Raw genomic sequence first — 72,089 nt, forward strand, 5'->3', positions numbered from 1 at the left:
CAAGACCACATTAACAAAACAGATTTACATATATACAGTACATACATACACACATGTTTATGATAGAAAAACAAAACAGTATGTTTTGGGTTTTATCTCATATACAAACTTACATAGGTAAGTAAATAAATAAATAAATAAATAAACAAACAAATAAATAAATAATGTCTTTTTAATATCAGTTTTTTATTATTATGTATAAACAAAAAAGTGTAAATATAATAAAAATAAAACAAAGAAAAAATAATCATGGCACATAAAATAAAAAAAATTTAAAAAATAAGAATCAAGCATTACACATGGTGCAGGTGTGGAATTGCAAACATTTTGTTTCATACAAATTCAAATGAAAATGGCTACTGTAGGCACGCTTGCATCTCTCATTAAAATATCTGTTTTCCCATTTGTAAACCCAAGTATCATGATATCCAGTATATTGAGTATTGTGAAAATCTCTTCATGCATCATGATATTTTTGCCAAATCACCCATCCTTATCTCTTGCTAGTTGGTTTTGAACATTTTAGCAGCTTTCAATAATCATTTATGTTTTAATGGTTTAACACCACTCTGTTAACGGGTACATTCACCAATCCTATAATACAGAAGTGTGAATAATAATAATTATTATTATTATTATTTGGTTTAGCAAAAGTCTAACCAATAAAATTCATTCCAAATCTTAAAACAAACTCTACAAAGATAAACATAATCAGCTACGTACGTGGTGATTGTGCAAGAATCCTTCACAAGCTTCAATACCATGATAACATACACAATATTTTGCATCCATAGTGGATGGATAGAAACATTTAAACATTGTACTTTGTACTTTCTCATCCAGTCTTTCAAACCTTCATAAAAAGGTATTGCACACGTTGGAGCTTTTTAGCAGACACATGATGGATTATCCTATATAATACACATATATTCAAATATTTACGACTTTTTTTTATGTATACAGGAGAGGAAAAAAAAAACATAGATACAACTTTACAAAGATTAGATAACTTTGTATTGTATAGCTAAAATACAGTAGGTTTAGGTCGTGAAGAACCAGTGTGACATGCATAATCATTTTTGTCATGGGCTTCATTTAAATTGCACTATATACAGTTACATATCTTTCAGAGTCGCTGCATCGAAAAGCATTTGTATATTTGTAGCAAAGCAGTGTGTGTGTGAGTGTGTGTGTGTGTGTGTGTGTGTGTGTAAGGCCTTTATTATGGCTTATTTAAGCCATATGTTTGTCTGCAAGTCCATTTAACATACTGTAGATCTCCTTGGTATTCACATACTGAATAGGTACATATGCAAATAAATAAATAAATAAATAAATAAATAAAGCAGAGAGATAAACAATGGTAAAGGTAATGAGAATAATACTGATTCCTGTGAGAGATTGATACATAAAATTATATATATATATATATATATATATATATATATATATATATATATATATATATATATATATCATCACATTATAAACTTTTTTCCAGCAATCCAGCGATCTTTGTGCTGAAACCTTTGTCTATAGATAAACGCGCATTTTTGCGCGTTTACCATTATATTGCCCACACTACTGATTAATCGCCGTCTGTCTTTGTGCCACTGTGTCACCATGGCATACTGAACACACCTCTTCTGTTTGACAACAACTAGGCAAAGCCTTCCTGAGCTTGGACTACTGTGGACAAAAATAACAAAATCAAAGTGTCTCATTTCCTTTACAATAGAAACTCTTTGCGAATCTTTTCACACATCTTTGCAAGACAGGGTCTCTGCAGGTATCAGCGCTTCAAATGTAATACTTGTCAATACCATATTCAAGACATTTACAAATAATTTTAAGACCTGCACGTCACTTCAATCATGCTACACAATACATCAGCTATAATGAATTGTGTTCATGCATATACATCCATTTCTGGGCTTATGACAAGTATAGCAGGGTAAACTTATATAGAGGTATATGGGAGACTGTAGCAAACATCCTTTTTGCATTACAAATTGAAAGAAAGAAAAAAATCCAGTATTTCCTTTCCATGCCTTTACAAGCAAAAAAAATAAAAATTAAAAATAGAGCGATGGATTACGGCAGTCAGAAGAGAAAAAGACGTCAAATTTATCATCACTCCCTGCAGCAGTGTTTACACAATTACAATGTAACAAGCAGTGTTAAAAATATATATACAATTTTGCAAAGAGAGAAAAAATTAAAAATATAAATAAATATATATATATATCCACACACACATAAAACCTTTGCTATTTTGTAATGTTACTATTGTACTCAATAATACAGTACTTAATAATGATGATAATAATAATAATAATAATAATAATAATAATAATAATAATAATATTTGGGTCACAAATAGTAACATAACAATAGTAATATATTTCTGACTTAATTTCTTTTATGTGTTAGACCTTGTGGCTTTTATTTTGGTGGAAAACCGCAGGAAGACCTCTTTTTAGTTGGCAGCAATTTTTTTTTTATTTACTTTCCATTACCAATCAGGAGAAATGTTGTAAACCTCTTCCCACAGAGATGCTTGAGATTACGCTAACGTAAAACCAAAGTGAATCTGGCGCGTGTTGTGTTATAAATGCACGTTAAAAGTGACTCAAACTCACAGCACAGACAGAGATGAAGTCGGGGTGCAGCGGTGTTTACTGTCAACCAAGCCGCTCCGAAACACCGATGACCCGCACGCACTCTGGGTGCTGCACGGTCATACGGGTTTACCATTTCAAAAAGCAACAAGCGAAAATCAAATCTAAATCTTCTTAAAGAAGACGTTTTTAAGACGTGAATTTAAGACATTTTAACGCTAATTAAGACCTTATTTTTACATTAAGGATTTGAAGACATTTTTAAGGACCAGCAGACTCCCTGCAAGAGGATTATATCAAATGCTTTGATCAAATGTTTCATTCTCTATTACAAAAAAGAGATCAATACCCAGATAGCACACGCACAAATGCGCAACGTGTGCAAGTCATATGCCAACCCGAACCATAGCCAGGATCAAAATTTTAATGACGCGTACAACTTACTTTTAACTGAAAATTTGCCCTCTCAAGTAATCCTGCTGCTTACTGCACAACCCTGTATATACACACACACTCTCCAGTTTCTACCGTGGATGGGTAGACTACAGTCGTAGAGTCCTGTTGAAGCTAAACATAATGGCTGATTAAGCATATGGGCAAACGTTTTTTTCCGTCTCAGCTGCTGAGGTTTGTTGAGAAGCAACCATCCCTTTCTTTCCCAACACACTAGACTACATTATCAAGATATCACTGTTTTATTAATCAGCATTAACTACTCTTTTGGGTGCTGGAGGTGGTCTATTTGTGTTGATTCTATTATATAAACTGGTATAGGTCAACGAAAAACTTGGAGGACACGCCAATCGTTCATACAGAAGCTATGACCAAGGTCCATCCGATGGTATGGATTAAACTGACCGTATGACCCATAGTGAGATCCTTGCACGCACCAACACTTCTGTGTTCTAGTTAGTGCTTCTCCTGCATTTCACCACACGCACAAAGCCGACATTTTACAGTCAATGTCTCCAAGAGCTCCTGAAGATGAATGTCAGTAAGAATACTTGCAAAGCCCCTTCAAGCAAGCTGGAGAAAGGGTTCAGATTTTATGCTCCGTCATACTGTACTTACACAAAAAAAGAAGAAGAGGAAGGAATAACGAAGAAGATCAAGAAAAAAAATCAAGAGGGCTCCAGCAATGAGTGCTTGGACCCCTACTGCAGTTCTTCCATTCGATATGGTGTAATTCATCACACACACACACACACACACACACAGTCTCTCTCTGTCTCTCTCTCTTGCTCTTTTTGCTGGAGGCTTCTTTCAGAGGCTTTTAAAAGCTACAAGGCTTCAAAGCTCCAAATAAACCTCCCGATTTACATTCATTTGAGTCAAGCTGAAAAGCCCCTGTGTCTATGATGTTTATTCTGTCGTTACAAAAAAAAAAGAAAAAGGTCTGCTACCTCAGCCAGAGAAAATCACGGCACTAACCTCACGCTCACACAAAGGCGCACTCAGCAGTGCAGGATCTTAATGAAAGCCTTGCGGAACTCCACGTTGAAAGTGGTGTATATGATGGGATTCACAGCGCTGTTCACATATCCTAGCCACGTGAAGGCATTGTACATTTCCAGAGGCACATAGCAGCTAGCACAATGGGTCTTCAGGATGTGAGTGATGAAGAAGGGCAGCCAGCATATGATGAAAACACCTGAAAGAGAAGGACGCTAGTATGTAATACAAATGCAAGAACATTACTTGCAGGACAAACTGTCAGAACTAGAATTCACATTTAATGCTGATAGTGCAGGCATTACTATCTACAGAAAATATGATTTTTTTTATATATATACAATTTTTCCTGAGGAATAAGACACTAAACTCAGATTTTCTAAAAGCAATATATACACTCACCAGCTAGGTCTATAGGAACACCTGTACCCTTGCACGTTCATGCATTATAAAATCAGCCAATCATGTGACAGCAATACTATCCTTAAAATCATGCAGATATGGGTCGAGAGCTTCAGTTCATGTTAACATTAAACATCAGAATGTGGAAAATATGTGAGCTCAGTAATCTTGCTACCCGATTTGCTGGTTTGAGTTTTTCAGAAACTGCTGGTTTCCTGGGATTTTCAGAAAACAACAGTTTCCAGAATTTAAACAGTATGGTGTGGGGGTGTGTGTGGGGGGGCGGGGGGGGGGGCATACAAGTGGCAGTTCTGTGGGCCGAAACACCTTGTTAATGAGAGAGGTCAGAAGAGAATAGACAGATGGGTTTGAGCTGGCAGGAAGGCTGCAGTAATTCAAATAGCCACTCTTTGCAACCATGGTGAGCTGAAAAGCATCTCATGTTGAACCTTGAGGCTAGTGGGCTACAACAGACACTTCAACAAGGCCACATAAGGTTCCACTCCTGTCAGCGAGGTACAAGGATCTGAGGCTACAGGGACACAAGCTCACCCAAACTGAACAAATTATGGAGGTTTGTTTTAAGCAGACAACCTCAATTTTGGACAAAATCTGATTTTTTAAAAAAAAAATATCTGACTGTTTGATTCAGACAACTGTTGGGTATTCCCAATATGAACATATCTGAGGTAGTTTGCTTGGGTGCATGTTGTTTTTTATGTCGTGTGGTAGAAAAGGTTTAAACTCAATACTCACCCAGAACGATGGCAAGCATCTGCGTGGCCTTCTTCTCCTTGTGCTGTGAGATCTTTCTCTTGCTCATGGGCTTAGTGACATTGGTGCGTGTCTTGCCATTGGACAGGGTCTGTGTTTCAAAAGCTTTGGCCCCTGCTGGGATCTGGGCATCCTTGGCATGACCGTTCTTCTCGTCGCAACTGGGCTGCCATTCATCTTGCAAGGGTGATGCATGACTCTGACTAGCCATCATAGAGCCTGCTGTAGCGGGTGCCAGCTTCAACTTTTCTGGAGGACTCGGGCTGGCCATGAGGCCCACCTCCACATTGCTGTCCTGCGGCATCACCTCCTTTATCACCAGCTGTGAAAGGATGTCACAGAGCTTGCTTATGCATGGCTCAAATCATGACCGTATTGTTATTATAATGTTCTACCTGGGTGAAGAGCCATTTTGAGATATGGGACATGTGGGACCATGGGGCCATATGGGACATGTTTTAACATTCCAGCTAGAAAAAGTATTGAATATATTTATATATTTATATGTAGTTCCAGGCCTACACATTAAGGTTAAATTCAGATTGATGTTATAGACACTCTGAGGCAATTATGAAGTCAGTTTTTAATTTCTTAGCTCACGGCCACAGATGGCTGTGGCATTGTTGGGATTTAACCTCCTGATCTCCCAACAGTATTTAATCTTCATTTTTATCTGTATTTGACTTATTCGCTGCACTGAAGACTTTCTTACTGTGCCAGAACATTTAAACATTGTACAACCCCAATTCCAAAAAAGTTGGGACAGTATGGAAAATGCTAATAAAAACCGAGAGGAGTGATTTCTAAATGTACTTTGACTTGTATGTAAACAAAAAACGTATAAAGACGTATAGTTTTTCATCTGCATAGTTTTTTTTTTGAAGATAAAAAAGACATCTATTTTGAAATTTGTGCATGCAACACGTTCCAAAAAAGTTGGGACAGGGGCAATTAAGAAGGTAAGAAGGTGATGTGAAACAGGTGAGGCAATCGTCTAATCATAGTATATAAGGAACCTCCAAAAAAGTCCTAGTCCTTCAAGAACAAGGATGGGTCGAGGCTAGTCAATCTGTCAACAGATGAATCAGCGAATAATCCAACACTTTGAGGACAACATTCTAACAAATCGGTAGGATTTTGGGCATTTCACCTTCTACAGTGCACAATATTAATTAAAAGATTCAAGGAATCCGGTCAAATCTCGGTGCATAAAGGGCGAGGCCGAAAACCACTCCTGAATGTGCGTGATCTCTGATCCCTCAGAAGTCACTGCCTTGAATCTGTATTGGATATCCTGACATGGGCTCGGGAATACTTTGGTAAACCTTAGTCGGCCAACACCACTCGCCGCTGCATCCATAGATGCCAGTTAAGGCTTTAACTGGCATCTATGGCTTCAAGGTTTTAAACGCCACAGACTCCGACAGTGGAATTGTGTTTTGTGGTCCGACGAGTCGACGTTTCAAATAGTTTTTGAACAAAACAGCCGTTGTGTTCTCCGTGCCAAAGAGGGAAATTTTTGAAGCAACATATGCTGCCATCCAGACGTCGTCTTTTCCAGAAACATCCCTGCATTTTCCAGCAGGACAACGCCAAACCACATTCTGCCCGGATTACAAGCGCATGGTTGCGTAAGCAGAGAGTGTGGGTGCTAGCATGTCCTGCCTGCAGTCCTTACCTGTCTCTGTCTCCGAGTGAGAACATGTGGGGCATTATGAAGCTCAAAATAAGGCAACGAAGACCCCGTACAGTTGCGTAGCTCAAGAAATGCATAATGGATGAATGAGGGAAAATTCCGCTTGCTAAACTTAACCAACTGGTGTCTTCACTCCGCGTCCAAATGTTTACTAAGTGTTATTAAACGAAAAGCTGATGTTACACAACGGTAAAACTTTTTTGAAGTGTGTTGCAGTGATCAGATTTGAAAAGAGTGTACATTTTCAAAAATAAATTAAATTCACCAAGTAAAACATCAAATAATGTGTTAATAATGCATTTTCAATACAGTACAGGGTTAACTGAATTTTCAAACGACTCCTTTTGTTTGTTTGTTTTTTTTGCATTTTCCATACTGTCCCATCTTTTTCAGACTTGGTGTTATAAAACCAGTGAGTACAGTAAACCTGTTTTGTACACACACATTTTTATTACTCTCATGGAGTATATATAGAATGCTTTTAGCTAAAAGTTACTTTCTTCTACACACTGTTGTCATACTGAGGCTTCACAGTGTAACCTTACACAGAGTGCAACCTGAACATGGATTTTGTTTGGTCAAGGTCACCTATGTTGCTATGTAGAAGCTTAGAAAACCAAGTTTATCTGTGGGTTTCGAAATAGAACTTTACATTTAAAAAATATATATCACACAAAAACTTTGAAGAAAAAAAAAAAAACAACCCAAAACACCACAGGAGAATAAAATATCCCCCTCTGATGTGGTTTATGTGGTTAACTTATAATATGTGGTATTTTGAAATATCATAATATTTCAGAACAAGCCACTTTTTAAGCAAGCTATTACGTTCGTGAATTTATTTGCATATGCATGCAAAAAAAAGACCAGCTCACATACCGTTTTCTTGTTTTTGGGAGGCATGCTCCCGTTGGTCTTTACGATGACTGTGCAGAGTTTCACATCCTCTGGGTGAGTGCACTTTTCCTGAAGTAAGCACAATAAAGAAGGATTTAGCGTGATATTGTAGGGTGCCACAGAAATTGTTTTTTTCCTCAGATCTGCTAGGATTCTATTTTCTGAAACCTTATGTGTCATAAAATGTTTTATCATAGAGGTAGGTAACAACAATATCTGTACAAAGGAGAGAAAAAAAATGGATCTAGTGTAGTTTGCTTATTAGTGGGTGGACTGGTCTGCATCTCACTTGTTTTGCTACTTGTGGAAGCTCCTTTACCAGCCTTTAGGGAGACAAGCATCAAATGAGCTGGTTGTATTATTCAAGAGAGTTTTTCCTTTTTCCTGCACTAATTATTCTATCTCTGCATTTTCCACATTTAAAAAAAATGGTCACCTCAATCACCTTTATCCTCGTTCTAAACATAAAGACAATAATGTTGTTGGAAATTGCCTGTAAATATTTATGTGGCAAGATTTTCCCAGCCTTAATGGCTGGAATTTTTTAATGCTGTCTGTTGAATAATGCATATTCAGTGTGCCCCGGGCCAAATGCCTCATAAAATAATGACAAACACTCAAGGGAAAGGCTAAAATGTGAGCATCCAAACACACACACACACACACACAAATTGTCACGCTATGTCATTGATGCACTACCACTGAGTAGTTACCATGCATCACCTATCCATTAGCCACAATTAAGCACTGAGTACATCATTGAAGACATTGAGATTCTCTGCAGAACTGCATGTATGGGTCAAAGAGCTTTTCAGTCAGTAGAGTTCCCTCAGAACTCACTGAACCGAATCAGTGCTCATGAAAATACTTTCCCAAAAGCTTTCAGGCTATATGAAAGCTCAAGAACTCATTTCAAACACTCACTTCACACTTCACTTCTCTACATTCCATATGAGCATGCGGAAAAACTTGTGATAAATGACCTTAATCATCCTTTTAATGAACGATTGCACGATTGTAAAACGGCGGCTTCTACTAAAAATCCCTCTGGAAAACCAGTCCTAGGCATTAGCCACAGCTGCTAAAATAATTAATTCGAGCAGCTGCTCGAACAAGCTTCTGACGTGAGCGGGATGCTCTGGAGGCGTGCTTCACCTTGAGAGGAAGCTGAGGCTTAGCGTCCGATCTCTGGCAACTGCGCTTGGTGTTCACTCTTTTCCGACGCTTGCGCAGCACCACGTAGATCTGCACGTAGACGAGAAGTGTGATGATGAAGGGAACGTAGAAGGACATGATAGACGAGTACACCACAAACGCCGGGTTGGCGATCTCGCACACGGCATCATCACGTGTCGCTGAGGAAATAGATCGGAATATTACTTTATTGTTACTGTGAACCGCAAGTTGTGAAAAGTTGTGATAGTGTCACTGTAATTATTTCGACTTAATATATCAAGATTTCAAGATAGTGTGACTGTCATTATTTCGAATGAATATCTCATTATTTCAAGACACTGTCACTATGTCATTATAACATGAAGAATTCCATGCATAACCCTAGTTGAGACTGATTACGAACTGTCGCGATGATGCTGAGGTTGAGTCAGAATTCACACATTGCGCTGAGATTTCAGCCTTTGGGTTTATTTCAGTGTTTTCCAATGTTTCCTGTGAGATAGTAGTAGGGTTTTTATTCAAAAGTAAAAAAATATAAAGTGGCATTGCATAACACTAATCCCTAATCTTTTCATGCATCCATTTTCTGTTCCGCTTATCCTATACAGAGTCTGGGGGAGCCTGGAGTCTATCCCGGGGGACTCGGGGCACGAGGCAGGACACACCCTGGACAGGGTGCCAACCCACTGCAGGGCACAATCACACACACATTCACACACAATTTAGAGAAGCCAATCAGTCTACAGTGCATATCTTTGGACTTGGGGAGGAAACTAGAGTACCCGGAGGAAACCCCCGAAGCATGGAAGAACATGCAAACTACACACACACACACACACACAGGGTGGAGCTGGGAATCGAACCCCCAACCGTGGAAGTGCAAGGCAAACTTGCTAAACACTAAGCCACTGTTCCCCCTATCCCTAATCTATTGATTGATAATTTACTTAAATGCTCAAGTTTTTGACTCCTAACACTTACAATGACCTAATTTCAGAACGTTTATAGCGGTTACAACTACTTGCGCCTCAGAACTTCTTTATATTTGTGTACAAATCCACCCACCCATGTGAATTTTGCGCAGCTGCTGGCTGCACGTTGTGCATCCCGTAGAAATCGAGAAATAATCACAGCTATTTTGGATTTTTTTTTAAAAAAATGACAAAGAACAAAAATACCTGTGTTGTTTAGCCCAAACAGCAGGGGGCAGGAGATGGCAAAGGACAGAACCCAAACCACCGAGATCATAACAGTGACACGGCGCTTCGAGCTGTACCGCGTGTTGTACAACAGTGGCATGGCAACAGCTGTGTACCTGCGGGAGTGGTCCAGCAGGGTGAGAGGGGGGGAACATAGAGAAGGATGAAGACAAAGGGCATGTCAGAATGACAGGGGGGACACAAACAATAAAATGGAGACATGCTATGACAGCAGTGACTAGCATAGCTGCCTTTCATTTTGACAGTTTCTTTTATTTCTGAATATCATTATATTCTTTTATTTTCTTTTTTGTTTTCTCCATGCCATAGACAGCAAATCCATGAAGCTAATCTCCTGCAGAACGCCCGCTGTTTTAATGTACTGTCCAAGCAACGATCAGAAACCGAGGTGTAACGTGTATACACTTAATAAAAGCAAACCATCACTCTCACGCGCTCCCTCACTAGCAAACAAAAACCCAGCTGATCCACAATCTGCACATCACTTAGTGAGGCCATTTCTAAAGATTGACAACAATTTCATGGAAGACCTACCTGTCAATACTAATTGCACACAGATTAAGAATGCTGGCCGTGCACATCATGACGTCCAGAGTGACAAAAATGTCACAGTGTATTTTACTGAAGCGCCACTCGCCCACCACCTGCAACACACACACACACACACACACACACACACACACACACACAGATTGAATTGAATCACCGGAGAGGATGAGGATAAAAATACCAGATAAATCCTTTGCTATGATTAATAATAATAATAATAATAATAATAATAATAATAATAATAATAATAATAATTTTCTTATTAATACAATAAGAAAAATACATATAATTCTCAGAAAATATCCTCTGAAACATATTGACCTTAAAAGATTATTTACTGTCTTTTTATGTATCTAGACACACATACAGACAGGCTTATAAATGTGTGGACAGATACTTAAAACACAAAGCTCCCTCCACAGTTTGATGAAGTGTTTATGCATAAGAAACATGTTTGATCTCATTGATTTCTAGTCTTCATTCAAGTAGAGAAGGAAAAAAAAAAAAAAAACGAACACACATGCACTCCTGCATGCACTTAAATGCTTATTTGCAAGCCTTATCCGGGTGTGGTGTGCACGGCTTTTGCAGGAACATTTTTCAGATGCTATCCGCCTGTTTGAAGGGTGAAATCACTATAAATGTACAAGCAATGAAATTTTGTTTGCATTCAATTTACACAGTGTGCCATGGTGCATCTTTTTTTATTATTATTTTGGTGAAGCATCAAACGTCCTGTCTGATAACAAAGCGATATATCAGGAACGTGATATTACATTAAAACCTACATTTGCTAGTGTGTTTAAGAAGGTTTATTGGTTTATTTAATGTCTAGAAAAAAATAAAACAGAATACATACAGGGAAAAAAAAATACATTTAAATCACAATTTTAAAGATTCACTATGCAATTTTAACATTAAAAAAAAAAAAAAAAAAAAAAAAAAACAGCTTCTTCCGATCAGAGTCTGTAATTGTTTAAAAAACAAATAGAAAAAAGATTGTGGTATAATTTTGTCGCAATATCGATATATTACCGTATACCGTTACATTGTTGACTTTTTTTGAGCACCAACACAGTGTGCTAGATTAAAAACTTTGTTAGAAGAAGATAATAAACTTGCTAGGTTTGTATTAGCTAGACAGCTTGCTAAATCTTGAATTGTTTGAATTAGCTACCACTGTTCTGCAGAGTCAGTTAGTTTTCTAGGTAACCAACACATTAGAAGCTTCCACTGCTGCAGTGGGACAGCTAATAAATGTATGATTTGTCCTTCCCTGAACCATAGTCCTTTAGGAAATTGGTCTCTCAAACTGACAGCCAGATTGGTGGTGTTATGTAATGTTTCTATTATCCTTCTTCTTTTCTCCAATATAATGTCAGCCATCTTGAAAGACCTACCATTCATACATCACACTTGTCTTTACTAACCGACTCCCCGTCCACTGACTGGCAACTGCTCATTATCACTCACCGCGTCTGTATGCTTGGTATATTCACACGCAGGGGAAATTCCATGTCCCGGCATCTCAGTGGCCAAAACTTTTTGAAGTGTAGCTGACCTTTGAGTGTTTTTAAAAAAATTTTATTTATTCATTTATTTATTTAAAAAAGGTACAGTGTACATTAATCAATATCCATAAAAGTTAATGTACCCAAGTTAGCTTGAAGGCTAATTTTCATTGGTAGTTCCTTTGCCAGATGTTATTAGGCATAGAATAGAGCTATTGCATGAAATAGCAATGTATTCGACCTCAGGCAAGGCAATTGAGATTCAATTTGACTATTTCATACAGGACCTGACATGAATGCAGGGCAATCGGGAGCTGCAATAACCGTGGTTCCTGCCCTGTAAGAGGCAGACAAGAAAATTCCACAGGCTCAGGAGACCAATTCAGTATTGTGTCTTGTCAAACACAAAAGGCTTAGGGCCTTACCTTGGTAACGAACCAGTGCTATTACCTGTGTGCACACAGCATTTGCACCAAGGTATTACTCACACTATACAAACACTGAAAAACATCCTGTGGCCGAGCTTTGAGCACTTGACTCAACACTTAAGGGCATTGGGCAATACCAGCAATCCAACGGATGGAGGGATAGCAGCATGTGAATTAGGCGGTGGGGGGTTTCTCAGAGAAGCCTACTGGAGTGTTGTTGGAGGTAGCGGGTGTAGGCTGCCATGTCTACATCCATGCTCCGTGCTTAGCTTCAGTGGCTTATTGACCTCCTTGTTATCCCTCACACCAGCTGTCTTTCTGTGCACCCATTAGTGCATCATAAATAATTATCTCTATGCTTGTTACATTGCATCTGAATCCCTTTTTGTCATGGACCATTTGTAGCTGATCATCAAGAACATCCTACCGGGTAAAAGCTGTCATTTTCATTCACCTAGTGTTGATTTTAATAGCCAGCATTTTCTGCAATGAACTCCACATGCTGAGTTTTATGTTTAGCATGTTTTATCAGATTACTCGTGTTGTAGGAAGATGCTGTAGTATCTCTGCTTGATGTTGTCAGAGAGCACAGTTTGCAGTCTACTTTGCTCTGATTTGCAATAATTAACCATGATATACCTCCAAATCACTGTCATTTCATGGGGTCTGTTCTTTAGCGTGACAGTGTACAATTGTCTTGCATAACATAGTATGATTTCATGTGGATGTTGGTATCACAGAAGTATTGATATTGATGCATCCCTAGTTTCCATATCAACTTTACAAGCTAGTCTGTTTCACTATAGTTTTTTATTTCCAGGTTTTATGCTGGTACAGAAGCTACTGTTGCTGCATCACAGTTTCACAGTATGGGGTTTGTTCCTAAGCTCTGATAACTCTTGCATGTTCTTCCATGTTGTGTCCATTTGGGTTTCCTTTAGGTTCTCCACCCCCCAACCCCATAACAATTCTGGTAGGTGAACTGTCTACTCTCAATTCCCTCTCTGTCAATGTATGTGAGTCTGTGTTTCATGCCCTGTTACGACCTGGCTTCCCCAGGTGTATTCCTGCTCCAGATCCATGTATAAATGTTTCCATTTCCACAGACAGACTTTCTGCTTTCGGCTTTCTTTGTGTATCTGACCACTGATCAATGTATTAGAAGATATTACAATTATCATACAAGGATATATTCTGCAAAGCGTTGCAGGCTTTCGGATTGCCATTATCATTGTGCCTAAGCACTTGCAATTGTTTTTTTTTCAATTACAGAAATGGCTCAAGCTTAGTGCCGCTCATTTTACAGAGCCTCGAAAAAGTTCAAAATATGTAAACATCTAATGCTTCAAAGCCATTTGTGTCCTTAATGCCGCCCCTCAAATTGTAAAATGGATGGCACATGGTCTACAGGCTCAAAAATCTGTCAGAGCACTTTGTCAACCATTATTTAAAAGTGGAAGAACATCTTTTGCCACTCAGTAGACACAGATCGTATGGCACATTGCCAGCGACTGATGAATGGGTAATGGATGATCTGGCAGCAGGAATTCACATTTATACCACAGTGCTGTTACATTCTTGATTCTGACAGTAGTAGCTCAAGCTGAAAGGCAAATCACAGGTTTAAATTAATGTGCTCATTCCAGGATTTCTATAGTAACAACTTACACAGGGACTTAAACATAAATGGGTTAACCCTCCTATTATTTTATGGGTCAATTTGACCCATTTCTACATTTGAGATGTCTGAAATACTAGTTAATCTCTCTTTATCGCTTTGATATTTTAATTTTTTTTACTTTCCTCATTTAAGGTCATGAATTTATATGCAAATATTTCTTCTTATGTCTTGTCTCGGACAAGCTACCATGCATTGCTCCCACTGAGGGTGGTGTGAAAAGGCTCAGATGACCCTCTACCCCCTCAACACTCACATTACTATAGTCAAAAGGTGACTGCATTGGTATATTTGACACAATGTCATACGCCTAGTGCTAGCTACGGGAAGGACAGCTACCAGTGAATCAAGAAACAAAAATCTACAACCAAATGTGAAAAAGACTCCTTGAATTAGTAAAGCCCGTAAAGGCTTGTATCAATAGACACTCCATAGCAACGGAGATGTATCACAGCTGCTCCGCTACATGAATTGTGATACAACTGCCAAATTAACATGATGAGTTAGACATTTCTCATTTGCACCAGCAAAAGTCCTGTGGGCTTGAGCGAATAAATTAGGTGACAGTAAAGAGGACACAGCGGGCACACTGCTTACCTGTACAATAGGTCCAGATATGCTTAAAACTTCCGTTTTTATTATCTGGTTGGCAGCTGCATGGTGCAGTTTAAAATGAGGTGCCAAGGCCATTGTTGTTATTATTAGCTCAGGGACTGCTGGACCTTACAGAGTTCTGACCCAAAACTTAAAGGAGAGTGTGGCTACAAAGAAGATGCTGGCAAAAACAGAGGCAGGTGCTGTCCATCTTCTGGATTACCTTTAGCCACCTAGTTATTCAGTCACAGTGCTGTAGAGATGCTATTTGGGGTGTTGATTCTTGCACCTTCAGCTGTGCCTAATCTCACATAACCAGTTACAGCATCTGCGTCAAGTCAATCAGTATTAATGTAACAAAATGTCATTGAAATGTTGAAAGACAACGTGAAACTCGAACCCATATTTCTTTCACAACATAATGTATTTCCAAGTGAAATGTCATGTTTGGGTGGGCGTAGCTTCGGTTTTATCCGTCGGAATTGATCGGCTTGTGGAAAGCGGGTGTTTCAAAAACAAACATGGACTCACCTCTTGATCTAGTGCTAGGATGATTTAGCAGCGTGATTTACCTCAGCTTTAAAGTCATGTCGGAAATTGTGATTGTGTGCAAACACTGTTTAAATAAGACTCGGGTATTACATTCGCAGAAGCTTTTTTTTTCTGCCTTTGGCAGACAAAATAAAAACCATTTCAGTGAAATTTCTCAAAATGATTCAGTATATCTAGACAAGCGAGGTTATTTGGAACGTTACCACAAAAAAAGTCACACCTCAGATGGCAAGAACATTTAAACGGCTTGCGGAAAGGTTTTTCGTGTCCGTCCTCTCATTTTACATCATGAACAGAACTCACACTCGTATCTACACTCTTACCGTGTAAATACGCATACATGTGATAAATGTCAGTTTTACTTTTCAGGGAATCTCTTTGTGAACCGAGTTCTTCATTGTTTCCTCCACTTACGTTGCCTGTTATGTCATTTCTAAATCATCCACAAAAACACCAACTATATCTACACACTATTTATCAGATGGCACATTAGTTCTATTTATTCGTGATCTTGTGAAAAGGGCTGTGCGTACAGGTTATGTAATGTGTATAGTCGACATTTCCCTGTGTGCATAAATAAAGTCTGTCTATCCACTTAGTCTATTTATCTGTCAAAGGTAATAAATGCACTGAATGTTGCCCTGCTCCCACGACTGTTATACGGGTGATAATAACCAAATGCCTTAAAGTGATAGCATAATTACTTGTTTTTAATTGCGATTTTCAGTAAGCTTACATCATTAGCAAACACTCACAGCCTTTTTGGTGCCAGCTCCAGAACAAAATAGATCAGTTTGGTTCTGCAAATACAGTATGTTTGCATTATAAATTGTTGCCTTGGCTGTCTTGTATGCTTTTTAAGCATATGCTGCCAAAAAAATGTGAAACGTTTTATCATCAGGAACAGTCTGTCACACAGAATTCTATGTATGGCAGAGCAATGAATTTTTATATATATATATATATATATATATATATATATATATATATATATATATATATATCCCATCATACTGTATGTCATCTACTTTGAGATTTAAAGAAAAGGTTATTTGTGTGAATTCGTTTCCTTACTTAAAATCAGGACCATTGTAAAAACAGCATAGAGTAAATCCATGCCTACTACAGAATATTAATTATGCTATTAAATGTGTGAGGCATTGAAGTGAGGATGCAGAGTTCAGCTTAAGAGTGGGTTCCTCACTGACCCTCAGGGTATTTGAAACACCAGAGTAAACCCATTAATTCATTTATACAGTAACTATTTTTCTTTCTAGTACCTCTCATATCCTTTTCATTAATGAATCAACATGAAGTGGAAAAATTATTTAAAAAAATAAAAAATAAAAAAAAGTTGTGACTAGCTATCGTGATATTTTTTTAAACTTCTTTTTCAACGCTGCTCGCAATATGCAGACTTGTTCAAGCCGCGCATGTGTGGCCTTTAAAGGGCTTTTTTGTGCATGCATAAGGACATCTTTTGCTTTCATAAGAGGATTTTATTTCTTGTTCTTTCCTCTGTTCTGTGCAATTAGAGGAATCTCGGGGAATTTGGATGCGCGATGCCCGCTGTTCTTGCTCACTGTGCTGGTTAAGTGAGACTTCTGTGGGACTTCATTTAGCTATTTAGATATTCACATATAAAAGCTTCCTCACACACATTTCCTATCTCTGCATCTTTTAAAAGGAATTATAAAACCACAATATGACTGTAGAATTATTTAAGACAACAAAAATTTGATTTCATAAGCTGGTAACTTAAGCAAACCTAATGTTAGATACTCACAGATTGACAATTTTTAACTTTATTTGAAGAAAAAAAAATAGCTCAACATTTTATATATATATATATATATATATATATATATATATATATATATGTATAAAGGTCATCATTGCATGCACTGCATAGCCTTATTAAAGTATAGGTATAGGTTTCTGTGGAACCTTTGTGGACTGTGGAACTGCATACCCCGTGCACAAAGAACACAATTCCCTTGACATAAGCCTATAAGCACAGAGTCAGAACATCTACAATCACAGTAACCATAACAATGCTACCATCTAGCTAGTACAAAATCACATGCTGTGCGATTATCTCCTTTTCATTGATTGTATTCAGCTCTTTTGTAGTAGTCATTGATTAGTTCATTTCCATTTATCCAATGGTGTTTCTATGCCTTGACATGCATGCATGTCTTTAAGTCTTCCTTAGTGTCTTCTGTACCCTGAAGTGTGACCTGATTGGTTAGAAGGAAAAGACATGTGATTACTTGGCGCTTTTCTGGAAAGCTGAACTTTTTTAACTTCTGAAAGCCCTGCCAAAAAAAAAAAAAAAAAACGCTGAAGGCAGCACTTTTTATAAGCAGTCGCTTCCCTTAGGACTACATATGGAGGAAAAATGTCAAGTGTGAAAGGAGTTGGAGGAAGCATGATTTACCACCTGTTATGCTGACGATAAAATTAAATGAGTTCCTCAATACACGGCACCAACACGGCATGGGAGCTGAGAAGGAAGATTACGTTAATCCTGTATGATAACACAAACACCCTTCTTGAACTCCTACCTCAAACTCAGTATATTCCGGATTAACGTAACATACTGTAAGGATGAAAATGGTTCTTACCTCTAGATACACCACCCAGGGCATAACCAATGTAGCCACCAGGAGATCTGCCACAGCAAGGCTTACAATCAAGTAATTAGTGGTGGTCTGCAGGGCTTTCTCTCGGGAGACGGCCATACACACCAATACGTTGCCGAAGACAATGACGAAGATGAGCAGCGTCAAGAGCATGGCGTAATAGTTGTACTGGTACTTGGCTTCAACGTTCGTGCCGTTGAAAGCCTCACTTGTGTTGTCATGGTAGGTCTCATTGATGCCATATTCCGCAAGGAAATCCATGAGCTGTTACCAGGAAGGATGTCTGAAACTGAGAGAGAGAGAGTAAACTGAACCACGTATCATGTATTGACAAATTTCACAAAAGTAATATTAAGCAATATAGAATCGTTCAGAAAGGGTTAGCAGTAGTGCTGCACAATAAGGATAGAATTGTAATATGCGATAATGTTGCTGACGTCGATATGGGATGAAACAAATTAAGTGTTAAGTTACTGAAGGTGCATCAAATGCTGAATATTAATGTTTTGTTATTTTTCTGGTTTATTAGGCATGTAAGGAAATAATCAACGATGAGGTGGAGTGACGAGGCCCGATGCAAAGCGCGGTTACTGTTACAACCCTAAAGTTGATTATTTTTCAATAACAGCACATTCTGAAGTGTTTTATTCCTCTCATACCACAGCAAAGTTCCAACAATTATAATACTTTCTTTACTAAAGAGCATCATGTTGTACTTTTTATCCATTTGTTTTTAGATTTACTGTTGCTGAATGTCTACAAAGCAAGCTGTTTCCTGCTATCACTTGTTATAACAGCTGCAACCTGACTTTCCCTTTCTCTTTTTCTCCCTCGTGATGTTAAATGTCGTTACCAAGAAACCACAAAACGCCCAGTCCTGAAGACTTTCCAGTGGCGGAAAACATAAAGCACCGACACTGGAGACTCCTTCCATTAATTATAACATCTCCATATAAGATGGATAGCTTCACCATGTCAACAATTCTATGGTTTCCTTGGTTAAGTACAAGTCCCTATGTAAGTTAGTACTATAGAGATGCTAAAGTATTAAAATGAGCGCGTTAATAGAAACCTGTGATTTGCCTTGCAGCCAGAACTACTCTAAATAGCTGCTGTTATAGAAAATTAATGAACGCCTTCTGATCCATCAGCTTTGAGGAACCATCTTGTAAAAAACTACAAAAAACTACAACCCCTCTCCCCCCTCTCTCCCCCCCCCACCCCACTAAACTATAGACGTACACCCCAGAGCGGTAACTTTAAGGTTGTGTTTATTGCACAAACTCGTATCAAAATATCATTTAACTATGATTAATTGTGCAGCCCTGGGTGGCAGTAAGAAATCAGCAGCAGCTTTGCACAGTATGATTATTAATTTCACATTCATGATGGCAAATTGCATCGTTTCATTACGATTAAAGTGTAAGATAATTACAGACAGACACCAAGAGGAGACCAGGCCCGTGGTCTGCACAGATTATTAAACTGTCCGACAACAGGAACAAGCAGTGAATTCAAACAATACTGTTGAGCGTCATGCTAATCTTCATTTGCTGGGATAATAGCCGAGACACCCACATTTCACCGGCACACCTCGTTCGTTCCGCCTTCAATAACGTGCATTGAGCGGAAACGCATTGATTTCGTCTGTGAGAGAGAAGCAGAAGCTCTTTCATATTGATCGGGAGATTTACACAAAACAAATTTTTATCTTCGTTAAAATCAGCACCTCGGAGTGAAGCAGAGTGCAGAGAAGCTCCCTGCCGAACACAATGACACGTATCGTAAAATATTCATACAATACACATACAGAAAAATGTATTATGATCTTTTTAAATGAATTTATATGACACATTATTGTATATTTGCATTCTGCTAATGCTAACTAACTAAATAAATAAATAAACAAATAAACTGCAGTGGTTCACCGGAAAAAAAAATTCATGGTAATTTATTTCTATTAACCTCTCTGGTTAAAATATGCCACTGCAAGCAACTCACAGAAGAACATTTTATATGTTCAGTTATGCCTCGCACATCTCCCTTGAAGAAGATCAATATAATAATTACAAGCACATAAAATGGTGAGCGAAATATTTCCTGAGGATGTAATTATCCGCTGCTGGTATTGAGTACTAGAGGAGAGATCTAGCCTTAAGCTGACAGTTTGTTTAGACGAAAGTACTGTAACTGCAGTAAATTAGAAGAAATAATGACAAAAATAGCAAATGGTAGTGCTGGAAAATGGTGGCTGAGATAGAAGCTAGCCAGGATGCAGATAATAATTAAACTTAATACTAAACGTATTTGTTCATTCATTAATTTCTTTTTTTTTTTTGTTCTGGGACATAATGTTAATGTCATTATCTGTTACTTACTGTTTATTTCTTCTTCATGTCACCACCACTGACAAGACACTACAATCTCGAGTGTGAGATTGAGTGTATATGAACTATTTTAAGTCAAATACCTGTGTAGTTTGTTTATACATAGCATTCTAGACAGATATTAGATAGGAAGGTGCAGGGAGTGTAAGCCTGTTTCATAATTATTCATTGTTTGGGTTAGGGAGTTAGGTTAGTTTATCTTTTCTTTTCTATTGTTTATGTGGCACCCTACTTAGACAGGTCATAACAGTGGCTCTTCTCACATTCAAGGTTGCTCCAGACAAAACAACAAAAACGAACTAAAAACATTAAAAAAAAAAAAAAGAAAGAAAGAAAAAAAAAGCCCTAAAACACCACCACACTCACAATTCACATGCCTGCACCAACAACAAGCAGCCACATAAAGCATGGTGGCAAGCAATCATGGGTACACCGCAGCACCACAGGGTCAGGGCATACAAACAGAGCGTGACTGGAGAGCAGAGGCAGAACACGGTGAACCCGTGAACCCTCAACATGAGGAGCAACGGAGCACACGGAGAAGAGGGGAAAAAACACACGCGTTTAGAGAGCTGTCAACTCAGAGCAGACGGAAAAGCAATCACTTCAAGCGAATGAGGTAATTTAGCTAGCTGCCGTAACAGATACGTATTAGCTACAGGTTCTACACGAATAGGACGGGTTCCTTTCTGAGTCTGGTTCCTCTCAAGGTTTCTTCCTCATATCATCTTAGGGAGTTTTTCCTTGCCACCGTCGCCACCGGCTCGCTCAACAGGGATAAATTCACACACTTAAAATCCGTATCCCGTGTTTATATGTTTCTGTAAAGCTGCTTTAAAACAATGTCTGTTGTTAAAAGCGCTATATAAATAAAAGTGAATTGCATTGAAATTGAATAGTTTGTTATTCTGCATACTGAAGGGAAAAACAGTATCATTTACAGTATTTAAATAACAGTTTCATTGTTGTTGTTTTTTTTAAAAAAATTAACGTATCTGAGTTCAATATTTTATTTAAATAATAATGATAATAAAGAGTTTAACAGTAAGAAGGACAGGGGAAAAAGTTCTATATGAATCAGTCAGTTCAAATCAGATATCTGGAACATCTCAGAAATCTGTATTGTGTCATAATTTATTATAGAATTGATATTTATCATTTTCTTGCCAAAACCACACTTCACAGAGTGTTAGTGTACTTAGTAGAGAAATTAAATAAATCAAAAAAAATTGCGCACGGTGGCTTAGTGGTTAACACGTTCGCCTCACACCTCCAGGGTCGGGTGTTCGATTCCCACCGCTGCCCTGTGTGTGCCCTGTGTTTGCATGTTCTCCTCGTGCTGCGGGGGTTTCCTCCGGGTACTCCGGTTTCCTCCCCCAGTCCAAAGACATGCATGGTAGGCTGATTGGCGTGTCCAAAGTGTCCGTAGTGTATGAATGGGTGTGTGAGTGTGTATGTGATTGTGCCCTGCGATGGATTGGCACCCTGTCCAGGGTGTACCCCGCCTTGTGCCCCATGCTCCCTGGGATAGACTCCAGGTTCCCCGTGATCCTGAAAAGGATAAAGCGGTATAGAAGATGGATGGATGGATGGAACAAATCGTGACATTCATTGTGTGATGGAAAAGCACTTAGCTAGCAAGTATTTAGATGTCTTTATGTAGACTGACAGTTTTTAACCTGGCTCCTTATGGAAAATAATCTTTTCAGGCAGACACCAAGGCAAGATTACAAAGTGACCTAAACAAAAACTTTGTTTCAGTGAAATATATTTATCTTTTAAATTGGAGTTGTCAAATTATATTACAAATGATATTTTTTCTTAGGTTTTGAGATTTTTACAGAGTGCCACACAAATAAACATCCAAATCAGCTACTTGTCACAGTAAGGTCAGTAGTTTGATATTTCCGTAAACTCTAACGTAGTAATTTATCGCAATATTTACTGTATTGTCGTCCTGCGCAGCACTGAATCACGTCTATAATGTTACTGCTAGTACATTATGGTTTCACAGATGGACCATCTTGCATGCCTAACATTGTGCTGAGATATCTATAATGTCTAATAACGTCCATCGAAATTATGCTAATGCTTAATATTAAAGCCTTTCTATGGCATCTTACAGCACTTCCAGTTTCATTTTGAATGAAAACAAGTACAAAGCGAGGCATTTATCCTCGGGTCAGACTGCTGATCTGTTTAAATAAAAAAATAACTGCACTGATAATACTGAGGCTAAAATTTAAACTGCACATGATGAATTATACATGATACTAGCGCTCAATCTGTGCTCAACACTGAACCTACACCTCAAGCTTTTATTCTCCTTAATTTATCACATTTATTTGACCCATTACACTCTGTTTTAGGTAAATTGAATTAAAAAAAAAAAAACTACCTCCATCACCTAGACAACCGTTCCCATAGAGGACAATCTTCTTCTATTAAAAGATTATCCACACAATTTAATTACTTAAAAAGGTGTGACATGGAATTAACTGAAGATAATCAATAAAGTCTTTGCAATCAGAGCCTAGAGACCACACGTGCACACACACACACACACACACACACACACCAAGTAAAACAATGTGATTCTTTCTTGTGCACTTTTTAGATGAATATCTAGATTAAAGTATGTTTTGGCTTTATTACTACAGTGAAATGTGGCCTCACAGCTCCAGGGTCAGGGGTTCGATTCCCACCGTGGCCCTGTGTTTGCGGAGTTTGCATGTTCTCCCCGTGCTGCGGGGGTTTCCTCTGGGTACTCCGGTTTCCTCCCCCAGTCCAAAGACATGCATGGTAGGCTGATTGGCGTGTCCAAAGTGTCCGTAGTGTATGAATGGGTGTGTGAGTGTGTATGTGATTGTGCCCTGCGATGGATTGGCACCCTGTCCAGGGTGTACCCCGCCTTGTGCCCCATGCTCCCTGGGATAGGCTCCAGGTTCCCCGTGACCCTGAGGAAGGATAAGCGGTATAGAAGATGGATGGATGGACTACAGTGAAATGCTGAATCACTCCATTTATGTTGCCATACATACCGATGGTGAAGTACTAAATAGAGCTTTATAATATTTGTACTTATGCAGGAGCACGAATTAAAACGCATTATGTATATCATTTTCAAGTTTAGGCTTCGCTTCAAATTGCAGCATCACTATAACCTGCCAAAACATCATTACTTTACTCTATTCTTATTAAACAGTTATTCAGAAGCAACTGATAAAAGATCCATTGATCCAAGATCCATTATCAGAAAAGGTAAACGGTTATAGATCAAATCCTGAGTTTCCCAACTTGTAAATATAACACTATCACTTGTCTGTAGGAAATCTCGTATGCAAAATTTGTTGGAAATTTCAGTTTCCACCACTGCATTACAGTTTTTTTTTACTACTAATGAATACATGCTTAATTATAGGTAATGACATCCAAATGAACAGATTAAAGCATGCTATGTAACAGTGAAAGATGCATAATAGTCGATAAGGTGAAGTTTTCTGTCAGGGAAGGTTTCTTTCATATTTTTAGAAAGAGTCTCTAGCATTGGTGATTGTTAATAATCAGAGGTAAAGCTGTAATTTGAGGTTTTCAGACACTGCTGAGGTCTTCAGGATGACTGCTGAACTGGGCATATACTGACATACTAAGTCAACAGAGAGATCGCAGAATGAGCTGTGGCATTACTAATTCTGATTGTGGGATTGCGAGTTAAGTGCACTAGTACTTTTCAGGGTCACCAACTTGGTGGGAAACTTATTTTTGGTCTAGGGAGTAGTAGAAAATATTACACATTCTTACAGATAAATGAAACTTATATAAAAGCATTTAAAAGCTCAGTACTAATGATAATGAGTCTTTATTGATCACATATACATATGCTCAGTGAAATTATTTTCTTTGCATATCCCAGCATGTTAGGAAGTCAGCCCAACAGAGGCAGCTTGGCAGTTACGGAGCTTGAACCCCTGACCTTCTGATCAGTAACTCAGAGCCTTAACCGCCAAGCCACCACTGCCCTATGTACTAGTACTAGCAGTGCAGTATTATTTACGCATACTTCTGTTAGCATGGTAAAAAAGTAAGGAGGGACTACAATTTTCCAGGGTACTGTATATGGCAGAGCAAAAAAGGATTCAATGTGTAACTAACTACAATCTACTGTACAATCCAGAACTGGGGAACCCAAAACCCCAGATGTTCACAGTGGCTCCAAGAGAAGGTGTGTGGCTAAAGAAAACGAGTTTCATGCCTTCAACCTGTGGCAAAGACTCGAAGAGTGGAATCGGAGCATATTTTCTAACCTTGCTAATGAATACAAGCAGCAAACAGACACAACAAAACCATCATGAAAAAGGTGTTAGAAATCCTGCTACTGTAAAACAGCCAAGACAAGCAACTTGCTGAGAAATCTGGCTTCCAAACACTGCAAAATTGCAGAATTTAATTTATAAAATGATTTTTTTTTTTTAAATTGCGTCACAAAGTATCATATTGGTACCAAAAACTATACAAAACCTGGTATTGGTCTCAAAATTTGAGTATTTTGTCAACCCTAGAGAGCACAAGCTCTATTCATAGACGAAGTAGCACTTCAATTAAACAGTGACTGATGCAAACATCCGGACAAAATGGCACCTGTGTCAGATGTCACGCTGACCTCCATCCCTCTGCATGGACTAACAACAGTGGCTGGATCATTTAAAAACCAGTGAGCCGCTTCAGACATTTCCCCTGTCAGGGGTTATTCATTTCGAACTGCTCAATATGGTTTCCATAAATGAGTCACAGTGTTCATGAGCCAACCATTAGCTGTAGCTTCAACCAGCTTACTTTGCAGTGAATTAGCCATTATTTCAAAATGAAATAGGCATTTCCCTTGAAAGATCTTGCCTGTAGGAGTGTGATAAACTGAAGCGCTTGCAGCTCAGAAACGTCGAGTTTGCACTAATGAGACTGACTAGTAGATTAATTAAATTATATAACACATAATACAGAATTAATGTTCATTTAGCATCCTAATTCCCTACAAATGAGCAATGTGGTCAGAATGATGGGATGGTTCCTATGCAGGGCTTTTTTTTTTTCTCTAAAATGTCAATTAAAACTGCCATAAACGACTATTTAAATGTGACTTTTTTGGAAGGATTTAGTGTACTGTACGTAATTAAGTGCATGATGATGTACAGTGGTGTACAGTGATGTACACTGTGAGTGTACATCACGGTAAGATGTAAGTGCATGATGATGTACAGTGGTGCTTGAAAGTGCTTGATATAAAGCAACTTTAAATGACTTTTTTGCCAGACATGACTTGGATATTTTATTTCTGACGGAGACCTGGGCCAGTGGTGGTGAGTCAATAGTCTCCAAGGTCTGCTAGCAAGGGCAGTGGGGTTGCTATGGTTTTTAAACAAGCACTTAACATACGGACAGTTTCTGTTGGGATTTACTCGTCGTCTGAGGTACGGTGTGCTACGTTAGAGTCGACCTCTTCCTGTGTCTATCCTGTGCTTTGATCTATAGGGCACCTAACCTGGACAGTGCTTTTTTAAGCGATTATTGTGAAATTTCAACTTCTATTCTTCCGGTGTACGATCATATGTTATTATTGGGTGATTTTAATGTACATGTCTGCTGCCCTGGTCAACCCTTCGTTACTGTAGTTTGTAATGTCTTGGATTCCTTCGGTCTTATTCAAAATCAAGCAACACACGTTCTTGGTCATACTCTAGACCTTATATTGCCATATGGAATCCCTGTTGATAATGTTAATATTGAAGATGCTTCCTTCTCTGATCACAAGCCTATTGTTTTTAATGTCCTTGCTGCGAGCTCTGCCATTGTGACTAGTGCTTAAGCTATTACTCCCCTTTTATTAATTCCCTTACTGACTCTCAGTTTAGTGAAAGTTTTCTAGCTAATGCTGTTGAAACATCTATCTTGAATGCTGCAGAGTCTTCCTCTGGGCCTGATGAACATTTTGCTCTAGCATTTTAGATTCTATTGCATCTTTCAAGCTGAAACAACCAAAGCGAAAATCTTACTACTGGCTCATAATTAATACTCGTTCTCTCAGACATGCTTGTCGTAAAGCGGAGCGGAGATGGAAGCATGATCGTTTAACTGTGGCCTTTGGGATTTTCAAAGATTGTCTGTTTAAGTTTCAGAATGCAGAAAAGTCAGCTAGGTCAAGCTATTTGTCTGATCAAGGTATTTTGCTGGTAAAAATGCTTTTTGTATGTCCCTCGATCCCATGTAAACACTGAGGGTGATAGAGCTTTTTCAGTCGCAGCCCCACCTTTATGGAATCAATTGCCACTGGACATCCACCTTTCACCTTCCATTATCATTTTTACAAAGAGGCTGAAAGCGTATCTTTTCTCCCAGGCATTTTTTTCTAATTTTAGTATTGTTTTATTGTTGTTTTTTTATTTGGGTTTATTCTATTATTGTATTTAACTTTTTCTTACTCTGTTCAGAACTTTGGTCAGCTTTGCCATGTTAAATAAAGTGCTATATAAATAAAACTTACTTACTTACTTTGCGAACCCTTTAGAATGCTCCATATATCTGCATAAATATGACTTAAAACATCATCAGATTTTCACACAAGTCCTAAAAGTAGACAAAGAGAGCTCAATTAAATAAAGGAGATAAAAATATTATACTTGGCCTTTTATTCATTAGTGGAAAAAGTATGTGAACATCAAGGATTAGCAGTTAATTTGAAGGTAAAATTAGAGTCAGGTGATTATCAATCAGTGGGAAGACACCCAGGTCAGAGTGAGTGCCCTGTTTTATTTAAAGGATAGGGATCTATCAGAGTCTGAGCTTCACTATACATGTTTGTGGAAGTGTACGATGGGACGAACAAAGGAGATTTATGAGGACCTCAGAAAAAGAGTTGTTGATTCTCGTCAGCCTGGAAAAGGTTACAAATAACTTTGTAAAATCCAAATAAGCTTTACAGATCTTTATTGGAAAGGGTTTAAACAATGTTTTTCATGCTTGTTCAATGAACCATAAACAATTATTGCACATGCACTTGCTCAGTTTATGTTTTCTTTTATGTTTTATGTTGTTGAATGTCTTTATGTTCATACAAATATTTACACATGTTAAGAAATTTGCTGGAAATAAAACCAGTTGAATGTGAGAGGACGTTTCTTCTTTTTTTTTTTTCTTTTTTTTTTGCTGAGTATAGAAACACAGAAAATTCTGACTGTGAATTACTATTACAGAATAGTCTGTTCACAGTTATTTATATATTAGTATTTTTTTCTTCCAGACTCAGTAATGCTTGTAAAGCAACCTAATTACTTTTTTTGGATGTACTTAAACCAAAATCCCTGCTTAATGTGGCTGTATATATCAATAAAGTGCCCTAATCCTCCACTCAACTTTTGAATAATTATTCCACTCACATCCTTTCAATGTAAAACCCATAATCTTTGCTATTTATTTATACTCACCGACTTACATATAAAGCATTTAGCTCTTGTTCTGAGAATGAAAGAACTCTTTTGCTTCCTCCCTGGAGAGCTTTTGAATATTGTCAGGTCAGAGAGGGATTAAATAAGATCGTTTCAGCACAGGTCAAATAACAATTACTGACTGGCACCCTGCGAAAATGAATAGAGCATGGCGCTTAATGAAGGTGTGTTTCCTGGTTCATAGTGATAATCTCTGACCACCCTACCTCCAAGAAACTAGCTTCCCCATCTATCTTCATTCAGTCATGTGTAATTTATTTAAAATCTGTCCGACCGTCTGATTTCCGGCACAATGAAATGTATTACATATACAATAATGCCTTATGGCTATGCAGTAAGAGACAGACGTCATTTTTAGCGTGATTTCCGTCACAGAAAGCAACATATTAAGATTCTCATTTTGTCATTATAAAGTCTGTGAAGGAGACAATATCACATATCATGTACAGTCTCATATATAAGTGGAAGACATCTCAACCCAATAGTATTAAAGAAAACAAATAATTCAGTGTCCCATATTAATAACTGAAAGCATCTCATTTTAAAATATGCGTATTCACATGCAGTCTATAAAAAAACTAGATTACAGATTTTGCACAGAAGTAACTCCACCTCCCGCCGTAATGCAGTCACGATAGAGCTTTTCCATTTAGACAGATTTAGACAGCTTTCCATTTATAAGTTGTTGTCATTATGTTGTATATAACATTTGCTGATGTTCAAACACTTAAAGGATATTCAGAAATGAGGCTTACAAACACATAAAAGTGAGACCAGGACATGAAAATCAGAGTTGTCACGTCAAATGAGATTGTAACTGGAGGTCAAAGTTCAAGCATGTCTTTTGCTTGAGAATTCCATAATTAGGTCTATGTGGTGTGTTTTTATGCTCAAATGCCACTCAAAGGACAAGAAATGATAAAAAGCAGTATCCTTTCGGCAGAATATGTTAAACAATGCTTAAAGCCCTGTGTATATTCAACCTTTTTAAACTGATACTAGGCCCCTGTATGATTCTTTACAAAGGGCAAAGTTAGTAAATGGTAAGAGGAGAAAAACCTTCGGGCACAAGAATAACTTCAAGAAAGGGCACGTGTTGTCTTTGTAGTTCATTTAATTTGTATGATTCAGCTGAATAGGAGTCTCACCAACAGCCTCTCAGAGTGTATTTGTGAAGGCAAATACACAAAGCACAGCACCTCCACCATCACTGTCTTGAGTAATAGAAATGCCATTAGAGGTGTTACAGCTTGAAATATTCACGGTATGATAACCTAGGCTAAAAATATTAGTTTCAAAGTATTAACCATTTAACAACGCAGGCTGGTGGTGAAAATTTAAAAAGACATTTATTATGAAATATCTCTCTCTCTCTCTCTCTCTCTTTGCACATTCTTGTATATATAACAAAAAAACAAAAGGAAACAATATATATCTAAATGTAGTAGTGTGCATCACTGCTTAGCCAAAGCTAGACCCTTGTTTTATGTATGATAAATTTACAAACGTGCTAGGAATGGCAGCAATGGCAGCGGCAGCAATGTAACGTGTTTACAGCATTAACGGATTACACAGCCAACAGGTTTTCATTGCAGTCGTGTCCCCTATAGGGAAAATTAGAGGTTGTAGAAGTGTGAATTGGTGCAAGTCCAGAGTTGCAAAATTTTTGCCAAGGTTCAGCTGGACACAAAAGCAATGAGAAATATAGCTGCAAGCAGCAATTAACGGGCCCAAGCAGCAATGTCCTAGCAGAGTCGGATTCAATAGCCAGTACTAGCATGTTACTATGTTGCATTACATTACACACACACACACACACACAGATATATATATAAATTTGGTTTGAATCTGATGAATCCCCTAGGAGGATTATTTACAAGTTTAGTACCCAACAAAATACACAAAATCAAAAATGGATGTGATTGTGTTAATGGATGTGATTGTGAAATTTATTTGTCTTAAGAAGACCCATATGCATACTAAATCTGATGCATGTAATGTAGGTGAAACTGCATGCTCAAAATGAAGAAAAATGTCAAAGGGGGCACTACTGAGACCCTAGGCAATGCCTGAGACAACAGTGGGGAAACTGTGATACCGTAACAACCCAAGATGCCACCATGCTTATTATATTCCTGCTTTAAAGGCTTTCATCTCTAGCTGCATGAACTTTTTACTGTGACGCTGAAAGTGTTTGAACAGCAGGGGACCTGAAGCTCAGGAAAACATGTAAAACTGTGCTTCCTTCTTTCAGTTCAGTACAGAATTCAAGTGAAAAAATCCCACAGAGTCAAATGGGAAGGAAACAGGAGTCAAAATATAAAAGGCTTCAGGAAATAAATAAACGATTACCAGGGGCTCTGCAAGATGGACTGCAGGAAGATGCGATGTGACAGAACAACCTTTTTCATATAAACTTTATGGAAATAATAGCATGTGGTGTGCTCCAAATTATGTACACGTATCCCTGACCTGCTGGTGTGGACAGATTGCACGTCCTATCCAGTGTGACCATGGTAATGAATCAAATTGAGCTAGCTACTAAAAAAACATAATAGGTATAATACTGTACACAGAGGTTCATCTCTGACTTGGGGCCAGGCCACCTGCGTCCAGACCTGATAATACAGCGCCCATGCTTCCCTGTACAGCCCTGGATAGCTTGCAGGTTTGTTCTCTGACTGTGGAAGTTAACTGAGGGAACCTATTACTCTCTCTTTCTCTCATGCCCTTTCTTTCTCCTGCCAATACAGCTGAATTTCCCAGTTGGCCCTGGGGCTACTGGAGCTGGCTCTGGTTGGCTGACACCTCTGCTCTGTCTGATCTCATATGTGAGCCAATCCATTTGTGAAAAAGAGCATAAATAGGAGATAAGAAGAGCTACATATGCTGATACATGGTGTGTGTCTACTAAGTCATCTGTAGGTTCCACACTACAGGTGATTTTTCGCAAAAGCTGGAGAAACAGCAAGATCCCCCATGTGTACACCTGAAATACACATGGGGGATCTTATCCACAGTTTCAGTGAAGAAAATGGCATTGTTGACGAGAACAAAACAAAACAAATATCTATTTTTAGCTTTTCAACTAAGCAGCACAACACACTGTCACACTAATACATTTTTTATCGATTCTCACAGCCACACACTCTTTTAACTTATACCGGCAATGTGACAAATACTGACAATGTAAGAGATTTTATTTCAAAGCCATTTTACAAAATTAGGACAAGAACAATCTGGGGATTTGTTCTTTTTGTTTCTCTTTAAGTTTTTTTTGTGGTCATATATACTGCTTGTGTGTTTTTAAAGGTAACAACATGATATTGTGAAACCGTGAAACCTATTTTAGTCTAGGTTATCATACTGTGAAGATTTCAAAGCATAACATCCTCAAGCATGATGGATATAGATTTATACGGGGAACAATCCATGTACACAGATAATAACAACAATCAAATCAATTCAACTCCATTCGTTTGCTTAACAAGACTCAAAATGATGTCCTGTATAAAACCGGGCATGTGGTTCAAGTCCATAGTGCTCTACTGATTTCATCCTTTGTTTCAGCCAGATATGGGAAACAGAAAAGTTTGAACCATTTTGTTCCCCAGACAAACAAACCATAAACTTACAGTTCCATCATCTGTCCTTTTGTGCAATTTGTACTTTCATTGGACAATATGTGCTTAGTCTAGCTACTTTTCGATTATCCTAATTTTTTGGGAGGTTTTCAGGAGTAAATTCTCAACCTCAGGCATGATATGATTTTGGCATGACATGATTTTGATTCATAAGGAAACGATTCAATATTTGGTGATACCACGGAATCTGCCACGATGAGATTCAATCTAGTAGCGTCCGATGAATATTTCAGCAAAGTCACCAACTTGGTTCAGAATCTGGGGTAAATCTTTAATTCATGAATGATGATGAAGAGAAGGACATTTTTAAAGAATCAGAGTTGCAGGCAAAGCACCTCTCTAGCCTATTAAATTACTTAAACATCAGTTTAAAAAATATGAATTCTTTCTTACACACCGGTGGTTTGTCCTTATTGATAATAATCGATGTATAGCTGTTGCATCAGTTAATTCCAGTCACTGCCTTTTAAATCGATGCATCAATCCAAATCTTCCCGAGTGAATTCTCGGTTCGTATCAATATAAAACATCTACTTGTGAAAGACACGAATGTTCATTTTTATTTCTCTCTTATGCACACTCATACATAGCTTTTGATGAAGTTAAGACAGAATCATGTCAGAAACTCAGTTAAAAATAACGTATGGCATTAATTTACAAAATTTTGTTTAAGCTTGACTTCGGATGAGTAATATTTCCCTCCGGGGGAAATTAAGGACAGTCATGCAAATAAAGTTAAGTTCAAGCCATGTTTAATTTGTCTTGCTGCTTGTGACCTTTTTCCCTGAGTCGACTGTTATGTGATACTACTTGACACCAAGGGATAAAGCTTTGCAAATTGTTTCTCAGTTCTCAAAACAAATGCCAGTGGGAACATGTATATGTTATGTCTTCAATCACAGATCCTGCTTGGATCTCTGATGATGATTCAAAGATTGCCTTTAATAATAAATCACATGTTGAGTTTTCACACTTGGATCCTGTCTTCACTCACAATACTTGCTATACAATTTGCTCCCCCTACTACCTGATTCTTCTTTGTAAATCACTCATAACACTTCTGCCGACTATTAATAAATAAGGCCTTGAATGTCAGGGATTCCTTCCCTGATTTGTAGTGAGGCTCTTTTCCATATATTCAGCAACTAAGTTCATTTACATCCATTAGTTAATTAATGAAAAGTGGGTTCAAAGTGGATGGTTAATAGGGTGTTTTCTGTCTCACAGCAAAGCTACCAGCAGCTCAATGGAGTCATAGAACATAGGGTTCATTCTCAGCACGGAGTCTGGATCAGTATCAAACTCTACACTGAAACAATAAACACAAGCTCTGTGTGAGTGGTTTATCTCGCAAAAGCTCTGTTTCTGCACTGCTGGATGATCAAACCAAGAGAGCTCAGTTATACCTTTTAGAAATTAGATAGCAGATTCTATGGTGATGCTCTCAATGCACCAATGTGTCAAAAGTTGAGAGATGGCATTATACTGTTCAATGACAGTCTATGTTGCATAGGTAAATGCATGGTCTTCATAGACAATTATAATGCTACATTTTATCAAAGGTGTCTTATAGATATTTGTAGGTTAGTACATGACCAGGGTTGACTGGACTACTGCAACTCACTACTCTCGGGCCTCCTAGCCAACTCCATTAAACCCCTTCAAATGATTCAAAATGCAGCAGCACACCTCGTCTTCAACCAGCCCAAGAGAACCCATGTCACACCCCTCTTCATCTCCCTCCATTGGCTTCCTGTAGCCAGTCCACAAGGAGATATTATAGCTTAATCAAGACATAATCATTCTTGATTATGTGTCCTCAATATATCCCTTATATGCAAAGCCATGATAAAAAGCACTGTGTTGTAGAACAGCACAGAACACATCCAGCCTCCAATGTTTATCCCAGGTAGATTAAGTTACAATTTTTAAGCCTTTCTGAACAAACAGGTGTGGAAAAGTATGGCATTCTGCATTAGAGAGATTGGAAAAGGGTAATTCTGGAGGTGCTAAACCCCACCGGGCATAGGACGAAAAGAGACATCAGCCCTCAGCACCATGGACAGCAGCCATCAAGCCACAGACTGTCGGAGAAGAAAAGCAAACAAGAGGACAGTCAAAAAGTAACAAGTAAACAAGTAATGTGATCTCAGGATGAGGCAGATTGGAGTCCAATTTCTAAGCACTCTTTCTTTTTTAATTTAATTTTGTTTCAAATAGCAAACTATTCAAGACTGAAAACCACCACCACAGAAATGGTCCAATCGTTGTTTTCGTGACTTACAATTTCTTCTGCATTACATTGACATCAAGTGCATATTGGACTTTTAAACTGTTGAAGTATTTTTACTTCAAATACAGCATTTTGCCACCTCACAACTCAAGGGTGTCGGCTTTGATTCGGAGCTTAGATTACTGTCTGTTACTATTCTTCTTGTGTCTGCCTGGGTTTCCTCCTGGCTCTCCGGTTTCCTCCTTCCTGACAAAAACAATATGGTAGACAGATTGTCGACTCAGGTCTTAGGTGTGTGAGTGGATGGACTACAGTTGTTATGATGTCACGGTTAGTCACAGTGTATAATTGTACAGCTACCTCAGAATTCATATTTCCATCTATTAATTAATAATTAATTCCTCCTTTCCCTGGACACCATCTAAAAAACTTTTGGTTCTCTACTCCACTACTGTTGTAAAGATATTCCACTGATACTTGTAGTTTCCCACCAGTATGAATGGAGTGACTTCATCATAAGCACCAGATGCAACCTGCCAAATAGAGCTCACTTTGATTACGATTACATACAGTCTGTGAAAGTGAATTGGACTTGAATATAGAAATATTCTGACTCCCATGTTTCATGACCATTAGACTAACATGTGATTTCAGAGTTGGCTTGTTCCGGAACTCTTCGTTAGACCTAGTGACCTTGAGAAAAGGGAGCATTTTGTTGCAAAACATCCTCAAGCCACCTTGACACTCACATTCCAACAATGCATTTTAAACTGCTGATACAGGAAAATAGCTGGACATGGTAGGAACTGGCACAAACCCTGTAATGGCTGTAGGTTTGAATCTCATGAAACTGTGAAACTGATAACATTGAGCTATAAATGGACAGTTTGATTTATTGCAGGGATAAAACTCATGGTGACCCCGAAAAAAAAAGAAAACAAAACAAAATCATCAAGACCTCATGGCTGACTCAGGTGACATTCAGACAGACTGTGTTATAAAAACAAGGGGAATTGAAAACACCCATGTCAGTTTAGCCTGCAGGCTTCATGTGTGAGATTATCTAAATTACTCCCTTAAACCATGAATCCAGTTTATAGTCAACATTTCACTGTGATCTACAATAATATAATAATTCAAGGCTAAAAAAAAACCCCTATTAATTACATATGCATCATTTTTCTATAACCTTTTTACAGTTAAACAACTAAAACAATATCCCAAACCCCATTATTTTCTTCTATGATAACAGAAGGGCAAGGATCATTTTTAATCTTTAGACTCAGCCATTTGCTGCAGGAGCAGATAATTGCAAACTTCATTTCAAGAGTTTTAACAGTGATGGGTAATGTTGTTTCTATGGCAATGACAGTTCAAAATAGACCTCAGATTGGGGTGGGAGGAGCTGCCATGGTACAGATTGGTTTTTACTGTACTTTGTTCTTCTTTATAGAGTCTAGGCACATTTTTAAACAAAGAAAATTGCGGCGCTGCAATTTCATGCAATTTTAGAGAATCTAGAATTATGGTGGTGACATACTGCCTCGCAAAGATTCTCACTGCCTCAATATGTTTATTGTCAATGTGACCGTCTGCATATCATATGACCTACATGGAGAATCCAGACAAGAATAAAAAAGTAAGACATTCAAATACATATTACAGATATGAAGCAGGTTAGCAGTGTTATGGACAGAATGTTTTTGATGGACTACAACCACAGACATGAAACGACCTGTAGGAATAGACGAAAATTCAAACGAAGACCTAATGCTGCATTTTAATATGTTTTTCTGTGCTCACGATTTTATTTTTCCAGGGTAAGGTTGACATTTGCATGAATTTGCCCTGCAGCTTTTCCAATTTCCTTGCATAGTTCCATGCATAGGGCAACTGTGCAGAACTGAAACTGTTACAAGCAGTTAAATCAGCTTTTAAGCCCCTTTGCACAAAAAGAATGGGAAATTAAAAACAGGAGAACTGAAAGTTTCCCAGGGAAGTTTTTCAGTTGAAGAATGTTCTGAACAAATTCATTTTGATCTGCAAGACCAATTGCAGATTCCCATGTGGTTCCCAGCTCCTGCTAATGGCTCTAGTTATACAGACCTGCAGTTAAACATGACAAGAAATAATTAGCTCTTAAGATGCATTCATGATATAACATAAAACATATCAGAAAATTATACTGTAAATATCCAGCATCTCTGACTATGTCACATATAAATACCAAGGTATAAAATGTTAAATTATGCAATATTATAACAAAAATGTTTGCTTGCATGGACACATGATTCACATGATTACTTTTCTTTTCAATTTGATCATTTGCAATAAAAAGTAGCTGGTAGTCATTTTCATCATAGTATAGAAGTAAAAATGTTACTATTTACAAAACCAGCTGACAGACTGAAAAAGAAACACATATGTATATATCACAGTGCTGTTCAATTCTCATTTATGATTGGACAGAAGTTGATGCATTTTCTGTAACAGTAGCTCTCACAATAGTTCCAAATGCAAGTTTGAGATTAACACGCTCGTTCGAATACATTGTATCGAATATTTATTTCTAAAGCTCTATATAGTTTCTATTACAGCTCATTCACAGGTACTTATATAGACAATGTATATAATCTAACACTAATAATAGAAGGATTAAATAATGTGTTGATACTCTACAATTATAATCGTATGGTTTTCAAATTTTCTGTGAGGAGATGTTTATTTAACAGTTATGATAGGAGTTTCCAGTGTCAGTGCTTCATAATGTCCAGTAGGATTTTTTTCACCATGGGAAAGTCTCTCCACTGGAGGTTCAATTTTGTTGTTTTTTTTCTTATTACCTTCAAGAGAGAGAGATTCTGGTGAGGAAGGGATTGTTTGTAGCTGCTGTAAAGCAAATAATAACTTCTTCAGCAGGTGTTCCACAATGAAAAATGAAGCTACAAAACTTACTTATTGTGCACATTAATACAGCAATTACTTATGGTTCATACGTGTTAATTACAGAGCTTGTGTTATGTAATGTAATGAAATTCTTCTTTTTAACCCAACGTGGCTCAGAGCATGTGGAACTATTGTGCTTCATTGATTGCAATATACTTCTGTATATTCAAGCGATCTCCAACTGTTTGCCAGCCATTAGGGAAAGCATGGAGCAGATGCTTTTTGGAGAGAAGCGTTGGAGGAGGACTCTAACAAACCTCCGATGAGTTCATTAGGGCCATGTGTCAGTGCCGTCTCCTAACAACCGATGGTGTCCCTGGCCCGCCTCTGCCTGCTTCTGATATAGAGTGAACCAGCTGGGGTGGCAATCCCAGAAAGACTTCCCATGGCACAGAAATACAGAGGCAGCCTCAGTCAGCGCGGTGTGTGATGTAGTACCCTAGGAAATTCTGTATTGACTTATCTCTCCTCTAATCAGATGTTGTCTATGAACTAAGAGTTAATGGTATACACTGATAGTATGGTAACCATAAAACCCAATATCACAAACCCAAAATAGTTGTTATTTATAAGGTAGGCTTGTGCAATATAACTATATTACTGACATTTAATTACACTACATGGCAGTAGTCACCCAAGTATGATTAGGATATGAGAAATTAGCAGTGGACAAAATGTGTATATTCGAAATATCACAGTATCGCAATACATCATGGTATAACATGATTTTAAAGTGACTATATTTATTATCTTAACATTTATACTGACCTTTAAATTCCAAGCAAATCACTCCCAAACTTAATGAACACTGCTTCATCATTAGTTATAAAATGACAATAAATAAATAGCAAGGTTAACGCTCTGTAATCAATCCAAATCTGTTCCAGTTTTCTCTCTCAAGAACTTAATAAGACAAAAAAAAAACACCGCTCATCATAAATAAGAAACTGTAAAGTTTTCTGTCCTAAAAAAAAAAAAAAACTGTCCCAAACTGACACTGGAGACTCCTTCCATAAATGCTAAATAAACGTCTCCTTTCACATGCACAATCTTTGTTAAATAATCATTTTTAAAATCCTTTTATTATTAGTCTTAGATACCGTGTAGTGTCCGCTATACATTTCCCTGTGGATGAGCTGTTACTATGGAAACAATAACATTTTAGAATGAGTGCATTAATATAAACCTGTGATTCAAATTGCAGCCAGCGTTAGTGTTAGAGCTGCTGTTATAACACTTTCTGACCAATCATGATGAATTCATAGTGCTGTGGTGTAAGTATTGATATTTCAGATATTAGCAAGTGTACGCAACACACCAAAGTTCTAAATCAACGCTTGACATACTCTGGATTAATAGCAGTACGCTGCTGTTCTACACCTTGTTCACCCACTTGTCTATCGCGTGTCATGCTGGCACTGAATTGCGCATAAGGATACATTCGATTGCATGGTCAGAAGGAAAGAAGTACTGGACCACGATTATTCATAAAGAAATGAAAATAGCTGAATTAATCAGCAGCTTCAAACAAAAGGTTTGTAAGACAGATATTGTTCTTCATCACAACTGTGTTTCTGAAAGGTCACTAACAAAAGTGATTACAGCATGGAGAATGAGCAGCAGGCCAAAAACAAATTGCCTCTGGCCACACACATTTTGCGCTGTAATTAAACTCTAGCCCTAACTAGTAACCCTGTTATACAATACACCATAAAACCAAATAAACTCTGCACAAGAATTCTTAGACAAAAGCTGTGCTCGTATAGCGACTCTAATCCATCGCAATCACTTACACAACCATTAGATGAGTCTCAATTAAACCAGAAGACGTATAAACCATTCTTCAGTAGAGGGAGCATTTAGTAAAGCATTCATATTCGGGAGACAGTATTTATTTACGCATATGATTACGATCAGAAATTAGTCATGGCCCAAAGCCATGCCATTTCTGCAGCAGCTGTAAGACAGACTCACACAGTGAGCCAGTGAGGCAAGAAGAAAGTGAAAATAACAGCAGAGATAAAAAGACGTATTGGGTTATAGGCATTAAAATCTGCCCTGTTCTGTGTAGGCTGGGTAAAGTACCGGCCAACTGCTGAGCTACAGGGAGCAACTGAAGGGCATGTGGTGTAAAATTAATGCAAATTAATGTTTGGGGAGTTTTTGCACACAAAAGTGCTTCACTTCATGTTTGTAAAACATGAGTGGAGTGTTGCCCTGTTCACGTGTCAGGTCAAATGCGCAATGTTCAGCAGGAATTAAAAGTCACTTGCAGTTTTCACACCTATTTGTCCGAACTGAAAGAATACCAGTCAAACGCGTTGATTCATTGGGCAAAAAGGGAAAGAATGTTTTACCAAGCATGTATACAAATCACAAAGTCACCACAATCTATACAAAGTCTGGACTCAGTACATTACAGGCTAATTATATAAATAACTAGTTTAAAACATTTTGTGTATCGCATACAGGGTTTGTTTAATCTTTTTGTTTGTCAGTCCAAATCACCACAGCACATGGCATTTCCTAAGCACTACAGTGCTATGTTCTGGATCTGGCTCAGTTTGTGCCTTGCAGCTCAGATTTACTGCTCACATCTCCCAAAATGCTGCAACCCGAAATACCCAGTTTGGTTTACCTGCATTTGGGTCAATTCGGAGTCAAATCGTTTTCTCACTGAGTTCAATCGGAAGCATGTTTTATTATCTGATCAGCACCTAAAAGTGATTACTATGTTCTCATCTGCCTATTACACCACACAAACAAATAAATAAATGTCATGTTTTATAGAAAGTTCAGGTGCTGATGAGCTTTCCAACAGAGAAGCATTAAAAAAATTAACCCTCTGGCATAATGTATCATAATAAATAAAACTCAATAAACATTACTTGTAACTGTTTTCAAATAACTCACAACAACCATCACAACTGCCTCATCTGGTCACAAGGGTGTGTATATTCCCATCAGTCATTTCAGGCTGTGATTTTTAAAATGGCATTCCATCACATCTCAGCAGACAGACAGTCTCTCTTTTGTTGGTGTAAATATTAAATATTGCTGTCATCGCTCTCCATTTGGCGCAGAAGTGTGAAACGCTTGGCTGGAGGGTGCAGCGGAAATATGGCCATCATTGCCATTCCAGCTACACCTGTCAAGAGCTGATGGACCTGCTATCATCAGAGGAAAATCATCGGTCACGGAGGAAAATTGGATGTGAGCCACAGGATGACAGAAATCGAAAAAGGTCAAATAAGTATGACTGGTTTGAAAAGCTCCAACCATTGAAGCTGTGAATGAGGTGTTAAATGTGTTAATCGGCACTTTTCTGGTTGACATTTAAGTTTTGTGCTTGCGCATGTTTTAGCATATAAATGTAGCTGTATTCAGTTAACCCATGTTCAATCCAACATGAAGATTCCGGGTCACGGTGGACGATAATCCGTCTTTAAACAATTCCTATTACGCATTCATGAGGACTGCATGAAGATTCAGATTGGTAGACTTCACTCAACTCACCCCAAACACTGCCATCTTTAAAACCTTCTTCTTCGGCAGACCATCGTACATCGATGTTGAGTGTGTAGTTGAGTTCATTTTGGGCAGGCTCGTTTATGGGCCACAAGGCCCATATTGGATCAACAGTACCACCCGCAATGGTTACATCTGTGAAATGACTGGTCTGGCATGGAACGTCTACGTCCGTGGGCTTTAAAATACTCTATCTGCCATTTTTCTTGAATCGCTGGGATTGACTTTTCCACAACGCTGCGCCATTTGTTTCAGTCCAGAGCATCTTTCTCCTAGGTGTTGATGTCCATGACAGTGTTCTTCATATGGCGTTTTAACACATCTTTATATCGGAGTTTCTGTCCGTCTTGCTTCCTCTTTCCTATGCACAACTTTCCATAGAAGATGGCTTTCGGCATACGTTCATTGTTCATTCTCATGACATGGCCAATACATCACAGCTGAGCAGCTGTGAAGAGGGACTCTGCACTAACTGCCCCAGCACGTTTGAGCACCTCCACATCCAATACCTTATCTTTCCACTGGATGGGCAGTATTTACCTTCTATCGACAGGCGAGAGATTCCCCTGTGGTTTCCACACTCACTTCAGTCGCCTTTCTTCTTGTAGATGCTAACAATCAATGCATCTTTGAAATCCTGCGGAAGATATTGATTTTGCCAAAATGCATTGTATAAGTCCAACAGCTTAGACTTCAGAGTGGGACCACCTTGTTTCAACACATCTGATGGAATGCCATCCTGCCCGGGTGCTTTGCCACTTCTGGTAAACTTCAGAGCTAAATCTAATGTCCACATATCTCTTCTCTGATTGGTCTAGTTGAGAGCCTTCCACATGAACTTGGATCAGCTGTGCCTCGCTGGTTTAGGAGATTGTAGAAATACTCCTTCCAGCGTTCAGTGATGTTTTTCATGTCGGTGCACAGCTTGCTTCCATCTGATTTCACTGGGGCCACCGTGTTGCTTCTTGCTACATAAATAGCTTTCAGTCCTGAAAATAGCCCATGGGAGTCATTCATATCTGCTAAAGATTGCAGTTCATCTGCTTTTCTGCTCCACCAGTTATTCTTTATTATCCGTATTTCCCTCTGAACTTTCGCTTTTACGGCCTTAAATTTCGCTTTGCTTCTTTCAGTATTCTCTTTCAGGTCATGTATGTACAGCTTTTGCTTCTCATCAAGCAGTTGTTGGATTGGCTCAGCCTGCTCTTGAAACCAGTCAGGAGTGGCCAAGTACCTCACTAGCAGTGAAATAAATGGTATCCCTGAGCTGCTTCCAGCGCTCTTCAATGTTTGTCATGTCAATGCGTGGGTCTTTGTCATCCTGAAGAGCTGATGTTATTGCTGTGACCAGTCTCCTTCTATGCTCCACACTGTCTAACATGGCGACATCCATTTTCTTGGGTGCCACACTAGGGGTTTTTCACCTTGTCAGTAGCTGTTTCAACCTGAGTTTAGATCGCACTATGTAGTGATCAGTCGAGCACTCAGCCCCATACATTGCTTTAGCTGACAGACACTCTGTCATGTCTGTCCTCCGAGTTACAACATCGTCAAGCAAATGGAAATGCTTTGACCTTGGATGCATTCAGGTGAAATAGTTCTTCTCAGGTTGATAGAAGAAAGTGTTTGTAATATATAGATCCCTCTGAGCACAAAAGTTCAACAGAAGCTCACCATTTCGTGCCTTGCCCAAATTTGCCTATGACACCTTCATAAGTGGTATAGTCCTTAAAAAACCCTGGCATTGACTCTCCCAGGATGAGACACTTGTCTGACTTTGGGATATTATCAGCCACTTCGGCCAGCTCATGACAGAAGGGCTCCTTGACTTCATCTGGGTACCCCATGGTTGGTGCATACATGTTAATCAGACTTATGAAACGCTCTTTCATCCGATTGGGATGCGTAGCTGCATGAGCCTTTCAGATATCCCAATTGGAAGTGTTGATAGTGTGCTTACTATTTTGTCGGACAGAGCAAAAGCCACACCTGCATCTCTCTTTCCATTGCTTTTCCCAATACAAAAGAAAGTATGGGTATTTTCTTGAACCTGGCCTTCTCCTTCAATCCTTGTCTCCTGCAAGGCAGCAATATCAATGCTGTATCAGGCCAACTCCTTGGCTATCAGAGCTGTTCTCCTTTGTCTCAAGTCATTGTCCAGCATTGTCCGAACATTCCATGTACCGACAGTCAGTTTCATCTTTAAAACCATAAATATAGAAACAGAGAGAGGGGAGAGAGACAAAGCGAAAGAGAAAGATAGAGAGAGACAGAGATGGGGAAATGTAAAGAGAGCGTGAGGGAGCGAGAGAGACAGAAAGACAGACACAAAGAAAGACAGAGAGAGAGATACAGATTGGTAGAGAGATAAAAAAGACATAGAGAGAGGAAAGCGACAGAGACACAGAGAGAACGACAATGACAGAGAGAGAGAGAGAGGACAGGAATGTAGGAATAAATCCACAATATGGTATAATGAAAGAAACCTCCTACAAGTCCCTCTCACACATACACAGACACAGACATACTGTATATACACTCAGTTAACAGTTCATAATGTACACCTACAGTACAGTATCCACCTACCACAGTGCAACTGACTGTAGCCCATCTGTTTGTTATGCGTAATTTTTCAACCATTCCTGTTCATTACTGGAGAGAGACCACCACTGCACCACCGCACCACCGCCGCACCTCCGCTGAGCATATATTATTTGGGCAGTGGCTCATTCTCAGCACAGCTCTGACAATGACACGTTGATGTCATGTTAGTGGGTGTTGAGGGGGCACTTGTGTCACGGCCATCAACTATACACTGGGGGTTTTAAACATCTCACTGTCACTACTGGATTGAGAAATAGTCCATCAGCCAAAAATATCCAGTCAACAGCAGAGCTGCAGTGTGCGGAAGGACAGAGATGATGATGAAGAACTACAGGATGATGGACACTAAAAATGAGCTGTAGTGTGCACCAACAAGTCAACAAGAATGGTTATTATTATTATTATTATTATTATTATTATTATTATTATTATTATTATTACTACTACTACTACTACAACTACTACTATTATTGTCAGTGAATTTGCTTTTGTTCTCTATAGTCTGTTACATAGTTTAAACTCTCAATCTTATATATCCTCAACACAACAATGTAATAAGAGATAAGCGATACAGAGGCAGAGTGATCCACTGAAGAGAGAAGAGGGGGGGGGAGAGATAGAGGGAGAGAGCGGGATATACTGTAGATAGACAAAAATTCATATTGATGTTGCTCTATGATAGTGATATTTTTCACATTATTACACCTCCATGTTTATTTTTTCTGACTCCTGAATGTCATGTCTGGCAATATAGTACAAAATACAGACCTGCCAAAAAAAAACCACACACACACACAGAGTAAGAGGGAGGAAAAAGCTGGCAAGAAATGTGTGAAAAGTGTGAAAATGAAAACTTTTACATTGCATCAACTCAGCACAACATGATGATGATCTATAGTTTATCACAGACAATAATGATAACATGTAGCCAGCAGACAAAATAATGAAGTGCACCTGGATCTGGAGACAAAACATCTAGGAAGAACATACTATCAGCGTGTCACGTTATAACTCGGAGAGCAATAAATAAATAAATAAATAAGCAAACACATCAAATAACATTTTGACCGAGCCACGCAAAAACCCCACGATCACCCACATCAAAGACCCTGCATGTGAAGAGGGCAGGTAAATATCTCGTTCACACACAGCTACCAAATAATGATGTAGCTACCAATTCGAGTTCAATGCACCATTGCTCCAATGGTTACCAACAACCCATACACAACCTTTACACCTATGGAACATGAATAATAAAGAATAAACTTAACCTATAAATTAAAATTAAGGCTATTTTTGTAAACCCTTAAAATCTAAATGTATGCAAAAAAATTTACGATAAAACCAATGATAAAAAATGTTTAATATATAAGTTAAATGTCAAGATATATATATATATATATATATATATATATATATATATATATATATATACATATATGGGAAAAACTAAATACATTTAAATTTAATATCAGACAATTTCACAAACAAATATAGAAATAAAAACACAATTTAAAACACTGCTATAAATATGCCCATCAGAGGAATACAGTTATTTAATAATTTTTTTAATAGTTTTTTTTTTTAACTCACCTAGCTGGAGCTCAAACACGCTGAGGCTCGCGGCTCTCTTAGTCTCTGCCTGTCTGTCTGTCTCTCTCTCTCTCTCTCTCTCAGCCTGTGTGTGCTATATTGACATTACAAACACTGACAGAACACTTTTATAATGTAAATTATTTACCTTCAAGCCATATGATTTGTCGTATGCCGAGTTCCTGTCCGGAGAGTCCCGGGTTTACAGTCCTGTCGTTTACATTCGCTGTTGCTAAACGTCCAGAGTCCTTAATTCCCACCGCCCCGTGCTGTCCATTCTCATTCTCACAAGCGGTAATAACTGTTTCCTGCAGCACTCACAACGCTATGGTCTGAAAAAAAAAAAAAAACGATAAAACAATACCTTGTTCCTGACACAAGCTGTAACGCGATGTGAACTCACTCTGCCTCAGCCGCCTCTCAACTTCTGACTGAAACTAGTGGCGCGAAAATAACAGCCGCGCGCCTCGTTCCGCGCGCTCAAATACTGAAGCAGCTCTCGCGCAACAGCAAAGGGGCGTGGCTTTGAAATCCTCCTCACAACTCCACTAAAAGATAACTGAATATAGCCTACATTTAGTAATCTAAACATCTCAAAAGTCATATATGTTGTTCGGATATTAAACTAGTAATTAGCCGAAATCTCAGTTGAACACTGCAATATTTTAGTCAGAATGAGAATTTTGTTGTTGTTGGGTGTTTTTTTTTTGTACTATTTTTTTTTTCTTTCCACAAATCACAAATCACAAATCACAAAAAAAAAACCTACCTATAGGTAGTCCAGGTTCTTAGACAAGGGGTGCGATTAATTAAAGAAAAACTAGTGAATTAAATCAATTAAATATTCATCTTTATACGTAACATGTCTTCTTCGAGATTTATTTTGTGAAATTGTTTTGTAGTGTAAACTTTTATTATCATGTTAGTCTGTTTTCAATTTTTATCCAAATTGTTGTCATTTCGATGTGGTGATGGTGTCGCAGCTACATGCAGATGGCGGTGCCAATGCGATTTAGGTCTCACTTTGTCTCTACCCAAACCAGATGATGCAGCAGCGCTTTAATTCTTTATAATGTCCAGCTCTCTCACTTCCTAATCTGTACACTCTGCTCAGCGTCCAAAGCTTCAACTTCAGTGCTAATACTGTCACGTTGTATCAGCAAATAACTTCTGACAGGACATTACAAAAATACAGCACCAAACAACAACTTGCACCAGAATCACTAGGCACATCACAAATAATGTTGTATAAACGTATTTAATGTTTTTCATGGTGGGGGTATACTTTAATTATAGGACAATCAGAATATGTGATTTGTTCTGGATGAGTTCATCATCCTCCTTCCATGTTGTTAGGTGGGACAGAAAAAAGTGGTAGGCTACACGTGTGCAAGCATTGGCCCATTGTTCATTTGTTATCTGGGTAGGAGAGGAAAATATTCTTTCTGAATCAGCAATGAACCCCTTTTGATAGGTAGCACCTGTCCTACATAGAACAAAACATGAAAACTGGGATAACCATCACTGTCAACATTTAAATGGATTATTCATCATATGCGGTGTCTTTTAGACCTCAAGAATTGTTTTTTAAAACTTGGCAATGTCATTATGATGCAAGCACTCATTTTCAACAAGTGCTTTATCCTGGCCAGCTTGCCACAATTCTGGAGTATATTCTGGGAACACTGGGCGCGAAGCTGTAATGGGACACTAGTCCATCACAGGGCACCATGCACATAAACAATTAACTATTCACACTGTATATTATATACACTTATATATAAGGTATGTTAGGAAAATCTTTAAAATCAGCCTGAAACTATGCCTTACAATGAATACGATGTTTTTTTGTCAGGTTCAAAAAGTTTTACATTGTGATAGGCCTACATTACATGAGCTTTGGCATGTAGCTGCAGGCCTCTGGGAACAGATTACACTTGTGTGTATTGTTGTCAGATGGGTGCATTTAGGGGATAATTAAGCAGCAGCAGCACTGAAGCGTAGTCTTATTGATTACTACACACCTCCTAACCCTACAAGATAAAACAGAAAGAACAGGAGAAAATTCAATACAAACCCAGTTTCGACAAAACATTGCTTACAGTGTTTACTGAGACACCATGCCTTTATTCCTTAACCCTTTCTTGTTATTATATGCAGTTAATATTCAGCCCGTTGTAGGAGAGCAGTTCATTCTGATATTCTGAGTCATGTATCCATCACTCTGTACTGTACATAATTTAGTAGTAAATCCCCCTAATGAGATTTTAAGTGATAATAGATCCAACCATTGTAAAGGAAATTAGACAAAAAATGTGTGACCAACAAGGACTTGATTTGTTATTCAATAAGGTGGCTGGCAATAGACAGTCATCAAAGCCATTACAGCGCGGCAAGCAATATCCAGATGACAAAAACACAGGTCTCCAGGGACAAGTATTCATTTCCTTTCTTGTGCGGCCCTAGCCGTAACATTTTTCGTCCCACTACTGCTGAAACATGAGTGCACCAACTCTTTCTATGGTCAGCTCTTTGCTCATTTGTCCTCTCATGAGGTAGTTTGAATGAGGAGGAAAATAGCCGTAAAGATTAACCTCGTAGCCTGTCTAATTAAAAGACAAATGAGAGCAGCTAAAAATGTTCAAGGTTGTGTGGCTAAAAAGCACCAAATTTACAGTGAAGACAGACCTTGTCAAAGTACTATGCTAATTTTATGGTAATTCATCCCATAAGGAAATGCATTTTGCGGGAGCACATCCTCCAGTGCATGCCTTTGTATTGAAACAGGTTGGATGATAGATATTGGTGGAGTTAGTAACATCTTGTGTCATGACCATATAAAGGCTCAACCATGAACACTGAGCTATCTGACCACTAAGGGTTCAGCATCACAGACAGGACCATGATGAAGGTGAGATCAGCGCTCTGTCCCAAATGCTAGAATTGGTGTTAGTGTCCTTACTAGGACATCGGTCAGTGTTTAGAAACATCCCAACTGTTAGGTCAAATCTGTTCTAACAACCTTGACAGTTGGAAGGGGTGTACCCATTCTGGTATGGAGACTTTGTCAGGGTGAAGAGACTTGTGTTCTTACAGGAACCCTAATGTTCCCAATACGGCCACCCTTGGTGAACAGATATGTGGGGAGAGGTCAGACAAAGAGCAATCCTAATGATCTCCATGAAAGGTTTGAAAAAGATTAATGGGCGGTCATATTAAGCATGCATATTTTTGTCAGACGCCGCTGCGAATATGGGCGGGAACAGGAAAGGACATCATACGTCAAAACTACATGAATAATTACAAAAGAACTAAAAATAATTACTAAACAATGTAATTTAATAATACTGTCCACAGGGCACTGAAGTTTTCATATGTAATTACATTTTACAGCAGTAAAATATCAGGCAATATTTGAAGCAATTAAAAAATAATTTTATGTTTTCATCTGTTAAATATACCATCTGTTCTTGTTTTCAATGACACCCCAAACCAAGCAGACTCTCTTATTAAGTTGTTTTTATAATCTTTCAAAGCTGTGTTGTAAAGTACAGGATAACTCGAAACCACAAAAATTAGCACTTCCAGTTTTGAATTTCTTTTTTCAGTTTTTTTTTTTAAAAGGACACACCGTGACATTGTGATCATCATTGTTCACCTGTCTTCACGTGATATGATTATGCAGGTCAGAGTTCACCATAGTGGAACTTTTCTACGCATGAAGCTTGCGTTTCTGGTCTACCATTTTTGAATGCGTTTGAATAGAAGTCAATGGAGCGCTAAAGCCTAGTGTGACCGCCCTTTAAGTGTAGCTTGCCTGGATTAGGGTTCTGCTGAAGTGAGGCCTGGGGTAGTCTCCACAACTGAGCACCTAGTGACCAGGCCACTCATGTAATCCAGTTGTGCTCAGCTCTAAATGGAAACATGGAGTCATATGTGGCCTCACCACCTGAAAGATAAAGGGTAGGAATCAGTTGCAAGACTAGCCAGTAGGCAGTCATGTGATGGACAGTCTTAAACCAGGTTTACGCTGTACAATTTTCAGTGCAATTTTGCTGTCGCTAACAAAAAAAAGTGCATCGTAAAATCATTCTTCGGTTGAGAGTTAAGATCACATGCTCACTGGCCACTGGAAACAATGACAGATGACAAACTTCTGGCGGTAATGGAAATGGCAAAACATAAACAAAGCATGCTATTATACAGAAGAAGTATCCATTACCTCAAGCTCACTTTGAAGAATGTTTCTGAGCCAGGATCATGGTGATTGATGATGTAAGAAAAATGCATTTACTTTACTCACATTAGAGGATCATTAGAGGATCTTCATCATATAATCTGACTTGGAGATCACATGTAATTGCAGTTGCCTGTTGTAGAATTTGGTTTTACTGGGCTCATCGCATACAGTAGAACAAGTAAAAATCGTAAAAGATCTCTCCAGTTGCACACTTCATTAAACAAACTAGACCCTTGAAATGGAAAATGCAAACTGGATGGTATGTAGTCCAGTAATTCAGCTCAAACACTGCAAGTTAGAAATGACAAACGGCTGCTGCAGTTTTGTTTCAAATTAAATGTTACTCTAAGTGCCTTAACTTTTATTATGTCCTCCTTTTGTCTACTGATTTACGCATGTATCTTGCACACTAATGCCAATCAGTGTATTATATAGCAAACCTTTCCTTACCCATCATTTGTACTGTGGCTACCCACACTCAGAGGTGGGGAGCAAGGCCGGATTATCCATATATGGGATTGGGTGAGTGGGGCACCATCCAATGGGGGCACCAAATGATTAAGATAACAACTAGACCTTTAAAATATTTGTCATATTTTATATATATATATATATATATATATATATATATATATATATATATATATATATATATATATCATTTACTGGAAGAGATGCAAACAGATACAAAATTAACAGTTCAATATATATAAAACATATATATAAAAAAAAAACAATGTTCTGCTAAAGGTAAGGCTTGATTACCATTATTTCTGGGCAAATATGTGGCGCTGTTGTCAAACTGATATTTGTGGATGGGGGGGCACTTCAAGTGTGGCTACCCTAGGCCACCACACTGTATTATTCCGGCCTGGTGGGAATGTGGTTTCAACTGGAGCAATATGTTGTTCATGAACATCTGTTCTATGTGTATAAAGCCATCAAAGACATTGGCAAATTAATGATGATGCCATTAAATGAAATATACAATGAGAAAACTACTGGCTCTCGATAAATTTGGTAAACCAACATTTTTTTTAGTTTTAGTTTTTTACTTTTTTAGTTTTTATACTTTACTTTCTACATTTTTTTAATGAAAATCTCTTCTTGCTATTTCAGATGTCACTATATTTCTCCACGGTCACATAATTTGTAAAGTCATAATGTGATCTTTTAGCATTTACCCATTAAGGAGTTGATCTAAATTCCTAACAAATCTCAACTTTAACAGATGTGAGTGCAAGAATGAGATCTAATAGCCATCACTATATGCTGATATGTACACTTCATTTGTATTGTGTCAGATAACTATAGTATTCACTTAGCTTAACAGAAATAAAGCTGTTGTTAGCTAGCACAATAATACATCTAATGACAAAAATTATAGTTGAATGCTAATAGAAATCTGACACAATATAAACTGCAATGATAAATACAATCAACACATAGCAACAGCTTTATTCCTAATCTCTCAAATGTAAGCTAGCTATTAGCATTCAACCTGTTTGTGTGGTCAGAATTATTACGCTAATGTTTGAAAGATTAAAGTTAGGAATAAAGCTGTTGTTAATTAAGCTTGGCTAATGTTTTCCCACATCCTTCATTTCCTTGGTGAAAGGGACACTAAATCATTTGATTTAAGGCACATTTTTGTTTTGTGGTCCTTTCTTGTACTTTTACTTTAATATTTTAAAGAAAAGTTTATACTTTTCTATCTTGAGAGGAGACTTTGTAAGCTGTACTATTTTTAATTGCACTTTTTAGTAAAACAATTTGGGCACTAACCACCTTTGCCACTATGTTCCTTAATAGAATTACACATTAAAAGATATCTATTTGTTAGCATTTCCACAATTGAATTCACCCCATCTACCAGTTTTATAATACGGTTATTACCATGTACTGAAAACACAAATAGGCTTCATTAAATTCTCAGCAAATTTAATGTTACATGTAAAAGCTGGTATTACCCAGTTAACCTTTTGGAAATTACATTGTGTTAATTATTGGATACTACCATTCATTTTTTTATTTTATTTTATTAGAATTTTGTTTGAACCCAGGGAAACGGGAATACCAATTAAGTTGTCATTTGAAGTGTAAAGGTTAGGTTATTATAATAGGAAAACTAATTAGATTGTTATGTCCTAAGTAGTTCTGATAGCTGTTAAAACATTAATTACATTCTTGTTTATTTAAAAAAAAAAAAAATTGCAGTCCAATAACCAAGTTATAAAATTGCAATGGGAAGAATATGATTTTTTTTCTCCATACTTTAAAATGTCTGGGGAAAAGCTCATATCTTAATTATATCTACTCCCATGGCAGACATATCATGCATTGTGACAGGATTTGATGAAAAGTCGTACTTGTTCATCTGGACTTCATTGTAAAACAGGCCGATGTGCTGAACATATGCTTTGATAGTTATACATTTGCTCTTGGAGGTTGAAATACAATCTCTACAACATTTTTTTAAAAAAAAGGTTTTATGCTTTACCTGGAGTTTCCATTGCTGATCTATGCTGCTGAAGTCTTTCACATGATAACACGTTTATCCAAAAGACATTCTCTTCTACATTTCATTGATTTTTTTTCCCCCCCTGCTTCCAAGCAGCCAGGAAATACCTCATGATTAACTGCTTACTCTATTCCTGCAATGAACATTATTAAAATCTGATAAAAGTGCTGCATAGATAATCAGGCTTGGAACATGGCACTGGAAATGTAATTTCAACTGGAGCACTATATTGTTTATGGATGATGTGCTCTGTATTGGAAACCATCAAGAACACTGGTAAATTAATAGTGATGCCATTAGTCATTCTTCTTTTTTGAAATGCTAAATAAATATAAAAATGGGATTTACACTGTTGATGCATATTTTTAAAACTATAATATTCCACACAGTGCTGTTGGGTTCTTGATTCTGATTGGTTAGAAGGTGTTGATTCATTTTCTAGCACAGCCTATCTGATAATAGTTCCAACTGCAGGTTTATATTAATGTACTTGTTCTAACACATTATCCTTTCTGTAGTAATCCCTTGTATGGTTTTATGTGAGGAGACGTTTAGCATTTTTGGAAGGAGTCTCTAGTGACAGCACTTGGAAACAGTCAGAAGCGGTTTCTTTAAGATTTCTGACACAGGCAGGTCTTTGGGATAGAGGACTTTGCACTTTGTACTTTCTCAGTTTCATGGCAAGCTGCAATTTTGTCTTATTAACTTTAAAAGAGAGAAAAAGAGAGTCTTGTGAGAAAATTAACACTTTGTAATTGCTATAACATACGTGACAACAGGAAATAACTTGTTTGCTGTACATTCCACAACATTAAACGTATATATAAATGGATAAAAAGCAAAAACAATGAGTTGTACTTTATTTATTAAAAACTGTTAAAAACTGGGATTTGCTCTACTATTAAAGGAACAAAACAATCCACAATGTGATGTTATAGGAAAATAATCAACTTCGGGCCACATCACACCACAAAGTCATGGATTATTTTCTATAACAGCACATGCTAGAGCAAATCATGCGATGTTTTTTTTTTTCCCTTCCACAGTCTTATTTCATTCTAAAGGCTAATGTTGTGCTTACACTGCTAAAATTTTAAGTAACACTCAACCTTTTTATGTGCTTACATTGATTCCAAATATAACAGAGTGCAAATAACCCTTATTGGTAATCAAGGTTTTCATTCTGTATTAGCTGGCTGGTAGGCATGATCCTTCAGGCATCAGGCATGCACAAATCCCCAACTGCAATGACCTGAGGCAACACATTAGACGGGGTGGCCATAAATTCTACGGTAGATGCTTTGACAACCCAAGGAAGTCAATAGGCTCTGACTGATCAAATGGGATTCTGCTGTTATATACAGAGGTCTAGCATTTTCCTGGATAGAATTTTTTTGTCCACAGTATCAGTTACTTCACCCACAAAACATCTGCTGTTAAAATCAGCACACTGAACACAGACTACTTAGTTATAATTTTAAAAAAGAAGAGAGGAGGTAATGAACAAATCAAAGCAATCAAAGGACAAATAAATGAATAAATATCTGATTATGAACACAATTATTGTTAACACATATGCATTTATTATTTAACATTTAACTAAGAGTTTTTATAACAAATACTAACTTATGCTAATCTGTGGTAGCCTAGATTCTGAACCTCTATGTTTAAATGTATTAATACTGTATTATTATTGTAGCCTACATCATATGTAAACCTATTTATAACAAGGTTGCCATTGTAAACCCTTTACTCTTCTACAGTCCATATGCCTTTGTCTTTGTGAAATCTTGTGATTTAAGCAATATCAGACAAGCAAATGTTCTGGTGTATTGAATATCAGCTGTAGGTAATCAATTTGGGAAAGTATTTCCCAAAGAAGCCATGGATGGATAGTATGTTGTGTTGTCATGCCAACGCACAGATTGATTTACAGCCTGTGGAAAGTGTAGTAACCATTTCACTGTAAGGAGCAATTGCTGGAATTGGAATGGCACATGTCCAGTCAAATTAGTGGAGTTATTTCACTGATATGTCAAAGAGCTTTATTCCTCTTATACCACTGTAATTTGCCAATTTTCAGTGTCATACATTTTATCCATTTATAGTTACAATTCATGTTGTGAAACACCTTCAAATCAAGTTAGTGCCGGTTATCACTTACAGCATAGCGGCTGTAAACACCTCACCAGTTTCTATTTTTTCTCTTGCTTGAAGTTAATATGACAAAACTGCAGCTTATCATGTTATCAAAGAAATCAGAAACCACAAAGCATTTCACTGTAAAGACTTTCACATGGCAGAAAATTTACCCGTGACTTTTACAAAGCACTGACACTGGAGACTCTTTTCAAAAATTAACATTTCCTTAGAGAAAACATCATCAAATCAACAATTATACACTTTAAAATCCATTAATTACGTTAAAGAAATAACATTTCCTTAGAGAAATCAACACTTATACACTTTAAATCCATTAATTACATTAAAGAATTAACAGTTCCTTAGAGAAAACATTACCAAATCAGCAATTATACACTTTAACTCCATTAATTACATTAAATCCAAGTTTATACTGTTTATCCAAGTCCCTGTTTACGTTACTGTAGAAACAATAACATATTAGAATGAGTGCATTAATATATACCAGTCATTTTTTTTTTTTGTAGCTGGAACTACTTTCTCAGCCATGCTGTTGTTGAAAATGAATCAGCACCTTCCAACCGATCACAGTGAAGAACTCAACAGTGCTGTGGTGTAAGTAAAGGATAATCCACTGCTAGGTGTGCAGGTCAGGATTTTAATGCACAACGTGGAGGTAAAGAACTAACCAACATGAATCGGAGTGCATTAAACTTCTGTAATGCACACCTAGCCATGGATTATCCCACTTATACCATGGTCCCTTTTCATTTAGTTTTTTTTTTAAATCTCCTTGTAGGGGGATTCATTAGAATGTGCAGATCTGTTGTGTTAATGCATCATAAAATATATGAGTCTAACATGTTCCAATATACAAATGGGCTGCTGGTTCCTCAAATCTGATTGGTCAGAAGGGGTTTGAAAAAATTTCTATAACAGCAACTCTGAAAATTTTGCTTGGTTTATTTAGCATTTTGGAGGGAACATTTAGAGGTGGAGATGTAATTTTTAAGATGTAAGTTTTCCAACACAGGAAAGTCTTTGGGGTTTCTTGATAACATGCAAAGTTGCAAAGAGGCTGGAACTTAAATATGCATTCAAAATTTTACATAAATTTCTTGCTTCACATTAATTCCACAACATTAAATGTAACTATAAATGAACAAAAACCATGACATACTGTTCTTTAACAACAACAACAACAACAAAAGTATGTTGACAAATTGCTGTGGCACAAGAGTAATAAAATACTTTCCGCTATGCAGTTATAGGAAATTAATCAGCTTTGGGGTGCTAATATTAACACATCTGGCCCCGTCTGGTCACTGAGCATGCTCCATCTTGTTTTATTCCTTACTTTTTTTTGTGTGCAATTGCCTCACCCATTTTTGGGAGACGTTAATTCATTAAAACGTTTCAGTTAATGAATATGAACAATTTAGAAGCTACACTGTAATCAGTAGGGTAAAGGTATTTAATAATGAGCTTACAAGAAATGTGATTCTGGACTTGCCAATGGGAATCTAAAGGGTTAACCACTGAACTGAAACAACACTGCATTAACCTCTACTGTCAATCCATTCTCTAGATAGATCCTTGTGCTGATGGGAAACATGGAAAGGCTTTGTGACAAATCTGCAAAAGCAGCTGCGGTACCACATAAAATACATATATATGGAAATATTTCACTGTCTGAGCAGTGAGCTCAACAGTAAGCCCATCTTCAGTGACTAATAGATATGCCATGTGTATATTTGTCTTTGTCTACAAAACTGCTTTGCTCATGTTTAAGTGAAACTTTCTGTGACTAAAGATTTTTCTAAACAAGTTTTTAGATACACTCAATGACAATAAGTGTGATAAGTGTGAAAGTCCTATCCAGACAACATCCTGCTTTTTTTTTTGCCTATGAATAAGGGCATGTTCTTGAATGTTCTGAGTAGCGAAGACATTATGTTTTTGTAGTGTCACCGAATGATGAATGGCTTGTGTTCAGTAAAGAACCTGAATAATATATTGACTGTCCCTTCACCTCCTGGAACTACTCTGCAAACTGAAGCCATACTTTAAAGCAGCAACAGCCAATTATTCCCAGAGCATATCAATCATAGGCGGCAGCTCCAATCTGGAGACAAATGCAAAAACTAAACAACGAAAGCTCTCCGTTTGGCTGTACTCAACCGCCATTTGGCAATAGAGGACTGGAGAGAGGCTTCAAAAGAGATGTGTTTCTGATAACAACAGCTTGGGTCGGATTCTGAAGTCTGAAGGCTTTGATAAAGGAACACTGAGGATATCGAGGGATGCTGAGCATATAATGCCTATCAATTAGCTGGTCTTTAGAACAAGAAGCCGTGTGATGAAAGACTTGTTTATATACTTAGGATTTGGATGAACTTATGCAATGTAATGTCTTCACTTATGCAAATCAGGCATGTTTTCACAAAAGGAGACTGGATCAGGGTTCCTTCATGAGCCGTCCCATTTTCAAAACCTTTAGCAGAAATTGTGCATTCAGAGAGAAAAGCTTTCGGAAAAAAAATGTCTTAATGACTGAGCTTGAGCTACCTAAAGCAACATGCCTCGGCCAGAATTGATCACTGATAATGTGCCAAGCAGTTTTTTTTTTTTATTTGTCTATGCAGGCAGCAGCTGGAACACCTGGTCTGGTGAACATTATGAAGCAATCGTGGGAGCTGAGCGTAATGAAAGGCATTATCGCTTGATCACAGCAGGCTCTGCTCGGAGCCACACCAGCTGGACGCAACCCATCTTTCTGGTTGTCTTAGCAACCAGTATGGCATGTGGGTCACATGGCTTTATTAAAGGAAGAATTTTTTTAATGGCTGTGTCAGTTGTCCAGTCAATAAGATTTACAACAACATACTGTATGGCTGTGTGTCCCTTCATGATATACTATACACTCTCATTCAAAAGTTCATCCAATAAGTTGCGAAAAGAATAGAAATGATAGTCAAGATGTTGACAAGGTTAGAATGAATGATTTCTGTTTGAAATAACAATTTGTACTTCAAACATGGCTTTCATTAAAGAAGCCACCATTTGCAGCAATTACAGCTTTGCAGACCTTTGGTGTTCCAGCTGTCAGTTTGTTGAGGTAATCTGCATCAGTTTCATTCCATGCTTCCTGAAGCACCTCCCACAAGTTGGATTGGCTTGACGGGAACTTTTTTCATACCATCCGGTCAAGTTGCTCCCTCAACGCCTCAATAGGTTTGAGATCTGGTGATTGCGCTGGCCAGTCCATTACAGACAGAATACCAGCTGACTGCTTCTTCCAGAAATAGGTTTTGCATAATTTGGAGCTGTGCTTTGGGTCATTGTCCTGTTGTGGGATAAACTTGGCTCCAGTCAAGTGCCCTCCACAGAATCTGGCATAGCATTGCAAAATGGAGTGATAATCTTCATTGTTCAAGATTCCTCTTACTCTGTACAAGTTTCCCACTTTAACAGCACCAAAGCAGGCCATTACATTTCCTCCACCAGGCTTGATAGATCGCCTTAACTATCTTTTTATTTGTTCTGTGCCTTTTTACCAATCATCCTCTGTCCAGTGTGTGTTTTATTTATTTTATTTTTTTTGCCCATTTTAATCTTTTCTGTTTATTAACCAGTCGCACAGGAGTGGCATCACTATTCCAAAAGTGATGGGGTAGAATTTTTGTCTGAGTGAAGAGGTACATCTTTCATTTGTCTTTAAAAACAAACAGACTAACTATGTATGTTGCTTTTAGTGCTATATGGAGCCAAGGTCTGATTATAATACAATAACAGGGCACAACACACTTTAATAAACTTAACTTAATGAATGTCAGAGTAGTTTGTTTCAACCCCACACACTTCATTTTGCATTTTACTCTTCAGGCATCTAATAAAAGCAAAACATTAGTTTGTGCACCAGGGGCTCCCACTTCTCTGGTTAGAGCCAGTTTGTGCTGTTCTGTGCAGGGACTAGTACACACCTTTGTAAGATATCTTCGATTTTTTTTGGCAACTTCTTGCATGGAATAGCTTTCATTTTCCCAAAACAACAATCGTCTGACGAGTTTTTGAAAAAAAGCTCTTTCTTTATGGCCATTACAACCATGATCAAAGTCACAAATGCTGATGCCCCAGATACTCAAGCAGCCCAAAGAAGGCCAGTTTTGTTGCTTTCTTAAACAGCACAAAGATTTTCAGCTGTGCTCATATGGTTTATTTTAATTGGGAAGAAATAGTGATTTCTTTCAAAAGCAAGTCGATTCCAAACTTTGGAATGCTATTGTATATAAACTGCTTACTATTGTTCAAATTACAGTCATTCTGGGCAAAACTCTGGACTGGGAAATGAAAACTTTCAGATCCAGGGTGTCTTTTATGCTTGAATTCTTACATTTATATGCTGAGATTAATAACAGAGTCCTCCATTTATCTGCAATGAATATCCATCTGGATAGTCTGTGCACTGAAAAATCACAGTGTACCCATTCTGGTACATGCAATATCCCTCATTTCATATTGAGTCAGCAAAAAGGAATATATATATATGTATATATATATATATATATATATATATATATATATATATAAAATATCCTGTATGTAGCCGGACACATACATGGCCCCCAATTTTCCTGCTCGCACATAGTGTGATATTAGCAATTGCAAGAACATTGAAAATCTGACAAATTTGCAAGTAACACCTCCTGCACAAGATGCATTGGTCCATCTGCATTTGTTATGGCTGTGTGACACCTTAAGTGGATTTAAAGACCCCGACAGGAATTGCTGCAATCAGGAGACCGGTTTTGAAGTCAATAGCTACTCCAGGTTATGAAATAACCACACTGGATCCACTAAAATATCCCAAAGATACAGTATAGCATATTTACTATGTTCTATGATAGAGCCCTTAAGCACCATTGGTGTTGTTTAGACATGTTCATAAACATGTAAGGTCATAGCTTTACTGTGAAGAAAGATTCACATTTGCATAAAATTAAACAGAAAAAAAACCAAGCCGTTATTGGAGTGGTTTGTTGCAAGTGAATGATACATTTTCTTCCTATCGACCCGCTGCCCTGCTATACATTCCGATAAGCATAGGGCAGAATAACATGGTGAGAGGAAACATTGTGTAACCTGATAGCTGAAAAGTAGAAAAGATCCCCAATAGTGCTTCCAGGGGGTGACAAAGGTGCTCCTGAAAATCACTTCATGGAGGGGATGAGCAGAATTGTTCACATTGATCTCCAAACCTGCTACTGTCCTCTTCTCTCTCACTGCCTCCTGAAGGGGAAATGGTGTGTGTTTGTGTTGGGGGTTTAATGGATTTGCAGGGGGTCCTTTTCTTTTCTAAACATCTGTGAAGAGGCCGGACAAAGTAAAGCAGTGTGAGGAGATGGCAATAACTAGACTCTATTGGTCTATTCAGAGGTCCAATAGCTATTGTGTGTAAAAGTTTTGCTGAGAGGAAAAATCGAAAAACTATCTACAGTACCACTGAAAAACGTGGAAAATGCATCCCAATACCGTCCAAAGCTTTTTCTACTTCTGCTTGGCACTTCTGAATCAACTTCTGCTGCTGTGAATGGTGTCAAATTGGTGGCAACAGTTCGGGGAAGGCCCACATATGGGTGTGATGGTGAGGTGTCCACAAACTTTTGGCCATATAGTGTATAATCCCACTATCTGTTGTCACCCAGAAGACGATGTAGTCCCTTTTGAGTCTGGTTCCTCTCAAGGTTGCTTCGTCATTTCATCATGGGAGGTTTTTCCTTGCCACTGTCTCTTCAAGCTTGCATAATAGAGATCAAAATCTATATCCAGATTTTTGTAAAACTCCTTTGTGATGATGTCTATTGTTAAATGTGCTATACAAATTAAATTGAATCTCACTAGCCCTGACAGCCTGTAGACATTAATAGGCATAATGCTCCTCTTGTCCAAACAGACCTTTTGAACAGCACTGCAGCTGGTAAAAAAAAAAAAAAAAAAAAAACCACAAAACCAGACTTTTTATTCCCAACTCAGAATCCATCAAAGGGTCTGCCTGACCAGGTTTGTTATCATAGCTCATCTATGAAAGCCAGAAAGGAGACAAGATTTTGTCTTAAAAATTCAGTGATCTCACTTCAGTTTTTGGCTGCCATCACAGATCACAGTGTTGCTCTCATTTTCCACAATATTCCTCTGTGAGCTGATCTTGTCAGGTAGAAAAAAAACTTATATAAAAGGCAAAATATAAAGAAAAGCTGAAAACAGTTGGCGTTGACTTCTAACCAAGATGTTCATCTAAGTAAGATCAGGATTAAATCTGAAGGTGAGTGGGCTGCTGTTAGCACATCTTCAAAATCACTGTTGATCCTGCTTGATGTGATGTTTTGGGATCCTTAAATGGCGGCCTGTTTTGTCTGGGCCTTACAGAGTCACTGAGATGACATGGCGATTATTATTTACCACTGCATTGCCACAAATTAATATACTGAGGTCAAAAACTAAATTCCTCATGGCCATGAATGATTATATTGTGGCCACAACTTGGGTTTCTCAGCTTGGTATTACACAACTAGATAATAGTGGCAAGACTTTGTGGAATCCAGGAGTTAATATGTTGTTGAACATCAGAATTAATACATGGCGTCCTGTTAATATGTCACCACATTTTTCAACAATACCCCACCCCGTCAGCAGAGGTTGCTATCTACACAGTTCTAGTTTTGTTGTTTAGGTTCGGTTCCCATTCCATGAGCACGTACAGTACTGGTTGAGGACGTTATGTCTCTACAAAGTCTTGCCACTATTATCTAGTATTTTAAGTTCTGAGCCATGATATTCTGTCTGCTTTGCCTGTGTTTTCGAGTTTTATTTTATTTTATTAATTTGCTCTTCTCTCTTTCGAATACCCTTTTGGGTTATCCTGGCCTGGTTTTGGTCTTTTGGATGATTAATGTGTAAGACCATGTTTTTTGGTCTCAGTTTTATAAAACCTTTGCACGTGGAGCTTCACTCCTCTCCTAAGTCTATTACATCTTTACAATAGTTTATTACATACAAAGTTTATTAAATCTTTACAATACATCTTTTTTTTTTGTTTTTTGTTTTTTAAGAAGCTATATATTTGTTCACCTCTCTTTTCTTTCTCTCTGTTGAAGTTAATAAGACCAAAAAAAAAGCAACAGAAAAAGTCATCTGTCCTGAAGACTTTCCCACAGTGGAAAACTTTTTTTTTTTTTTGACTGTTACAAAGCGATCACAGATAAGACTCCTTCTATGAATGTTAAATAAACGGCACCAAACCTTTCAGCAATGATACATTTTTCTTTGTCAAATAAAAATCTTTTTAAACCATTTATCATTAGGCTTTCTGATTGAGTTTCTGCCATACAAATCACTGTGAATGAGCTTTTGCTATAAAAACAATAACATTTAAGAACAAGCACAATAATATAACCCTAACATTTGAGTTACAGATAGAGTTAGATAACAGGTGGCCTGGTGGTGCCTGGTCCGAACGGTAATTTAGTTAGTGGTTAGTGGTGTGTCGTGGTTGTGTGTGTGTGTGTGCGAGAGAGAGAGAGAGAGAGAGAGAGAGAGAGAGAGAGAAACAGAAAAACAGGCTCAAAATCACTGACTTCCAGCAGCTCACATGACTTGGGAATGCATCATCTTGGGAATTCTATATTAAATGCACCATGTGTAAACATGTATAAACATGATGTATATACACGTCAAAGCAAGATTACATATTGCACCATATTTGAGCACGTATGCATATGGATTAGCCCGAATTTCAATGTCCTGTGTCTTATAATATTCTCAGCTAAAAGCAAAGCCAGATACAGGATTTAAATGATTTATTGTTTATCTTTATTATTAATGAGGTTCTGCTAGTGAGCACAGGGCTGGGAGTTGTGAATCCCAGGATTGTTAGACTAATGCTTGACTTGGATTCTAACTAACCTAGAGGTTGCTTGTAGCTCTGCCAAATGAATAAATGTGAATGAATACGAGTTCACAGAAAATGGGTTACGCCAAATGACCAAATTTGACACGATTGCTGTTTCTGAACTTATTTGCTCCTGAGTGTTTGCTAAAATTCTTTTTCATATATTTCATGTTCGTGATGACTAGAATTTCTGAGCTTTCCTCCTGAGCGCACACATAAACATAGAAACAAGAGCATGAATGAACATAGAATATCTCAAGATCAATCCAGTCTCCTGATTTATTTTGGCTGAATTTCTAAGACCCGCAAAGCATATTCATAATTCAAATCCAAGCTTAAACAGCAAAGTTCTGCAAATAAAAGAGAGAGAAAAAGCGAATTGTCACTTAATGTGTTGTGCCCTCACACACAAAATCTTCCGGAAATAAAAATTCTTCCGGAAATTGAAATGCAATTGCTGAAAATTGTCGGCAGACTCTGGCACTTGAAACGATCGTTCTGTTTCGCGTTCCAGCATTAAAAGGACACCTTTTTTTTTTTACCACTTTGGAACAAAATTACACTGACCTTGTTTAACTGGCTAATTAATGGTGGGTTGAGGTTAAAAGGGTATTCGTTGGTATTTGAAGAAGTCCCATTAAAAAACTTTGTACTCAGTAGAAGGACAAACCTGAAATAACCACAGACCATTCTCTTTTTTTAGGTAGAGAAACACACTGAGCGTCCTAGCCCCCAAGGTGAACAGTATGAAGTCAAAGAGCACAAAGCGCAGAGTATATTACCAGAAGACCTGAATGTACGTGCAGGAAAGCAAAAATGAAGTGGTGCTAAATAAGAGGAAGCACAGCCATGCTGGGTTTTAAAAGTCAGCAGAAACAGTTCATGTATACAAAACAGAACAGGGAGACCATTACAGTGTAACTGATGAAGAATTGGGTTGATATGTGCGATTTTTTTTTTCTATGCTTGAGAAATCAATTATTTTTTGAATATCCTGAAGTTTGTGTAAAAATGTAAACCATCATAATTATCAGCATATAAAGAATACAGGGAAACAAAGCACCTAGAAAGACCCTTGGATGGAATATACAATAGTTAAATTGAGTATCTGGACTTCATCCAGGTTTTATTATCAGATATCAGTTGCTGTAGTTAGATACAATTCCTCTAAAAAATATTCACCCCAATTATTATTTTGATTTTTACTGTATTGCAGCAACAAATTTAAGCATCTCAGAATGAGATACTGTCTCTCCGCAGAAATAATATTAAATAAAGTGTTTAGATGTGCTGAGAATTATTGTCCTTTTGCAGTGATTACAGATTTGGGTTGTTCTGATGTGTCCACATGAACTATGCATATTTTGATTTCGTCATTTTTTTCCATTCCCCAAAGCAAACCTTCTCCAACTCCTCCAAATTAGATGGAGAATGCTGGTGCATGGCAATTTTCAGGTCATGCCACAGATTTTCACTTGAAGTATTGAAGTCTGGGCTTTGACTCGGCCATTCAGGTACCGTCTTTTTTCAAGCTCTTCCTTTGTAGTTTTTGCCCAGCTCATTGTTACCCTCAATGCACATCTCAGGCTGACTGGAACAGGTTCTTGTCAATAATTTGCTTATATTTGTCTTCATTCATGTTGCCTGTGATGGCAACAAGCTTTCCAGTTCCTCCTGCTGAAAAACAACCATAGAGAATGATGCTACCACCAACGTTCTTGAATGTCGTAGGAATGGTGTTACCTGGGTGTTGGACTGTGTTTAGTTTGTGCCAAACATTATGCTTAGATCAAATTACACAAAATCTTTTCCCAAAAGCTCTCAGATTTGGCCATTCTCAAAACTGGCTTCCTTCTGGCCATTATCCCAAAGAGGCCGGATCTGTGAAGAGCTCATGGTGTTGATGTCTGCACAGGTTCTCCTATTTCAGCCAGTGAGCTTTATAACCCCTTCAGTGTTGTAGATGGACTCTTAGACACTTCTGTGACGATTGCTCTTCTTTCCTGAGCACTCAGTTTGGCCTGATTTTGGTACTGTCTAGGTTGCACCACAGATTTTTCTGCTTTGGATATAATGGATTTCACAGTGCTTCTAGGATGCTTCAAAGCTTTGCTGGTCTTTTTATAACCACCATCTTTTTTCCTCCTAACAACTTAATATCGGAGCTTCACAGGCAATTCGTTGGTCTTCATGAGAGCAGGCTTGATCTGATCTGCCGTGTTAGATGCGAGACCTGATAAAATCCGGTGGATTTACATTGAACACCTTGTTTAACGAATTTACTGTGTGCTCTTGAAAATCAATAACACTTTTTATGGTTTAAATCATTCTGACGACATCTAAGTACATTATTTTAATTTCATTTCTGTAGAGACTATCTTGAGCAGAAAAATAACCAGGAAAAAAAATCTCATTCTAATACACTTAAATTTGATGTTGCTATAGAGCAAAAAGAGAGAAACATCACAGTGGGGTAAGGTGGGTGAGGTTTAGAGGTGTTGATTACTCTCTGGAGGCACTGCATATGCTCCATTCTTATAACACTGACCTTCATACATATTTAGACTCATTGCATAGTTGGCATTATAATACAGTATATGGCTATTGCATTAGGCTACCATCAATGCATTTTATATTAGTGGTGAGCCCCATGCATATGGAGCATGAAAAGAGCTTTGTAGGAGATGTCTGACATGCTAGGTCTTTTCATATAGGCCTACTGAAAAGGATCTGGTGCCATTTGTCTTTGAAGAATGCAAAGTAACAAAAAACTATTTTCAGAGAGTACATCCGCACAATATTTTAAAACCTTATCGGGTTATTGTTGGAAGTATGGAAATAATACAGAAAGGCAGAATTGGGAAGTCGATTGTTTTGGCACAAGGGTTCTGTTCTTTGCAGGCAAAAATGATTTATGGACTGTTCTTCTATTTATTTTTAATGGAGCTTGTGCTAATAGGCTTCTCTGTGTGAGAGATGAAGTTTCGTCATCTTCCCACAGACAAACTGATCCAAAGAATTGTGTTTGCTGTTTTAATTTCATTTGTATTTGGTTGAATCCTCATAATTAGAAGAAGAACTAAAGAACTGTTACTTATCATTTATTAGCTCGTTAACATATCTGTATTTTTCAGCTAGAGAATTTTGCCAGAAGCGCATCGCGAATCTGTCACACTTCTGTCTTTCCATTTACAAATAAATATGATTGTCTTTTTAAAAAAACTGCTTTGAAGATTGAGTCTTATTTTGCCATGTGTTGTGGATATACACGACATGACTACATTATTATGCTAGCTAGGTACCAAACAATTAATTATCATGCAAATGAAGTCAGGAACTAACTAATTTCATGGACATTTCACAATGTTAAACATATCGTTCATTAATAAATAAAAACATTTGTTAGCAGTGGCAAATTGCAGTTGTGTAAGAGAAACTCACTCTTATAGGAAAATAATCAACAATATAACTTAGGTATTTGCAAATGTAGTGTATATTTGTAACATTGATACATAGGTATTTGTATATGTAATATCGGTGGGACACAAATGGCATGTGAATCATGGAATCACCCTCAAAAATACACATAATACATACACATAAATCTATTGTATGATATACATAAGCAGAAGACAGCCTACAAAACAAATTGTACAGTGTATTATTTTGTTTATACTAATATATTATTAGATTTTTTTGGTAATATTATACAGATTAAGCATAATAAAATAGTTAAACTGTTGGGGAATTGTCCTACTTTGCATCCCTACCATAGTCTGACTGATTACAATAGGAGCATCTTGCCTCTGGTGATGATATTGTGTTTGGGTTTGCCAAATATGTCTTCTAAACTGGTAGTGACAGCTTAATCTATGCTGAGATAAGTACATTATAGTCAAGGCCTTATGGAGTGCTGGATTTAAAAAAAAATTTTATTTGGCTGCCTCTGAAAGAGAGAAATTGTTGTCCTTTGAAACCAAATGATGCGATTTGGTCAAGTAGATTCATCTGTTAGATTGGTCTCCAGCTGAACTGTCATTTAATTTTTGGACTGTAATGCAGTTTTGTGTGTAGTTTGCACTGTGTGTTGTTCAAACAGTGCATTAGGTTACATTTGCAATAATAACTCCACCATAATAATGCACCTTTGCTTCTGAAGTAGATATAACTATAAGACAGTGGCAGTGTTATTGGAATCATACAGAGCATTTTAGAGTCTTAAGCTTATATTGGAAGATTTTTTGTTAAAATCCAAATGGCATGCTGATATAGGAAAATAATCAGTGGTGGAGTGGTGTTATGTGGTCTGACCCAAAGTGTAAGTGTGTTATTCCTCTTATACCACACCCATTTACCAGTGATGAACAGTTTTTAATCATTAAAAAAATTAATGTCCATTTATGGATGAAAAACCATTTTTAGTTATATTTAATGTTGTCCCTATTATCACTTAAGCTATGGCTACAATAAATAGTCATTCCCTCACCAGCCTCTCTTGAAATTAATTAGAGGTGGGGAAGAAACTTGTCATGCATAGCCCTCCATACTAAAGACTTTCGGAAAACCTAAAGCTACAGCTTACGGATTGCTACAAAGTGCTGACACTGGAGACTCCTTCATAAATGAATAAACAACTTCTCACAGAAGACTTCATCAAATCGGAGAAGAAATGATCAAATAAAACAAGTATAAGTTTGAGTGCGTTAATAAAAACCTGTGATTTCCCTTGAAGCCAGAACTACTGTCCAAGATACTATTGCACAAAATTAATCAACACCTTCTGACCAATCATTCATTCATTCATTCATTCATTCATTCATCTTCAGTAGCCTTTTTGCTAACAGTGCCACCTTACCACCCTCTGACCAATCAGATTCGAGAATTAAACATCTCTATGGTATAAGGAAGTATATGTACTTGGATTAAATGGGTTTACAATGGGTTCTGCAAACCACTCAGTTGAACAGATTGGAACAGCACTATGGAACAGAATGGGAAAGTAAGGGATGCCATATTATTATTATTTTAATATATTAGGACTACTCATACAAAGTAGTAAATCTGACAACTCTGACCAGAAGGATCCATTATCAAGTTCCGTCCCTTTAAGGAAATCAAGTCTGCCTTCTCACATTTGCAAATCAGGTTGTCTCCTAGCCCTGATAATTATCCCGTTTTTTATTTTAGACTGGTATGTGATAAGATTTGCAGGTCTATTTTAAGAACTCCTTTGAGGAATCCCATCTCTGCAGTCCAGTGAACAATGCTGCTATCTAAGTGATGATTTATGAAGGGAAGAGCTGTGAACTGCTTATGAACTGCTCAATTAAAAAAATCTGCTGTGCTGTACCTATGTAGCAGTGGATGCTGAGGAGGTCAAATGGGAGTATGTATCTCAGATCCAGGGTTGGGAGGGTTACTTTAAAAATGTATTCCGTTCCAGTTACAAATTACTTCATAAAAAAATGTCATCAGTAATGTAATCCAAGCATCATAATATGAAAGTAATGTGATTACTTCAGGGTCACTTATATGAATAAAGTCAAGAGAAAAGCAATATGATCTAAAATACTTTTATTTAGAGCTAATTTTAGTTTATTTTCTCAAATGGTCACCCTAAGAAAAGCATTTCAGAGAACAATCTATTTGCGCATACACCAGAAGTCTGAATGTTTCCAGACAGATGTACTGTAATGACACAATCAAGCAATTGAAATCCTACAGTGCTCTGCAGCACATATCCAGTTGACTTCGGTTTTGGATCAAGATAACAAGAGGAGAAGATCAAAGTTATTTTGAAAGAGGGTTCATTAGCAGGGCGTCAGTCACAAAAGACTCAAATGTTCTGTGTTTCAGTAGGAGCAGTGACTAAAGTGACATTTGCATTCAGATCTATAGAAAAGTCATCAAGACGTGGGGTTGGAAATTGTGGTCGAAAGCGTACATTGAATGACCACAATGCTAGTGCATTAGCGTGTTGTGTAAGGAGAAACAGAACTGTTCTTCGGGGGACTGAGAATGTCAATGCAGGATATGACCAGACTGTTCGAAAGAACTCTTTAACGAGACTTTGTGTTGATTTGTCGTTTAATTTGTCAGGAAACTCTATATACCATTCATTAAAAAGAGAGCAATCTTGGGAAATACAAGCCATTCTTATGCCACACACTATACAATTTCAAGCAATAGCTGATCATCATAAAATACTTTAGTGCAGTCCTGTCACTAAATAAACGTTGCTGCTTTTCCACTGCATAGCACCGTGCAATGTGCCACATTTTTTTGAATCACAGATTAAATGTAAATGTCTGCCAGGTGGCGATGGCCCACTGAGACCACTCTTTATGTTACCGTACTGGGAATTCATGCTCATTGATTTCTCACTGCTCTTTATTTGATATCTCCATTTTAATGTAGTCTATTCAGACACTATTATGTGCATTTATTATCAGCATTTGTTATGTGAATGTACCTCTGAGAATATTGAGCTGTTGGCCAAAAAAAAAAAAACAGAAAGCATGCAAAATACAAATAAATGACTTTTTATTCTTTATTGTTTCATTTGGTTTTCACTGAATTCATTCATCCATCTTCAGTAAACACGTTATCCTGGTCAGGGTCACAGTGGATCCGGAACCTCGGGGGGCTCTGGGCATGAGAAGTTGAGTTGTGATTTTAATTTTTTCCCAGGTATATTATTGTAATAAATAAAGGATTACCTAAAACGTTTTGAGCAGCTGTGACTTGTACTTGTACTTGTGACTTGTAAAAACATGTACTAGAAGAGTAATAACTCCTTTAACATAACTCCTGTCCCAGCTTTAGCCTTGTATTATCTTTATCCTAGTATCTTTCTTTTGGCATCAATTTTGGGGTTCTTTTAATAGGCTTAACAACTTGTATATGGATGAGCACTGACATTACAGAGTATCAGGATTTTAAGATTTTAGATGTCTGGAACACAAAAGGTTTATTAGGGGTGACAAGCACAAATGATTTTGTTTAGAATTATTATTCGTAGTTTAATAATTTTTCACAGCTAAATCGAGCTGGTAGATTCTACAGACATAGCACAAAGAACGGGGCACTTAGGGTGCTTGGACCCTAAGCTTATAAGGGTGCTTATATATATATTATCATTATTTTTTTAACTTATCAACTTGCTTCCTAGTGAATATCATTTATATTTCAGCTATGCTTCAGCCCACAACCTTATCACATGGTCTCCAGTTGATTCCTATCCCACCTCAACGTCACCTACAGTGATAGTTGAAAGTTTGTGAACCCTTTAGGATTTTCTAGATTTCTGCATAAATATGATCTAAAACATCATCAGATTTTCATACAAGTTATAAAAGTAGACAAAGAGAATCCAATTAAACAAATGAGACAACAAAAAAAAATATTGGTATAGTTATATTCGGTCAGTTATTTATTGAGGAAACTGATCCAATATTACATATCTGTGAGTGTGTGAACCTCCAGGATTAGCAGTTCATTTGAAGGTGAAATTAGAGTCAGGAGATTTCAATCAATGGGATGACAATCAGGTGGGAGTGAGCACCCTGTTTTCTTTAAAGAACAGGGATCTATCAAAGTTTGATCTTCACGACATCATAGCACAAACAAAGGAGATTTCTGAGGACCTCAGAAAAAGAGTTGTTGATGCTCATCAGGCTGGAAAAGGTTACAAAACCATCTCTAAAGAGTTTGGACTCCACCAATCCGCACTCAGACAGATTTGGTACAAAGAAATCATTATAAGTTGCATTTTCAGTTGAATTTGTGGAAACCAATTGAAGCATTCTTTGTGTTGACCTACTTCAAATGTATTTGTTTGATATGTTCATTGCAAACAGCTGAAAGTCTGTAAATTTTGAAAATAAGACAGATTTGCATTGGAGGTTGAATCATTGTGATTGCAACTGTATGTATGTGGCAATTCCAAGCCTTTGTTGCCTGTTTTGATTGGTGTTTTGACTGGAGTCTGCTTCATGTTTACTGATTAACCTTGTCTTATTTATACCTCTTTGCCTGCCTCACATTTCCGAGAAGGCCTTTTGTTTGTCTGCAGCATTGGATTTTAATAAAACCAGAAAACTTGCACTTGCATCTGGCTGTCCACTTCATGATACATAGGCACCAATTACTATCATATTAATATTAATGAGGCCCTTAAATAAGGTCGGGAATTTATGAGAAAATAAAAAACACTATTTCTTATAAGGTTCACCCAAAAGGGATATACCCTTAGGGTAAATCTGACACTGTGAATCATCACAAAAATATATGATTTATATATATATATATATATTGAAGATAAAAACTAAATTTTTATTTGCTTTTATTTGCAAGTATCTCTGTGGCAAAGCTCATAACCCTTGTTTTAGGCTGAATCCTGCTGATATTTAAATTTAATGCATAATGAACCTGACCTTTAGTTTAGTTTAGCATTTAGTTGTGTTCACATTCCCAGCACAGGTTGCTTAAAAAACAGCTTGAGTTATATTTTAAACAAATCTCTTTTTACATAATGAAAACCCTAAGGACGGACACGATTGGGAAGGATTAAAGGCTAATATTATCTCAAAATAAGAAAATAAAGATACATTATAATATTTTATACATAAAAACTATTCACGGCTGGAGATGATACACATTCACACTTAAACTAACAAAGTTAAGAAGCACAAATAAGTGCACCTAAGTGTAATTGTTCTCCAAACAGACTTTATTACTGATGGCTCCATTGTGTGATGGGGAAAAATAAACTTGCCTATGCAGCATGTTTAAAAAGTGTTCAATTTCCATGTTAATGAAGTCAAACTCCAAAACCAGAATATGATTAATCCTAATTTGTACTGGGAAATTGGATAATTTCCCATTCTCTGACTGTAGTGAATGATCTAAAATGTAATTTAACTCCAGCACGCATATGTTGTTCCAAAAAAATATATACTGGTCCCTTGAACAATTCAGAATAAGGTTTCCCTAAAGCATCTGTCACTATAGTGACTGTTTACTTACTTGCAAAGTAAATGTGTTTGTTCTTAGACCATTTATGCAAAGATGTATTGGAATAAACATGAAAAATACAAAAGAATAGAACATTTTCTATTTTCTATTCGAGTTTTTGTGGCCAACCAGATGGTAATGACTAGTGGGATGAGAGCATCATAAACAATACCAACTGTCATTATCATTTAAATATGCTAATCCCACTGTGTACATACACAATCACCTAAATATGTTTACAAAGGTGTTCAGTGGGGTTGAGGTCATACCAACTTTGGCAAACCATGTCTTCATGGATTTGACTTTGTGCAAAGGGAAATTGTCATGCTGGAACAGCTTTGGGCGTTTTAGTTCCAGTGAAGGCCAATTGAAATGCTACAGCATTAAAAAAAAAAAAAAAAAAAAAAAAAAACATACAATACTACTGCGTGCTTCAAAGTTTGTTGTGTGATGGTCAGGTTTATATAAACTTTCGACCATATAGTGTATTTGTAAAAGCCAATTACTACCTAAACTACCCAGTACTGTTTTTATTTCAGGATGCTCCAAATACAGTGTTTCGATTACTTTTCAGTTTTGCTAAAATATGATCCAAATTTACTCTGAACGTTTTACTAAGTTCGAAACAGTGTTAGCTTCCCTTGTCCGTGCTGCCAAACAGATAAAGTCAAGACTGTCTTCACTGAAGACATGAACAGGGGATTAAATTAAAAAAATTAAACAGAGTGTTGTTTATCAGGGGGACTTCACTATACAAGAATTCAATAAGTATCCCTGCGGCTGTTCAGCAGAACCAAATGCAAGCTACAGCCGACTCCTAACTATCTTCCGGTATTTTTTTCCACTGCAATGATATGTGTTATGTAGGTCTGGCCACGCATTCAAGCAGACTATTATCATCCATCCATCCATCCATTTTCTATCCCGCTTATCCTTACTGGGTCACGGGGAACCTGGAGCCTATCCCAGGGGACATGTAGCACAAGGCAGGGTACACTCTGGATGGGGGTGCCAATCCATCGCAGAGCACAATCACACACACATTCATACACTACAGACACTTTTGGACATGCCAATCAGCCTACAAGGCATGTCAGACAGAGACAGATTTATTTCAGCTTTAATTCACTTTCTATGTATTCTATGCATCTTCCTCAACAGTCCTGAAAGAAGCTTGGCAGATATCTGGAATCCTGCAGTTATCAACACTCTAATTACAAAGAATACCTTCAGACCCTCTTATCTACAGTACAGTCCATGGTCATTTGTAAATTATGTTTCTGAGAACTATATACTCTACAATCCTTGACAGTACAATGATGCTGTGTTATCAAGACACAGGTTGTAAGTTTGCAAACCTTTTATCTGGAAGTGAAGGTCATTGCTTCCCACAGGAGACAACGTTATCATTTTTCCTGTTCACTTTCTGCTATCCATACGCTTTGCCAAGCTTTCTCTCAAGACTGAGAGATTTGTTTTGATGAAATAAGACCTATCATGAAGACGGAAATGTCACTGAGGACTCCCTGCCAAGGCAGATGCAGTTACGTTGATGACCTCCTTCTTCCACCTGCCAGTTCAGAAAAAAAAAGCAGAA

General features: G+C 37.6%; 1 protein-coding gene across 1 annotated transcript; it reads right to left on the reverse strand.

The window, feature by feature from the left end:
* Positions 1-2,731: 2,731 nt before the first annotated feature.
* On the reverse strand, positions 2,732-45,238 carry drd2b (dopamine receptor D2b). Its single transcript, XM_053618327.1, has 8 exons — positions 44,775-45,238; positions 18,178-18,484; positions 10,773-10,882; positions 10,197-10,333; positions 8,998-9,197; positions 7,825-7,911; positions 5,232-5,571; positions 2,732-4,272 (listed from the first exon to the last, which is right to left on the reverse strand). Exons 2-8 carry the CDS (start codon positions 18,454-18,456, stop codon positions 4,076-4,078), a joined length of 1,350 nt encoding a protein of 449 aa, XP_053474302.1. The 5' UTR covers positions 18,457-18,484; positions 44,775-45,238; the 3' UTR covers positions 2,732-4,075.
* Positions 45,239-72,089: the final 26,851 nt, after the last annotated feature.

This window comes from Ictalurus furcatus, chromosome 28, assembly GCF_023375685.1.
Source record: "Ictalurus furcatus strain D&B chromosome 28, Billie_1.0, whole genome shotgun sequence".
Classification (NCBI taxonomy): Eukaryota; Metazoa; Chordata; class Actinopteri; order Siluriformes; family Ictaluridae; genus Ictalurus; species Ictalurus furcatus.

Excerpts from the sequence above, each read along its gene's own strand:
- drd2b (XM_053618327.1), bottom strand. The coding sequence starts at position 18,456 with ATGGATTTCCTTGCGGAATATGGCATCAATGAGACCTACCATGACAAC. Across the intron at positions 5,572-7,824 it reads CTCCCAAAAACAAGAAAACG|CTGGTGATAAAGGAGGTGAT; the intron begins GTATGTGAGCTG and ends ATCCTTTCACAG. Across the intron at positions 4,273-5,231 it reads GATGCTTGCCATCGTTCTGG|GTGTTTTCATCATATGCTGG; the intron begins GTGAGTATTGAG and ends CTTCTCTTTCAG.